Source organism: Somniosus microcephalus, chromosome 6 (assembly GCF_052327205.1).
Source record: "Somniosus microcephalus isolate GS21.2 chromosome 6, FLI_Smic_1.0, whole genome shotgun sequence".
Taxonomy (NCBI): domain Eukaryota; kingdom Metazoa; phylum Chordata; class Chondrichthyes; order Squaliformes; family Somniosidae; genus Somniosus; species Somniosus microcephalus.
The window spans coordinates 250,260,758-250,332,846 of record NC_140992.1 but is presented as its reverse complement, the minus strand read 5'-3'; the positions used below and the strand labels follow the sequence as shown (position 1 = coordinate 250,332,846).

The window sequence follows — 72,089 nt, the reverse complement described above, 5'->3', positions numbered from 1 at the left end:
GGTATGGAAGCATTGGTACCGTACTTTTGAGAATTTTCTGGATGAATGTAAAGCGGATGCTCCTACTAGACTGAGGATACTTATCAACTATGTGACCCCAAAAGTGTTTGAATATGTTGATGAATGGGATAATTACGATGAGGTGATTCGGGCACTTAAGAAACTGTATGCCAAGACTCCAAATGAGGTCTATGCTAGACATCTACTGGCCACAGCCCGACAAGGGCCAGGGGAATCGATTAACGAATTCCTTCAAGAACTTCGCAGGCTCAGCATAGATTGTAACTTTCAGGCAGCCTCAGATGAGCTGTACCGCGAAGAAATGATTCGTGATGCTTTCATCTGCGGGATTGCCTCTCCATTTATACGCCAGCATCTACTAGAAAGTAAAACACTTGAGCTACAAAAAGCTTTTGACCTAGCTTGTTCTCTGGATTTGGCAAAGAGAAATGCAGACCTCTATCAGCTGCCCAGATCTCGATCTGCTGCTGTAACTGCAACCAGACAATTCAAGCGGTCTCAGGTGAACCCTATCATGGGGGAATCTAATTCTGATAATTCTGATGAAGAAGAGGAGGATGACCCCACTTTAGCAGCCTCTTGGCAATCTAGGAAGGAATGCTTCTTTAGTGGAGATGCTTTTCACCCTAGGAAAACCTGCCCTGCTCGCAATGCAATCTGCAGTTATTGCAAAAAAAAAGGACACTTTGCTAAAGTTTGCCTATCAAGGGCCTCTACGAGGGCCAATCCAGCTAAGGCCTACCGAACTGCCCCAATTAGAGCCTATCAAGATGCTCCAGCTAGGACCTATCAAGCTTCCTCTCGAGCTCTCTCCCGAAGAAGCACACCGAGAGTTTTAGCCACTCTCTGTGCAACGACACCAATTACAGCTGCTTGCCCACAGAACCTGTCTCATGCAGCTACAAAAGTTTCAATTAAAGGGCATACCTTAGCTGCCTTAATTGACTCAGGAAGTACTGATAGTTTCATTAAAGAACAGATTGTTGCGAAGTTGAAACTACATGTCTTCCCATCGGACCAGGCAATTGCGATGGCTCAGTCATCACTTAATACCAGAATCTCCAGCTTTTGTATTGTTGATATGACACTTAATGGTCGCATGTATCCCTCCACCCGACTTTCGGTACTCAAGGACCTATGTAGTGATCTCCTCTTAGGGCTGGATTTCCAGAAACAGCATAAGAAACTCACTATTGAGTTCGGCGGATCCAAACCTGGTCTTACTATTTCTAATATACCGTCTAAATTACCGTTTTGTGCATTATCAGCAGCTTCACTGGATGAACCCTCATTATTTGCCAGTATTCCGCCTCGATGCAAACCAATAATAACGAAATCGCGGCGCTTTAATCAGGAAGACCAATCTTTTATTGAGGCTGAAATCTCTCGACTTCTAGCAGAGGATATCATCGAACCATGTTCATCACCCTGGCGGGCTCAAGTCGTCATTGTCAAGAACCCTCTAAAACCTCACAAACAACGACTATGCATTGATTATTCGCAAACCATCAATCAATATACCAACTTGGACGCCTACCCATTGCCACGCATTGATGATATGGTTAATAAACTGGCCGAATACAAAGTGTTCTCAACTTACGACTTAAAAAGTGCCTATCATCAGGTACCCTTGAAGGTCTCAGATAAGCAGTACACGGCCTTTGAGGCTAATGGACGGCTGTACCAATTTTGTCGCCTCCCATTCGGGGTTACTAATGGAGTGGCTGTCTTCCAATGGGCAATGGATGGCCTGGTTAAACAGGAAAATCTAAGGGACACTTTTCCCTATCTTGATAACATTACTATTGCAGGTCACGATCAACAGGAACACGACGCCAACCTCCAAAAATTTCGGGATGCCCTCCATCGCCGTAACTTAACCTTGAATGAATCCAAATCTGTTGAGTCGCAACCGACCATCAACATCCTTGGCTACTGCGTAGGCAATGGTATCATTAGGCCAGACCCAGAAAGACTTCGCCCGCTCCAAGAGCTCCCGTCACCTAAGAATCCGGCTTCTTTACGTCGGGCTCTCGGTCTGTTTGCATACTACGCTAAATGGATTCCTCATTTTTCGGACAAAATCCAACCCTTGCTGCATGCTAGATCATTTCCATTGGGAACAGCGGCTGTTGCAGCCTTTAACCTTCTCAAAAAACAGTTGGAGAAAGCGGCTCTTCACTCCATCGATGAGAATCTCCCTTTCACAGTCGAATGTGATGCCTCGGAGGTGGCGATCTCGGCTACTCTGAATCAGGAAGGTCGTCCTGTAGCATTTATGTCTAGGACCTTACAAGGTGCCGAGCTACATTATCCTCCGGTTGAGAAGGAAGCCACAGCCATCATAGAGGCAGTACAGAAGTGGAACCATTTTCTAGCTAGCCAGCACTTTACATTAATCACGGACCAACGATCAGTCGCCTTCATGCTCGATAATCGAAAACGAACCAAAATTAAGAATAATAAAATACAACTTTGGAGGATGGAACTGGCCTCTTTTGGTTATACCATTCACTATCGGCCTGGCAAGGAGAATGTGGCCCCGGACACCCTCACACGGGCATTCTGCTCCACTATGTCGTCCTCTACTCTCATGGATGTCCACAATGGATTGTGTCATCCTGGCGTTACGCGCATGCTACATTTCGTACGATCACGGAATCTCCCTTTTTCTACTGGAGATGTAAAGAAACTATGCTCAGAATGCCGGCTTTGTGCGGAATTAAAACCTCAGTTCTTCCGCCCCTCAGCTGGTATACTCATACATGCAACCCAACCGATGCAACGACTTAGCATTGATTTTAAGGGCCCAGTGCCCTCTTCAACTCGGAACACATATTTGCTCACCATGATTGATGAATATTCACGTTTTCCGTTTGCCTTCCCCTGCTCCAATATGCTGGCGTCCACAGTAATCTGCTGTCTTGAGCAGGTATTTTCTCTCTGTGGCATGCCGGCTTATATTCACTCAGATCGGGGTCCATCCTTTATGTCAAGGGAACTCAAGGACTACCTCTCAGAACGGGGAATTGCTACAAGCAAAACAACACCATACCATCCCATCGGAAATGGGCAGGTAGAGAGGTATAACGGTATCATCTGGAATTCCGTATGTCTCGCTTTAAGATCTCGGGGCCTACCAGACCAGCAATGGGAAGCAGTGCTTCCGGATGCATTGCACTCTATACGGTCCCTGCTTTCTACAGCCACAAATACTACACCTCATGAGCGGTTCTTTGGATTCCAGCGTCGCTCATCTCATGGGACATCACTCCCGTCATGGCTAACTACTCCTGGACCTGTATTACTCCGAAGATACGTTCGGACGTCTAAAAATGACCCTCTCGTAGACGAGGTCGAACTAACCGATGCCAACCCCACCTATGCAAACATACGATATTCCGACGGCCGAGAATCTACCGTATCATTACGGGATCTGGCTCCCTGCCCACCAGGACCTAGTGGGACATCGGGTGATGGCATTTCACCAGGAAACTCTTGGGACCTATCGGGTACCCCTCTCCAGGATCCTGATCAGACACCAACTAGCTTGGTGCCGGTAGAACCCCGTACTCAAAGTTGCGACCCTCCCAGTACCGCACACGAAAGTACTGATCCGCCACAGACCAGCTCTGCACCTCCCTCTGAACCGAGGCAGACCGACTTTGAACCTATTGGGGCTCGTACATGAAGCCATGATCTCCCCAACCCTGCACAGGGTAATCCAGGCCACACAGACTCTGACTAATGGCCAACCGCATGTAAGCGGACCAGCGACCCTCTACGACGGGAACCCAAACGGGTGCGACTCTTCCTCGTTCGGCGGCTGTGGAACAAAAGGAAGACCACAGCCTTCTAATCCTGCAGGAGGGAAGAATGTGATAATAATAATAACTTCCGGGAAGTTATGTCATCACTTCCTGTGAACTGTGAACTGTGAACTATGAATTATGAACTTGGTACATACATCACTTCCTGTTGGACTGGTATAAATACTGAACTATTCAGTATTGTAAGAGGCTTCTACCAGAGGCATGGTGAAGACCTCTCTTGTATATAGTGTGTTTATAAGTTGCTTAAAGCTTACTTTAAAGTTACTTGATGTGTGAGACTCCTTTTTCTTACATCACACACTATGTAGTGCTCTGATTCAGTACAGCACTCATCCATGGTCAACAGGAGGGTGCCATTCTTACCAGGTGCTCCGTATCCACGGGTACCCACCCGGTATGCCGATTCGCCTCTGACCACTCCCAGAGACTCTACTTTACATCCCTCCCGATATGTCCCATTCTTGTGCCCCTGTGGCATCATCATTAGAAATCTAAATGCATCCGCAGCCCCCACCCCCACCTCTTTATGTTCATTAATAAATAGACATTCTTATTATGAACACAGCTAGCTTTTGCTAGACACTTTATTGAGCACATGTGGGCTAGGTACAGTATCTGTAGAGGCATCCATCTTGACTGCTGCCTTGTGGGTAGCCTAGTGCCTCATGGGTAATGTAGTCTTAATATACGTACAGCTGGGTAGTGTAGTCTTATCTACAGCTCTACACAGCTCTACGGCTCCGCCTAGTGTTCACTATAGAATGACATGTTATTGATCATTACATCCCCCTTTCTTTGAGGTTTAACAAAATCAATATCAATCAACTTTCAAGAAAACAATAAAGATAATATCAGTAACACTTTTGTTAGTGCTCTATAAACATAAACATTTTCAAAACAGTCAACACATTTTCAAAGCTTTACATTGTACTCAAAGATTAAGTCTATCAGGCTTTTTTACTTCACGTGTGGATCTTCTCAACATGGGTAAGTCTGATGTGTCTTCATGAGATTGTTCTGGCGGTGAATGACAAGGTGCAGTTGCGGCATTGTCATCAATCTGGTCTTGAATAGTCTCTTGTGTTTTTAGGAGGGAACGGCGGTTCCTCCTGAGAATCTGTCCTTCCTCAGTTCTAACAGTGTATGACCTTGGTCCTACTTCCTCAAGAACTGTAGCTTTCCTGTTCCATGCATCTGGATCCTCAATCCTGACAACATCACCCTTTGTCAATGGTTTTAGAGTTTTGGATGACTTGTCATAGTATGATTTCTGTTTCAGCTTTAACAGTTGAAGTCTCTGTCTCAGTTCCTCACTTTGCTGTTCTTTTGCACAGCAGGGTAGCGTGGTGCGCAACTTGCGACCCATTAGTAGTTCAGCAGGTGAAGAACCACAGTCTAAAGGTGAGGCTCAGTAGCTCAGCAGGGCGAGATAAGGATCAGACTTGTTTTCTGTCGCTTTCTTCAGTAGCTGCTTGAGAACTTGAACACCTTTCTCTGCCTTACCATTCAGCTGAGCATACAAAGGACTGGATGTGATGTGTTGAAAGTCATAATGTGCTGCAAACTGTTGCCACTCCTCACAGTTGAAGCACGGACCATTGTCGCTAACGGCAATCCTGGGAATTCCATGTCTTGCGAAGATGGATTTAACATGCATTATGACACTGCTTGCTGTGGTGCTTGAGAGCAGCGCCATCTCAGGATAGTTAGAATAGTAGTCAATCACTATTAGATAGTCTTTACCATTTAAATGAAAAAGGTCCATACCAACCTTTTGCCATGGTGCTGTTGGTATGTCAGCTACTATCATTGGTTCCTTTGCTTGTTTGTTTTGGTGTTTCTGACATGTCTCACATTTGCCTATCATGTTCTCAATGTCCTTATTTATGCCAGGCCAATAAACAGTGTCTCTTGCCCTCCTTTTGCATTTTTCAATTCCGAGGTGTCCCTCATGAATCCTTTTGAGCATGTCTTGATGTAGAGCCTGTGGAATGACTATTCTGTTCTGTTTTAGTAATAGTCCACTTGCGACACTCAATTCTGACCTTATGTGAAAATATTTTGGACAGGAACCTTTTGGCCAACCATGATGAATGTTCTCTATTACTGTTTGTAATACTGTATCTTTTACTGTTTCTTCTGCTATTTGCTTTGATTTTGTGTCTGACACGGGCAGCGCAGCAGTGACCATACTTACATGAACATCCACGTCTTCTTCAGTAGAGCTCACATGACTCACTGTGGGTGCTCGGGATAGTGCATCTGCTAACACTATGTATTTGCCTGGTGTGTAGATCAGTTCAAAGTCATATCTTTGCAGCTTCATCATGAGTCGTTGAATCCTTGGAGATATCTCATTCAGGTTCTTTTTTATGATGGCAACCAGTGGGCTGTGGTCTGTCTCAACTGTGAAGGTGGGAAGTCCATATATGTAGCCATGAAACTTTTCTAGTCCAACTACCAAGCCTAGACATTCCTTTTCAATCTGGGCGTATCGACACTCAGTATCAGTCATAGACCTGGAGGCATAGGCAACAGGCTTCCAATCTTCACCCTCTGCTTGTAGCAAGACCGCACCTAGGCCATCTTTTGATGCATCCGTTGACACTTTGATTCTTTTTGTTGGGTCAAAGAAGGTGAGTACAGGTGTGGTTGTCAGCACTGTTTTGAGGTTTATCCACTCTTGTTCATGTCTTTCTGTCCATGCGAACTCATTTGTTTTATGTAGCAGGTCTCACAGACAGGCTGTCTTGGCTGACAAGTTAGGAATTAACTTTCCAATGAAGTTTATCATCCCCATGATGCGCAGCACTCCTTTTTTGTCAGTGGGTCGGGGCATTTTGAGTATGGCGTTTACTTTTTCCATATCTGGCTCTATTCCTTTACCAGATAGATTATCTCCTAGGAAAGTGACTTCCTGGACGCCAAACTGACACTTGGCTTTGTTGAGCTTCAGTCCATTCCGGCATATGCTCTGTAGCACTTTAGTCAGTCTCTCATTGTGTTCTTTCAGTGTGGAGCCCCAGGTGATGATGTCATCAACATAGACCCGAACTCCTTCCAGACCTTCAATTACGTGTTCCATCGCTCTATGAAAGATTTCAGATGCAGATATTATCCTGAAAGGCATTCTGAGGAAACAATACCTGCCAAATGCTGTGTTGAAGGTACAGTATTTGGTGCTCTCTTCATCCAGTTTTAGTTGCCAAAATCCTTGTGAGGCTTCGAGCTTTGTAAAGTATCTGGCACCTGACATTTCACTGGTGATTTCTTCTCGCTTGGGAATCTGGTAGTGTTCACGTTTTATGTTTGCATTTAAGTCCTTTGGATCCATGCATATTCTTAGATCATTGTTCTTTTTCTTTACACATACCATGGAGTTAACCCAGTCTGTTGGCTCTTCGACTTTCCTGATGACTCCTAGTGTGGTCATTCTGTCCAGTTCATTCTTGAGCCGTCACGCAGGGGTGCTGGAACTCTTCGTGGAGCATGTACCACTGGCTGAGCATCCTCCTTTAGCTGGATCTTGTAAGTGAATGGTAGAACTCCAAATCCTTTGAACACATCCTGGAAATTATTCACTACAGAATCCACCGAGTCATCTGGTCTGCTTATGGCACAGTTTATATGGTAGACTCTCTTGACCAGTTCTAAGTCCTCACAAGCTTTGTCACCCAGTAGTGAATCAAGTCCTTCAGCCACAACAGAAAACATGAGATGATGCACTTTGTCTTTGACTGTCACTTTAAGTCTGCATACACCTAAGCTATCTATTTTCTGTCCATTATAGTCCTTCAGTAGTACTGACTTTTTCTGTATTTTGGGCTTTTCTTTCATATTGTTAATGTCACTCATACTGATTAAGTTTGCTTTTGCCCCAGTGTCTAGTTTCAATGTAACTAATGCTCCATTTACCTGCAGTGGGATCATCCATTTGTCCTCCTTTACTGCATTAACTTTATGTTCAGCATTGTTAACTCCTGAGGGCTGCACATTTTCTGTATCCTTCTTGATATTGTCACATGACACCATTCCTACAAAACATGTCTCACTTAAATCAGTGTCCTCAATTACATTAACTCGTTGCCCTTTCTTAGTTTTTACTTTTGAAAAGCATTGTTTGGCAAAGTGATTCTTTCCATGACATTTTGTGCACATTTTTCCAAATGCTGGACATTGTTTTAACTGGTGTTTGTAACCACAGCGTTTACAATTAAAAATTCCTTCCTCCGATTGCTTGTCACTTCTGTTCTACCCATGTTTCTTCCCCTTGTAGGACACAGCACCGACAACAACACTTACTGCAATCGCATCATCATTGATTTCACTGAAAGTCTTGGCATGCTTTTGAGCTAGCTCGCTAGCTTGGCATATTTTCACAGCAATTTCCAATGTTAGTTCGGTTTCTCTCAACAGACGTTCCCTGACTTTTTTATCATGAATACCAAACACAATCTGGTCACGAATCATGGATGCTTTCAGCTCAGAGAAATTACATGTCTGTGCTTTCAGTTTCAGATCAGTCAAAAAGCTATCAAAAGTCTCATTTTGCTGCTGTGTCCGAGAACGGAAGATGTACCTCTCATAGGTTTCATTCTTTTTGGGAGAACAATGTGTATCAAACTTCTTTAGCACATCGTCTAATTTTTCTCTGTTCTCCTCTGGATTAAATACAAATGTATTAAATACCTCTATCGCCTGTGGGCCTGCAACCGTGAGCAGCAACGCTATTTTCCTTGCATCTGGCTTCCTACCATACCCGATGGCAGCAATGTCGAGTTTGAATTGTTGTTTAAAAGTCTGCCAATTGTAGTCGACATTTCCTATGAGTTTCAAATGCTCTGGTGGCTTCAAATTCTCCATGTCGCTTCTCACAATTTTCGGCAGATCTTCACCATCCTGGTACCATCTTATGTTCATTAATAAATAGACATTCTTATTATGAACACAGCTAGCTTTTGCTAGACACTTTATTGAGCACATGTGGACTAGGTGCAGTATCTGTAGAGGCATCCATCTTGACTGCTGCCTTGTGGGTAGCCTAATGCCTCATGGGTAATGTAGTCTTAATATACATACAGCTGGGTAGTGTAGTCTTATATACATACAGCTATATACAGCTCTACACAGCTCTACGGCTCCACCTAGTGTCCACTATAGAGTGACATGTTATTGATCATTACACCACCCACCCCCACCCCCCACCCCCACCTGCTGGGCGGGTTACCAAGAGCTCCTGTCTATCTTCCTCCCAGTTAATCAGATTGAGACTGCTGACTTCCTTCTGCACATGCTGGGGCACCGTCCCAATCCTGATGTCTTCAATGTCTGATTCAACGCTGTCAATCAAGTCCCGAGCCAGCATGTCACATGCTCGCCCTTTGGACTGTAAATCAGTCGCCTTTATTACGGCTTTCCCTAGGTCCTCTATACCTCTCTGTAACCCGGTTCCCTGCACTTCTACTGCCGTAAGCGCATACTCCGTTCCCGAAGCTGTGAACCACAGGCCCTTGGCACTTTCCTGCACCACCCAGGAGGCATAGCTATTCAGGCCTGTGATTTGCCATGAATTTAGGACCGAGTTGGCACTTCCAAACAAGCCCCCCACTTCCCCTAATATACTCTGTCTCCGCCGCCCCTTGGAGGCCCCTACTTCAGGGGCTATGCGGTCCTTATAATCACTAAGTAATCACAGCAATTTATGCTTTGCCCAAGTAATTGATGCTGGGTGATCACCACAATTGGCCTCTAACGCCAGCACTATACTGCTCAGGTTATAGGTTACTTCTAAAGTGACCATAGTTACATCATGTAAGAGTGCCTTCGGGCCCCCAACCCTGATCATGCCATCCATTGGAGGTGGCACTGTGCTGGGACATCGCGATGGCTTTTGATATCCACATGTTGTTAAATCAACGCATCTTATATCAGTACATCCCAACCGCTTAAGAACATCGCTACACAATTCTTGGCAATATTGTCCCTCAAGTCCTGGTTCCTAAATGAATGGGGGTAATTTAGTCCACCCTGCTATAATGTTGACGGTGCTGATGACCACTCCCATCGTTTTTCTGCGCTGCCCCTTGTGCGGCGAGCAGGAGTATAACCAACGTCTCAGTCCCGTGACATCATCATATATGCCGGTGACCATTATATCTCCCTCAGTATCCATGCTAGTTTCTAGTTGTGTATAAATGTCACTTCTGGGTCCGATAACAGGGATCCAGACCGAGTTGAAGGAGTCTGCTTGCGTGGTGCCGGGACAGACCTCAAGTTCATCTGACCAACCACCCGGGGCGCCGTACCCTGATCTTTCCCGTTGTGATGGGCAGGGAGGCCATTCCAATCGGACTGGTTGTCCGGGGGCGGACAGTTAATGGTTGCTGCCACAGATAGGGTCCCAGTATCCTTGTCCCATATTACATTTAGGATTTATTTTCCATAACTTGGTCGTATGGGTACGTGCGGTGACCTAGTCCGTGATCCATATATTGGGTTTCTTTACCCATGCCCCTTTTCCCCCCTGTGGCAGTTGCATGTATTGTCCTGGATGCAAACAAGTACTTTTATCGATGTGCTCGGTGGGCGCCTCGCACGCTCCTGTAATTGTCAGGAGGGTGATCGCCATCACGGCCATCCACCAGGCCGCCATTGTGAGATAGGTTTATCTGAAACAAAGTAATTAAGAGATCTGCTGCTAGCTTTCCTGTTGGTAGAAACAGAATGTGAGTCATACGGCTTAACCTGGGACCAATGTTTCCACCTACCCCCCTTTCGTATGTCCAAACACACACATGTATCGCTGGTCATTAGGCCCAGACCACCGAGGTGCCAGACCCGGTTTGGACAGCACCCCTTTTACCATTACCCTATCTCCCACCGTTGGGAGCCCCGATGACTCGGGTTCAGGCCCGCGCCCATGTCGATCTGCTGCTTCTTGCTGCTGCTTTACTTCCACTTTCATCCCTTGAAGCTGTTTACATAGCTCCACTACATACCGTGCAATTCCTCAGTGGCCCTGTTTCACTACACCCTTCTATCACCCCTTCTGGTAATCTCATAGCCCTCCCAGTCATTAATTCATTTGGAGTCAGTCCTATTGTCTGGTTGGGGGTTGCCCGCAACCTCATTAATATGGTCAGGAGGACATCCACCCAGTTCTTACCCATGCTAGCAATCGCTTTTGCTATAGCCATTTTCAGAGTTCTATTCATACGTTCCACCATTCCGGAATGCTGAGGGTGGTAAGGTATGTGGAACCTCTGCTTTACCCCCAATAACTGACATGCCGTCTTCATGACCCAACCCGTAAAGTGGGTCTCCTTGTCTGAATCTATTAGTAGGGGGACCCCCCACCGAGGTAACACCTCCTCTGCCAAGATTCTTGCAGCCATATTGGTGGTGCAATTTTGTGTTGGGAAGGCCTCTACCTCTAGTTCACACTGATGTTCTTCTCCTTTACCAGTTAATATGCCGCCTGTAGGGTTTAATCCACCGTCTTTAACAATCTGTACGGACTTATCCTTTGGGATAAGTACGGCTTCCCACGCTGCTCTTCGGCTATCTGATACTGCTCTTAACCTTCCAGTATTAAGTAGGATATTGTTTATGTGGTTTGTGGGTTTCCCCCTTGATCATGACGGGTGTCATATCGACCCTCCCACAATCCTGTTTGTGTCTAGCCCATACCTCTGGAAATTGTGAACACACAAGCCCAAAGACACCCTCAGCCGTCCAATCCAAATTCCATGTAACTCTTCACTTAAACTTCAATTTCAATTCCTCTAACAGATACCAGTGTGTTTAACTCTATTCTGATTGTTTCATTAATTAAATAGTTTATCGGTGGAGTATGTGTCAATGCAGGGACACAAATGTCTCCAAGAGAAAGCTATCAATTTACTATTCGTAACTACACTTTTCTGACTTTCACTAGAAAGCTAGGAAAATTCTCATTTGGTAGTGTAATTTTCCTGTTTTTATTGTACACCCTCAATCGCTTCCTGTCTCCATTTTACACATCCCATTAATTACCATTCATATCTCATTCATGAGACCTGGAGGAACTTTACTGTCCAGTACAATATTTAAGATAGCACTGTTGCCTCACAGCGCCAGGGACCCGGGTTCGAATCCGGCCTCGGGTGACTGTCTGTGTGGAGTTTGCACATTCTCCCCGTGTTTGCGTGGGTTTCCTCCGGGTGCTCCGGTTTCCTCCCACAGTCCAAAGATGTGCGGGTTAGGTTGATTGGCTATGATAAATTGACCCTTAGTGTTAGGGGGATTAAATACGTGGGGTTACGGGGATAGGGTGGGATATGTGTTGGTGTTGGTGTAGGGGTTACGGGGATTGGGTGGGATATGTGTCGGTGCAGGCTCGATGGGCTGAAATGGCCTCTATCTGCACTGTGGGGTTTCTGTGATTTCTGTGAAACATTCTCACTTGGTCCAAGTTATTAACACTTTTTATTTATCATTATTTTAGAGGATCTTTTATTTTCCCAAAAGTGTCCATTTTGTAATTTCAAAATTATCCCCAAATCTAAACAGCAGTATTGTTGTCAATGTTCAATTTCATTTCAATCAATTTATCTTATCAATTCCAATTTCAGAAACAAGTGATTCCCAGGCTAGGTGGTTTACACGGTGTTTTAACATTAGAGACAGAAGTGCTACAATTAGTATACAAGGTAACTTTCATATAACAAAAGAAAGCAGAGAATCCATTGTGGTTCTGTCTAAGAGCCCAAGGGGTTAATTTATCAAATCTTAATTTTCCTTCCGTCGCTGTGAGGAAATATTAACTTAAAATGAAGACACTTAAATTTAATAATGTCCAATTATTAAATGAGATCAGCCATGATCTCATTGAATGGCGGAGCAGGCTCGAGGGGCCAAATGGCCTACTCCTGCTCCTATCTTCTATGTTTCTATGTGAAATAAAGAATAGATTTGCCTTCCAAAGCTAGGCTTTATTAACTTTAAAATCAGCAGCATATCTTTCCACATCCAGTCCCAACTAAGCTAGAAAAGGACGGAATTTAAGGTAGCCACAACACATCATGTGATCATCAACTACCAATGAGATTACAACATATATCCCAAGGCAGTTAACAAACAATGAATCACAATACTTTTACTAATCAAGGAATAATCACCACATTCACCCCTCCTTTTAAGATATACTCCAACCTAATAACTTTTACAATTTACAATTAATTATTTACAACTAAACTATGCACGAGAATAAAACTATTTACATAACACAATACTAAATGAACAACAACAAATAATAACATTACGCATAAGTATTAAGTATCTCTCAACTAAAACAATATACTATAATATTTCAACAATTTTTAAAACATTACTATCAATTTAAAAGTCCATTTTCAATCGGTCGACCGGATATCTTGTTCGTGTCGACCTTCTTAACCTTGGTGAAATTCCTTGCCCTCCCACGCCAGAAGGCACAGAAGTATCTTCAACAGGAAGGCTATCCATATCCCGATTCTCAACGGTTTCCGGATTAGAAATCCCAACAGAAGATGAACTAGGACGGTCATAAACATCTATCAAAGGCTGACTAATAGAAGTATGATTATCTGCAATCGGATTGGAAATATTCGTAGTATCTGTAACAGTATCCACATTATCCGAATCATGACCATTATTAATATTCTCAGAAGAGGGCTGGCCCCCACAAGGAGCCAAGTCTTTAATTGAAACAGTACTTTCTTTCCCATCTTGGAATCGAATATGAGCATATTGGGAATTTGTCTCCAACAGCTCCACCTCCTCCACCAAGGGGTCATATTTTGACAATCTAACATGACGTCGAAGCAACACAGGTCCCTGCATAGTAAGCCATGAAGGTACCGAATATCCCGTAGTAGATCTCCGCGGATAGTTAAAGAGCCTTTCATGGGGGGTCACATTAGTAGCAGTTGAAAGCAATGATCTAATGGAATGCAGGGCATCAGGCAGCACCATTTCCCACTGTGTATTCTTAAGGTTCCGGGATGTCAACGCCAACATAACTGCCTTCCAGATCACCCCATTGTATCGTTCACACTGTCCATTACCCTGGGGATTATACGGGGTAGTTCTACTAGTAGAAATTCCCCGACTCTGAAGGTATTCCTTCAACTGGGAAGACATAAAAGAACTTCCCTGATCCGAATGGATATACGCAGGCATCCCAAAGATGACAAAAAGTTGAGTCAAACATTTAATAACTGTAGCAGCTGATACATCTGCACAAGGAAAAGCAAAAGGGAACCTTGAAAACTCATCCACAACAGTAAATATATATCGGTTTTGAGTAGTTGAAGGAAGAGGTCCCTTAAAATCAACACTCAAACGTTCAAAAGGAGAAGTAGCCTTTATAAGATGAGCTCGTTGAGGCTTAAAGAAATTCGGTTTACACCGAGCACAGATAGAACATGATGAAGTCATCTGCTTGACGTCTTCAACTGAAAAAGGCAAGTTCTTACTGCGTACAAAGTGTATCATCCTCGTAACCCCAGGATGACATAAAGCATTGTGAAGATTAATAAGCGTATCTCCGTGAATCACAGAACAATAAGCCCTCGACAGTGCATCAGCAGCAACATTATCCTTCCCCGGACGATAAACTATGTCAAAATGGTAACATGCCAACTCAATCCTCCATCTCATTATTTTATCATTTTTAATCTTTCCAAAATGTTTAACATCAAACATAAAGGACACAGATTTTTGATCAGTTACCAACGTGAAATGTCGCCCCGATAAATAATGTCTCCATTTACGCAATGCTTCTACTATTGCGTATGCCTCTTTTTCTATTGAGGAATGCCTTTTTTCACTATTATTCAAAGTACGTGAGAAAAAGGCCATCGGTCTTCCATTTTGGTTCAAAGTAGCCCCAATTGCAAAATCCGAAGCATCCGTCTCAATCACAAAGGGAACCTGCTCATCAATGGAATGCACAACTGCTCCTAAAATATCCTTTTTAAAATTCTCAAAACACGTCCTGGCCTCCCATGATAGAAGATATGTCGTAACCTGAATAAGAGGCCGGATCTTCTGTGAAAAATTTGCAATCCAATTAGAATAATAAGAAAACAGTCCAACAACTCGTTGCAAAGCCTTAGAATTAGTAGGACAAGGTAAATCGATCAATGGTCGCAGACGTTCTGGATCTGGTTTAATCTTATTTCCCGAAATAATATACCCCAATAGATTTACCTCAGTAGTCGAAAAGATACATTTCTCTTTGTTAAAAGTTAAACCAACTTTTTCCGCAGCTTGAAGGAATCTTTTTAAGTTAGAATCATGCTCCACCCTTGATTTGCCACACACTGTGATGTCATCTAAGTATGAAAAGGTGTCAGAGAGGGAGTTATCACTTATAAAAGCATCCATTGCCCGTTGAAAACAAGCAACACCATTAGTAACACCAAATGGTATTCGGCAAAACTGATACAGCTTTCCACCAGCCTCAAAGGCCGTATATGGTTGATCCTTCTTAACAATAGGAATCTGATGATAAGCACTCTTTAAATCAATAGTGCTAAAAACTTTATACTGAGATACTTTATTGATAAGCTCATCAATCTTAGGCAAAGGGTACGCGTCTAATTGAGTATACCTATTAATAGTTTGGGAATAGTCTATCACCATTCGTTTCTTGTGTCTCTCATTAGTCGTGACAACTACCTGTGCTCGCCAAGGCGAACAACTAGGTTCAATGATTCCTTCCAATAAGAGACGTTGAACTTCAGAATTAATAAATTCTCTATCCTACTATATCTTCTTGACTTGGTAGCAATTGGCTTACAATCCGACATCAAATTGGAAAAAAGTGATAATGGAGGAATAGATAAAGAGGTTAATCCACAAATAGATAAAGGTGGCTTAGTCCCTCCAAATGAAAGACTAAGAGACTCGTGTAACTGAAGCACATCATGTCCAATCAAAATATCCACACAGAGATTAGGCAAAACAGATAGGCGTATATCAGTATACGTATTACCCAGAAGAACCATTTTCACAAAGCAACAACCAGCTATTTGTGAAGTAAGGGTCGTCTGAGCCATACACACCTGATACGTAACAGGCGAAATTTTCAAATGCTTCTCCTTCGCAAACTGAAGACTTATAAAACTCTCAGTACTGCCCGTATCTATAAGGGCCTTCACTTCCAACCCATTAACTTGAGCCGTAACTATAGCTTTGTTTAGGCCATGAGCAAATGCAGCAGAAATTGATGCAATAAACGCCCTATCTAGAGGCTGAATAGTCACAGAAGAGGTAGTGGAGGAAGACCCTCCCACCCCAGGAGAAGGGAAGGTAATTGAACCTGATGATTTGCACACACGTGCATAATGACCTCTCTTACCGCATTTACTACACACAGCCTCCCGAGCAGGACACTTCAGACGAGGGTGCCGGATATTCCCACAAAAATAACACTTCTGAATCCTAGAGGCAACGGCCGCCGAAGTAGAAACTGTTTCAAAATCTAGTAAACCACTCCTATTAAGTCCACATAATTCCTTTTCATCCGAAACTGCCGAAACCATAGTCGCAGGCCGATTAAAAAGAGCATAAGAATCCGAACTTCTCTGAGCCACATCCAATGTAGAAGCTTGCTCAAAAGCACTTTTAAGATCCAGAGTCTTATTTTCTAACAACCACTGACGAATTGATCTAGACAGTAATCCATTAATAAAAGCATCCCGTACTGATTCGTCCTTATGTTCTTCAGCCGTCACAGCCTTATAATTACAGTCAACACTAAGGCACCGAAGTGCTTGTAAATAAGTATCCAAAGATTCTCCCACCTGCTGCCTACGGGCAGATAGAAGATGACGTGCAAATACCTCATTCTTTGGTTTAACAAAAATCTTTTCCAATGTAGAAATAGCCTCTTCATAAGTTTTACAGTGCAAAATATATTTATATACATCCGGGTCAATGTAGTTGATCAGCATATTCAGCTTATTTAGAGCCTCTTGATCCAACACGCCCAAAAAGTTTTTAAATGTACAATACCAATGTTTCCATTTATCATCCACTCCAGCAGAATTGGGGTCAGCCTTGAATCGTTCTGGTTGAAGATATCGCTCCATTCTAACAAAAAGTTAATAAATTGAAATAAAGAATAGATTTGCCTTCCAAAGCTAGGCTTTATTAACTTTAAAATCAGCAGCATATCTTTCCACATCCAGTCCCAACTAAGCTAGAAAAGGACTGAATTTAAGGTAGCCACAACACATCATGTGATCATCAACTACCAATGAGATTACAACACATATCCCAAGGCAGTTAACAAACAACGAATCACAATACTTTTACTAATCAAGGAATAATCACCACACTATGTTTCTATATCTTTAAATTTCATTCAGCAATACTAAAGTTGTTGCTTGGTGAACTTAAACAACTGTCAGTGGAAAGGGTTAACTCCTTTGTAGGTTTTTTAAGAAGGCGGAGCGAAACATTGTCATGTAATTGCGTCACTTCACGTAAATTTATAAAATAAAATAAAAACTTTCCCGAACCAATTTCACACTTTAAATAAACACGAACAGAAGAGATAAAACAAAACAAAATAGCACATGCTTGCAGAAAATGGTACATTACATCATATTTCTTATTGTCCTTTCTTCAGATGCCTTTCCAAATGACTGTAAAAACATTGAATACAACTGGAGAAAAATTAGTTTTTCACATTTAAACAAATTGCTTTGGAGGATTTTACCATAGCAACCGTGACTCCAAGGTTAAATCTTAGACTGAAACTTAATCTTTTGTTAAACAAACTTTTTGTTTTTCTCCGTTTTTCCACACCAGCTTAACTTAAATTGTAGTTTGAAGTTTTGTTTCAATTCTGGGTGCACAATCTTATTCACACATTCTTAAAACTTCCAAAATCCAAGACAAGACAAAAGGGTTAAACGCTTTTTTTTAACACAGAGAAGTGGGTGGAGCTAAAACACACAACAGACATTTTTCTTTTTTTTTTAAGGACAGACTTTCAGACAAAAGGAATACTGTAACTTCTTAAACATCCATAGTCAGGAACACTTTCACACTTTAACACACACTTTCACACAAACTAAAATTCCAGCATTTTTTAAAGCTCCTTTCACTCAGCAATCTTGTGTTTTATTTGTCTCAGCACAGACGTTAATAACTTTCATGTCAGTAAAACTTTAGGTTTCTCTTTCTTTTTTTCCCCTTTTTTCTTTAAATTGGCGTCTCAGCAGCTTTCCCTGACTTTCCAAATCCCTGATTTTTTTTCTTCCTTTGCTGAGTTTTCAGATTGGCTAATCTGCAAATTAGATCTTTTGTTAGGGTGGCTATCTGACGCTTGGCTTCCTCAAGATTCTGCAGTGCAGAGTCTGCCTGAACCGCGTTTACACTCTGCTGCTGCAGGATCGTTGACACTGCAGAAGCGCCATCTGATTTTGTTGTTCTAACGTTTTATCATCTTGCGTAAGGATAACATCATCATCTTGCTCCCATTCTGCTGCCTCTCTTTCTAAATCATCCCAATCAACATCCTCACTATCATTCCTTCCACTATGCACTGACCTTGCCTTCATTACAGCGGCACACTTGGCACCCACCTTTTTTAACTGTTCCACTAACTCCTCTTTTTCCTTCTCCTGTGTGGCTCCAATCTTACACATTTTTCAGGTGGCCCTGACAAAGAACCACTACAGTTTTCTCCTCCTTATTCTTGCTCTCCTTACTCCACCATTCTTTCTGTCGGTCGGGAACCCATTCAGGATCCCAGCCTTCCTTTCCCATTCTTTTTATTACCTTGTCATGTTTATTTAACAAATACTCCATTATGGATCCCTGAGGACCTGACTTTCCCTCAGCCATCTTACCTACTTAGCTCTTTAGAAATTGCGCAGGTTTTCTACCCCCAGTGGGACACCCTTTAAGCTCTCTCCCCCGGCCCTCACCTAGCCATCGGCGACACTTAACACTTTTAGAAATCGCGGGGGTCTTCTACCCCCAGAGAGACACCCTTTGAGCTCTCTTCCCTGGCCCTCACCTGGCCGTCGGCGACCACAACCACTTTGCAACATTGCCCTCTCTCTTTCTCTCTCTCTCTCTCTCTCTCTCTCACATAACAGCCATATTGTTCGAGATCACTGATAGTCCGAGGGATCACTCCGTGCCCACAGACCTAACTACTGGGTAGTATAAATTAACGTACTCACCCCACTTTGTCTGTTGGTCCTGGAACGGTGCCCTTGTTTCGGTACTAGCAGTGGATCCTGCCGACGACGCCAAGTTGTTGTGGAAAGAAACCACTCGGAGTCACGGGTAGGCTGTGATATGAGAGAAATTTTATTACAAGCATGCAAGGGAGAGCCTTCAGCGTACTGAAGTCTCTCAAATTTACAATGGTTGTCACAGTATATTTATACATAATCAATCTGCTACCGATAATTGTTCAACCGTTAATTACTGGTTACGTAGGCTTTGGCAGATGCTTCCCGTTGTCTCAACTGTCCCGGACCCAAGGTCCTTACACCTGCCTTTCTGCAGTTTAGTTTATCTTATCCAGTCTCCAGTTACCATTATCTTTGTTCATTGTTCCTGATTCAAGGTTTTGTGGAGAAACTTTATTACAACTACTGCTACTGTTAAATGCTAACACTACGTTTTGGTCTGATTTTGGTCAAGCTTCCCATCATACCTTGCAGTTACAGTTACATTTTAACATCATAGCTTCTAACGCAACTATAATACACATTTAAAGGTTATCCAAACCTACAGGTTACCCTATCAATAATCCTTATGCTTCTCTTTTGTTACACGTTTTGAATCTCTTTACTTCTTCCTCTCTGTTTCTCATTTTCTCTTGACTCTCATTTTCATTCATCTATGCTATTTAAGGACTCCTATAGTTTTGGTTACATGCTATGGAGACCAAGAGAGGTTTCAGCTATAGAGGTTTACGTATTAAGCTCGAATTAAGGAAAGTATTTGGTATTTGTATCTTGCGAATTCTAATATGAATAGTTGTATAGTTGTAACACACCTATGCACAACTGAATGGGGGCTGTTTGCCAAAATAAATAATTTAAAGAGGTGTTAGTGCTTCAACAGGGAGTTTTTAGACAGGTTTTGTTCCTGGAACAGCCAGAATCAATCTGCTCCAAATTCTGCTACCAAACAACCATACTGATGGCGAGGCAAGTTCACACTAGAAAAAGCTGTATGTGTCGCTACATCATTGTGTTAATGCCATGACATGCTCGTGCTCCAAGAGTGCCTGCTGTCACGCTACCATGTTGATGTAGGGGCAAGCTGACATAGCAGCAGTAGGTTATACACGCAACCAAAACACTTGCTGCAATAACACTATGTTGATGGCACGGCAACCTCACATTACAACAGGAGCTATACCTTCTGCTGTGCCATGGTGTTGATGTCATGGCAAGTTCAAGCTGCAACAGTAGCTATACTTGTTGGCTTGCCACCATGTTGATGCCATGACAGAAGCTATCTTGTTAATGCCAGGGCAAGCTCACAGTGCAACAGAACCTTTATCTGCTATGTTAAATACACTGACAGATGATGCAGAGCACATTTATACAAATGTTGCTATAATATTTTTATCTTGATTTTTATTAAGGTAAGATACTAAATATGTAGCATCATGTCTGATTAGTGACACGATGACATAATTGCAACCCTGATCCCTTCAAGATTAGGAATAAGATAACTAGTGGTACTTTGTTTTTACTGGACACTGACATGGTAACAAGGGATAGAAATGTATAGATTCATAGAATGGTTACAGCACGGAAGAAGGCCATTCAGCCCATCGAGCCCATGCCGACTCTCAGCTAGTCCCACTCCCCGGCCTTTCCCCGTACCCCTGCAATTTTCTTTCCTTCAGATACTTATCCAACTCCCTTTTGAAAGCTGTGATTGAGTCTGCCTCCACCACCCTTTCAGGCAGTGCATTCCAGATCCTAACCACTCGCTGCGTAAAAAAGTTTTTTCTTACATCGCCTTTGGTTCTTTTGCCAATCACCTTAAATCTGTGTCCTCTGGTTCTCGACCCTTCTGCCAATGGGAACAGTTTCCCTCCATCTACTCTGTCCAGACCCCTCATGATTTTGAGCACCTCTATCAAATCTCCTCTCAATCTTCTCTGCTCCGAGGAGAACAACCCCTATGACAATCATAAAAAGAATGAAAGGGGAAGTTAAAAAAATGTCTTTACACAGAAGGTAGGTAGAATTTGGAATTTCCCTGCATTGTTGAAGCAGAGTTGATCAAATATTTTAGGCCAGACTCAAGCCGTGGCCAAAGCTGAAAATAGGACTGAAGACCAAAATGAACCAAATAGCCTTGATTATGAGACGCCAAAGTTTGGTTTTAAAAGCCTGCAGACTGTAAAGGGGAGAGGGGGAGGGGAGATTGAGGAATAATAGGACACATGCTTATCAAACTGGCTTTCTTCAACCAGCAAGAAGTCAGCCTGTATTTACATGTTAGGACAATCTCAAAATCTTTGCTCTGGCGAGGATTTCGGACTCGCTAGCACCAGCGCTCAGATTTTTGGCCACATTCAGTCAGTAATTCTCCAAGGTGTCCTTTTCACAACAGTATTTCCAAAGGGATATTTAGGCGTTTGTAATCCCAAACGTTCTGCTTATTTCGTTTTGGGAGGGGTAGGGAAACAGCAGTTCCAAAATATCATGTAATATACAGAGCTTTAATGCGACGTTATCACTCCCATTAATATGGACAGATATATCTACAAAGTATTGATGGGTTGATGTGAGAGTTAGTTTAACCCGATTTATAAGATTCTGTCACTGGAAGCTTTTCCGGATCACTTCTTCTTTGCCAATGTAAAGCTCAGTGGAGCGGTCGAGTTGATAGGTATATGAGGGTATTGTGCTCTGTGCTGAATGTGTCAGTGTGATGGGGCGGGCGGAGCCCTGTGCCCACGGGGCGGGGCGCTCGCCGCAGTCTGGTATAAGAATAGCCGCCGTCGCTTGTTCGCGGCTGTGTCAATTTCAGTCCATTTCACTTCAAGACATTGCAAAACTCTCGTCTCTCCCCGTGACCAGGATGTCTGCAGCTGATCGCACGGTACTTGTGCTTGGGGGAGCCGGCACTGTCGGGTCGGGGACAGTCAAAGTTCTGCTGGAAAAAGGTAGGTGGCAGTTACAAGCACCTTCCACTACACTTTGGTGCTGAAAGATCGAGCCTCCTTCTAGTGGCAGTTGTTTAATGGATAATTCAGTTCCAGCAATAAACTCCATAATGCTATGGTTTTCTTTCGCACGCAAATTTACTATTGCTACTTCATGATATGTGAGATTTCTTTAGACATAATTTAATGAAAGGTTATTTTTTACCTTTACACTGATCAAAACAAGCCCAATTGACAATGTGCAAAATGGTACTCCAAAGGACAATTCATAGAATGATACAGCACTGACGGAGTCCATTCGGCCCATCCTGCCTGTGCTGGCCCTTTGAAAGAGCTAGACAATTAGTCTCACACCCCTTTCCCAATAGCCCTGCAAATGTTTCATTTTCAAGTATTTATCCAATTCCCTTCTGAAAGTTATTATTGAATCTGCTTCCACCACCCTTTCGGGCAGCGCATTCGAGATTCGAAGAACTCACTGTGCAAAAAAAAAATCTCATCTCCCCGCTGGTTCTTTCACCAATGACCTTCAACCTGTGTCCTCTGGTTACTGACCCTCCTGCCAGTGGAAACAGTTTCTCCTTATTTACTCTATCAAAACCCTTCATAATTTTGAACACGCCATTAAATCTCCTCTTAACCTTCTCTGCTCTAAGGAGAACAACCCCAGTTTCTCCAGTCTCTCCACATAACTGAAGTCCCTCACCCCTGGCACCATTCTGGTAAATCTCTGCGCCCTCTCCAACGCCTTTGACATCCTTCCTAAAATTATTTATTATGCTGCACACACATCACTGTTATGCTTCAGGTCGGATCGATGTTTTAAGACACGCAGAATAAGTCAAGTCCAAAATAAAGGCAGGAATTATAGGACAGGCCCGTCGGCATCTGAAAAGAGAAACAGAAAAACTGTTTAGTTTCTCTTGTAAATCTTTTGTAAAAAAAAGGTCAAGGAAACCCAACTCCGACTTTAAAAACTCGGAATTGAATCGAGGCTATGATGCTTGACATCCACTCCCTAAAATAGGAATCAATCATTCCAGTACCATTGTTTCCCATAATGTCACATTCCAGGCGTTTGCTTGAAGTTTGGTGACAAGATCAAAGCGACTTGGCCTAAGTTTAGGAAAGTATAAAGAACGTGGAAGAAAACGATGTGGAAAACGAACATGATTACGACATATATACACCTCTGACAAATTACAGGGCTCACCTGCTCCGTTCCTTAATCGCTTTGTGTCAGCTTTTCACGAGCCATGTTTATTGTTTAAAGATAAAAAGGCATTTTGCTCTAATCTTCAATTCAGTTGTATTCGTTACAAAGTAAAGCCCGCGGCAATCTCGAAGACCAATTACCCAGCTGCTCGTGAATGTGACAAGTGCGTGTTCTGGTTCTGTTCGCCTTTCATTCGTCAACCATTCGCAACAACACTGCCAGGCAAAATGCAGTGTAAGCTGCACCACCACAGACACTCAAAAGCGGGCGCCGAGAATGGCTGGGAAATTGTCAACGTGGATTTTGTTCCCCCTCTTGTTTGTTACGTGTGCACTAAGCGCCAGTTTGGAGCATTAGAGGCGCTGAATTAGAAATGCGCAAGACTGCAACATCAGTAACTGCACTGATATTTACAAGTCGCGGTGAATGGAGAAAATGCATAAAAGTATTCATCAAAACTTAGAATTCATTATATGCGGATCCCAAATACAATCTTCCGGAGATAGTTGAACGCATTAATAGATGACCTTTGCCTTATTGAACTATTGGCTTTTTAAATATAGGTTTAGTTGTTTGGGCCTGTGATGCATTTTTTTCCTGTTAAGCCATTCATTGTTAATTGTATCCCATATGACGATTAATACATTCTCCCTGCCTCCGACTAGCCGCAAAGAATCCAGTGTGATGTAAAATCTAAAATTCTGAAACTAAGATACAGCACATTCGGAATGTACTCTGCCATGCATTGCAGGGGAAAAGATCCAACCTCGAACCCTAGATTCTGGAAACATTCAAACCTACGATTCCTTCGGGCAATGAGTTGTTAATCTCAGCTAGGTTGTCAGATACAACGGAGCAAAATAAAAGATTAAAGGGAGAGACATCTTGCCAACCAGCACAATGCATTCTATTAACTGGGCCAGAAGACCATGGTGTCGAGCTGTCCCAGTGAAGGAGGACTAACTGAACACAGCAGGCACAATTCAGGGAATTGAAATCAAAGCACTTTACTAAAGTGTCTTAACCTAAAAAAAAACAGTTGAAATGATTAACTTCAATTTCTTTTAATATTTTCCAGGTTGTTTTTTATAATAGCTGTTTATTTTGAATATATTTGTTGGTGGCATTATTGTGTAAACTGACTGGGAGCTCTTGAGCCTGACAATATGGGGAGAGATTAATTAACATCAGTAAATATTAATCCGAGTGTTTCAGCTCTGCATGCTGTCCTCTTACGCAGCCATTAGTAACACAGAGACCATTAGTAACTCAACCAAGTGAGTTTCCTGATGAGCTCATTGTAACTGCTTCATTCTGGTAAGCATGAGGTCATCGTTCACATGCACACTGATAACACATACATCTCAGCTTGTGTCAGCTGTGGCTCAGTGGGTAGCACACTCGCTTGGGTCAGAAGGTTGTGGGTTCAAGTCTCCATGCCAGGGACTTGAACACCTAAAGTTAAGCTGACACTCCAGTGCAGTGCTGAGGGAGTGCTGCAGTGTTGGAGGTGCCGTCTTTCAGGTGAGACGTTAAACCGAGGTTCCGTCTGCTCTCTCAGGTGTACAAGATCCCATGGCACTATTTCGAAGAAGAGCAGGGGTGTCCTGGACAATACTTTACTTATCCCTCAACCAACAAAACAAGAACAGATTATCTGGTCATTATCACATTGCTGTGTGTGCAAATTAGCTGCCACGTTTCCCACATTAAAACAGTGACTCCACTTCAAAAGTACTTCATTGGCTGTGAAGCACTTTGGGATGTCCGGTGGTTGTGAAAGGCGCTATATAAATGCAAGTTTTTTCTTTCTTTCTCTCATTCTCTGCCGCCACCACCACTGACCTCTGCGCTGTTGCTGTACTATCAATGTTCTGTCTGACATCAAGTACTGGATGAGATGACATTTTCTACAGCTCGACATCAGCAAAGCTGCAGTCAGCCTCATGGCCCATCCTCGGCATTATTGACCTGCTTGTGGCTCTGACTTCAGTGACTTTCTGGCCTGCCCCACCAGGCTGAATCCAGTTAACTTGTAGCCTTGGTAGTTTGTTCAACCCTGAACTGAACTTGTTACCCCAATCCATTCTTCGCCAAGACTGCCCACCTCTACTCCTGGAAAGTTGCCTGCTTATGCCTTTACCTCACTCCTACCCCTATTGAAATCTTTAACCATCCTTCAGCATGCCCAGGATTGATTTTTCAAATGGGCTGATCAGAGATTGATTTTTTTTGAATATTAAGGAAATCAAGGGATATGGGGATAGTGCAGAAAAGTGGAGATGTTTATGTTAATGTATTACAAGCCAAATGTATGTTGAATGTTTAAATGTCTTAATCTAAATGTACACTCTCGGGAGCCGCAAGCCTACATTTCGTTGTACTGCACTTGTGCACTAACAATGACAATAAAAGTTGATTTGATTTGAAGATCAGCCATGATCTTATTGAATGGCAGAGCAGGCTCGAAGGCACAAATGGCCTACTCCTGCTCCTATTTCTTATGATCTTATGATCTCACTGTCTCCGCCCTTCATAATATTCAGCTAATCCAGAACTCCGGGATCCAATCCTCTCCTGCATAAAGGCCTGTATTTCCATCATCTCCCATCTATGGCACATTGTTCGGGTTGCCAACTCTCATTGATTGTATTCCTGAAGGGTTGATCACCTGACAATCATGACACTGGCCCACAGTTTGCAGATGCTATTGCATTTATCTTATAAAGATTTGCTCCTCTGTTGTTGAGTGTCTTTGCTCGTGGTTTTGTGCCAGCAGTCGCAGGGTGAGAAGTTCTGAGTGCACATGGACAAACCATAAGGGCTAAATAAACTCTACCTTTTCTTCCGGATTGCTGGCACTAGTGCCTGGGAGATTCAGTTTCATCTTCCATCCTGGAAACTCCCGGACAATCCAGGAGGGCTGGGCAACTCTATGCTCCAAATGTATTGAATTCATTTTGAGAATTCGGCCTTGCTGTCAGAACTGTTATGCACGGCCACTTATTTACAGAGGTAAGCACAGATTTTAGTGAGGAACTTCTATGTGTTTACAAACCCCCCTCCCACACACCAGCTTTCAGCTCTGTTCACTAGCAGTCTAAATTCCCATTTTATTTCAAACCTCTCTCTCACTTCGAGCAGAGTGTAACTTCAGTAATGAACTGTATTTTTAAATTTCTATTTACCAGCATTAGGGCAGTCACAGGGGGGAGGGGGAAATGTGATGACAGGTTGTACTGGTGCATTGTAGCGTCCAAAGGCAAGTCTAACAATGACAGCGGCTCTAGTAGAATGTGGAGTTCTCTCTCCCTGGGGTGGATTGCCGGCCATGTGTTCAGGGATAGAGCGGATCCTCTGCCGCTATGGTTACTGGGAAAATTACTCTCCATTCCACAAAGACTTTTACAGACTGAGGTCAGGAAAGTGCCGGGCCCGCTTGGTTTTGAGGACTGCAGGGTGAAGCGTTGATGATCCGGCAAGTTCCAGATACAGCAGTGGCGGTCATCAGGCCAGCTTTGCTGACGTTGCAAACATTTTCTCCCAGGTCGCTCGCAGCAGTGCCCGGGAGATCAATCCTCAATTCTGGGAGAGACTCTCCGACAACACGGGAGGGTTGGTAATCCTGTGCCTCACTGAAGTGATTTCCTCATCCTTATTTTCAAAGTCTTCTCTAATCCATACATCCCAATCTGTTGCTCAGATTCTGGCTTGCTGTTTGATCCCCATTCCCCTCTACTCCACCATCAGAAGTCAATCTTGCAATCATTAAACCCTGCCTGGGCATTCTTTCCTGAAACGACGTTACCTAAAAGCCTCCTTAAAATGAATCATGTGATCCACGCCTTAAATTCCACCCCCTTCCATAATTTCCTTTACTTCCTGCTGTGTCTTACTATTCCCCTTGTAAAGCACTTGAAGACCATATTCTTCAGTGTGAGGACTGTCGATTTCTGCAAGGGATACTGATGGCGATTCTCCCTTTTATTAAGAATGATTGATAAAAATAAGAAATAGGAGTAGGCCATTCGGCCCCTCGAGCCTGCTCCTCCATTCAAGAAGATCATGGCTGATCTGATCTTGGCCTCACCTTCACTTTTCTGCCTGTTCCCCGTAACCCTTGACTCCCCTGTAGCTCAAATATCTGTCTATCACAACCTTGACTCAGCCTCCACAGCTCTCTGGGGTAGAGAATTCCAAAGATTCACGACCCTCTGAGAAGAAATTCCTCCTCATCTTCGTCTTAAATGGGCAACGCATTATTCTGAAACTATGCCCCCTAGTTCTAGATTCCCCCACAAGGGGAAACATCCTCTCTGCATCTACCCTGTCAAGCCCCCTCAGAATCTTAACCATTTTATTTAGTTTTTGTTTGTTAATGTATATCCACCAAGTTGTCACATGCAAATTAAATACATTTTCTAATTGCTTACCAGTTAATTAATTTTGATAAAATGTGGCCAGGTCAATTTGCACGGATTATGTGGCCCGAGAAGACCTAATGAAACCATTGTAAATGGTAAAGTCTACAGTTCCTTTTTAAGTAAGTTTCTTTTAGCTATCAGTAAAATCCTTAATTTGTAAATAATGGAAATTATTCGATATCTATCCTTTTTCATTTCCTTTGATATTTAGCTGGAAAAAAATCACATTCTGTTAATCAATTATCATTGAATTCATGATTTTTATCTACAGTGTATTGGTCATATGACACTAAAATCCAGTGACATTATTATGGCATTTGGGAAAACATATATTCAGTAAGGTAGGGCACGGAATTTACTGCATATCTATATGGAACACCTTGAAGTACTTAACAAGTAGAATCTAAATAGGTTCTCAGCTGCAACAGGTCACATGAGACTTTTTAAATTCAACAAACAATGTATAACAAATCTCAAACATCTTCATATTTTTTTCTTGGGATACATTTTCATCCTTGTAAATGTGAGAGGCGTGGCACTTTACACTTTCAGCATCTGTTTTTTACTCCCAGGTAAAATCCAGCAAACTAGATGAAGTATAAAGCTCACATGACCCCAGAGAGCATCTCTACTGCATTAGTGTATCATTCTCATTTCTGCACTTGCTATCCTTTTGACCTCTCTGACTGAAATTCCAATACTGCTAAAGTTTGTCAATTTGTGCCAATTCTGGCTGATCTCAACTAGCTGACTCAAAGACCTACTTGCCTTTATTTATACCGCTATATCATTTTTGATGGACTGCTCTGGGTTCCACCCAATTTAAGTGATATTTATCTTTTAAAAAATACAGGTAGATTTCACATCTGTCTGATATCTGTTCTAATGCTTTGCCTTTGTGGAAAAGAAAACCCCTCTGGGTTCCCAACATTGCTGTGTTTTGAAGGAGTGCTGTGAAGCTGATATTTCTCACCTCTTTAGCAATAATACAATTTCGCAATATCAGAATTGTGGGTCTACCTTCACCACATGGACTGCAGTGGTTCAAGACGAAGGCCCCCCACCACCGTTTGAAGGGCAACTGGGGCTGGGCAATAAATGCTGGACTTGCCAGCCACTCCAATATCTGAAGAATGAATTACACTGAAGTTATACTCCATGTGCTGTCAATTCCAAGTGGTCACTGCCTCCGCCAGGGCGTCTAACGCAATTCCTCTCCAAGGCCACTCTGGAGTTAGACTGTTATTTTTGTGTCACAAAACTGCAGTCTGGTATGGTAGGATGTGTGCTTTTAATGTAAAGTGCTTTCCCCCCTCTTTAAATAGTTCAAAATATTGGCATTAAATTTTTTTAATGTTCTTCTCTGTTAGGAAAAATGTTATTTATTCCCCTCTCCCATAGATGCTGGATATGTCAGAAAAGAGCAGTTTAGAGGGTAGCAGTGGTGGGTCAGTCAGGAAACCACTCTTCTAACATTAGTGTGGATTAGTATCTTTCCCAGTTCAAGAATGCTGTCTGAGAGGTGTCGTCATTTCTGAAAGTTAATATGAACCAGGAATTTCTGCACTGTTGTCAACACCTCCTGATCAGCCTCCAGGACTGCAAATAATACTGATCTTTGCTAAACTCATGAGAACTACATCACTGACATTAGCTGAGAGGCACTTTCCCAGCTTGAGACACACCAGACAAGTCCCCATATGCTGTTGGCAAGGAGATGAAATGAACAATGTCTCCTAACAACAATCTGAATCAAAAGTCTTTTTATCTCTATGTTCTTTTTGAGTTATTAAAATACCAAGACTGATTAGTGATTTTATGAGCAGTTCTGTTCAGTGTTTAGGCTCCAGGTGAGGTGTATTCTGTTCCCTCCCATACCAAGTTAATATCTAGCTTTATTAAGTTTCGTTTAAATTTTGTTTATTGGTTGTGCCCTTTTTAAGAAGGAGGGCATATGCTATCTCTTAATTGGTGAAGGCACCAGTCATCAATTACTGCAATTAAACAAAGAGGTTGCAATCCACTGACACCTGCTGTATAAAAATTGGGCTACAAATTCCTAGGGGGAAAAATTCAGTATCGCCCCGTTTGGGGTGCCATTAGCGGCCGTGCGCAAAGTTTAGCGCCTGGCGCTAATTATCGCCTCCGACAGCAAACTTGGCTTTTATCGCCCCTGGAGGTGATTGGAGCACTAAATCAGGCGCTTCACACCTGTCTTGAGACGCAAAGGCCGAGGAGCGAGGCGCTACCTCAGAGCGCTGGCGAAGCTCATGTGATGTCAGTCAGCAATGGAACACACACACTGGCACTGGCCAGTTCTTAAAGGGGAGTTCTGACGAAAGGTCATCGACCTGGAACGTTAACTTTGTTTCTCTCTTCACAGATGCTGCTTGACCTGCTGAGTTTCTCCAGCATTTTTCTGTTTTTATCTTAAAGGGGAGGGTTGATTTTGCACTCCATCCACATCCTGCTCATTGCAGCCTTGAATCTCGGCCTGGAGAGACCTGTACATCAAATCTGCTGGAAAGAACAATGGAGAGACCCAGGGAAAGAGCTCAGAGTGCAGCCCCCGTAGTCTCTTCTAAATAGATACAAGGAAGGGCAAATCAAAATGAACCTGCAAAGTGCTGCTCAGTATGCAAAACTCCTTCACACAGTGTTGAATCTCTCCAGAAGTCTCTCTCTCTCTCTCTCTCTCTCTCAGAATGCGTGGTGCAAAAATGTCACCAACAAAAAAAGGCAGGAAGCGGTCGCCTTTAAATAGCACTCCCCCAGTCCCTTCCTGACTGCAAAACGCTCCCCTCAGCCTGTCGTTGCTAGCGGCAGGCGGTAGGGCAGGGGGCACCACTCAATATCCAGTCCGGGGCGCTACTGGGGCATTGCGCACTCGACTGACATCACGATCTGCCGGCGCAGGAGATCGTGGTGGTAGTGTTTAGCGCCGTCACAAAATGTCTAGTTAATTTCACGAGCAGCGCAAACATCGCCGCGCCCGGCCTCTAGTTGCTTTGCGCCCCATTAAGGCGCTAACGGGAGGTGCAAACAACGGAATTTTTCCCCCCTAGTGTCTGGTGATGGACAGTTGCCACTATCTGGGTGGGCACGAGAGGAACTTGGGAATGGGCCCCATTTCTGCTGGATCCCTGCACTTTTTATTTGGGGCCCACATTGCCAGTTCCTGAACAACAATTGATAGTCATTAGGAAAATGTCAAATGTCAAATCACTCCTCCTTTCGGAAAGAAAATCCGGATCTTCAGCTGGAGCAGCCTGCAGCAGTCAAACTGGTGGTTACAAGTCCTGTCCAATTGCACATCCCCCAGTGCACCAGTCCATCAGGAATTTCAAGGTTATTGAGTCAGGACAGGGTGAGGCTTGGCTCTAATGGTTTGATATCTTGCTGTGATTCATTTTCCAAACACAGCCGTTTGTGTGAGGTACTCAAGTGCATGTAATTGCCTGCAGGACAGGAGGGGTAAAGGGAGAAAGTGGATAGAGGGAAAAAAACTCTGCTGAACTTGCCCAATTTCAATGGTTTCCTGAAGTGTTGCAGAAGGGTGTGGGTGAGTTAGTGAATCAATCAGCCCATGAATCTGAGCTTTTAAACACCTGAATTTTGTAACATACTTCACAGATACTTTGAGACACATCAGTGTCTAATGGTACCATGTAATAAGCCTGGTGATCCCCAATGCAGTCTGTGGTTGTAAGTGAGTAACAACTTTGTTTTCTTTAGAAATAAAAATTGAAACAAAACAACAGAAAAACCATTGTTCATTCTGGTGAAAAAAAGTTTGATCTTTTCAGTATGTTAAAATAATTCTCCTTGGGTCCTCAAGAGTTGTCTGTCTTTTTAATGACATTGATAAATGGAAAATAAGAGCAGTCTAAATATAATTTACTATATCATTAAGAGATGGGCTAGTGAACAGAACTAAACTAGTTTGTTACTGAGCTGATCTTCCCTCATGACCTTAAAAGGACTCCTTTGTTAACAAGATCACGTGAGGTTATGCCACTGACTCATGATGGCTGGTCCCTAAATTATTACTCACTATGGAAATCATTTCACTTAAATTCATTACCATCGCACATATAATTAAAAAATGATACCGTGCTACAATGTTTGAACTGTTACCTTGATACGCACCTGTGCCATGAAATATATGATGCAGAATGTTAATGTGTGCATTTGAGACAATAACTTAAGAGCCTATTAACTTAGAAAGTATTTATCATACACAAGTATTTGGCACCTGCAGTGTGTTTGCGGTGAAGTGTTCCATTTGTTTAAAGAAAATGTACTTGTATTTTTCAGTGACTTTTCTCCCCATAAGTCTCACATAACCTCATTTTGCACGGGGACCAATGTTGCTTAGTAAACAGTCACAATGAGGTTTGTGACAGTAGCCTAAAGAGTCTTAAGTTCTGGTTTTCAAGCTCTCCTTCTGTTTAAGGCTGTGCTTAGTGCTCCCCACTTAGGTGCTAGTTAATGCTTGGGTGTAATTATTGACCATTTCACTGAAAATATCCAGTCAATCTGAGGCTGTTATCAACAGGACCAATCAAGGAATGGAATGTTTCTCGAGACTTTGATTACAGGCCATTGCGTGCAGGTTTGAACTTCCAGTCTTCAAAAGGATATTGAAGTATTAGAGGCTTCAAAAAAGAATGGCAATGTTGGTTTCATGTTGTAAATTCTAAGGCTGTGGCATAATAGGTATGAACACTTAATGTATTTGTCTGAAATTCTTCACTCCATTATTTTAGAGGAGGCTTTAACGCATTTAATATAATTGGATTATACCTTTGCTAAGAAAACAGAGAGGCATTTGAGACAGACACATTTCAGTGCTCATACTTATTAACCCACAGTGTCATTTCAGGGCCTATGCAGTGCACCCAGGTGATCCTTTATACCCAAGTACAGTGAGAGGAAAATCTGCTCCCCGTCTTTCAGATCAGATGTTAAACGAAGGTCCTGTCTGCTCTTTCAGGCAGATATAAAAGATCCCATGGCAGTATTTGAAGGTGGTCAGCCAGTTCTTCTGGTATCCTGGCCAATATTCCTCCCTCAACCAACACCTAAAAAGATAGATTAATGTGTCATTTGTCTCATTTGCTGTTCGTGGGATCTTCTGATTTGAAAATTGACTGGTGTTTGCCTGCATAACAGCAGTGTCAACATTTCTACATAATTCATTGGCTGTGAAACACTTTGGAACATCTTGAGGATTTGGAATATATTGAGGATGTAATGAGGTGCGATATAAATACAAGCTTTTCTTTCTTGTATTTTTATACAGCCTAATTCCTTAAATTAATCATACTTTTCATTTTCATTTTTTTTTATGGGAGCTTTTATCCTTATCAAGGTAAAAGAAGTCAGAAGCAAGGAGAATGGAACATTTTGCCCTTCTGGTGCCTGGTATCATGAACAAACACCCTAAGGCCAGATACAGCATTTCAGACAGGATGTAGAGTAAAGCTCCTTTTACTCTCTCCCAACAGTGTCGGGCTTAAATCCAATTCCATTACTGGAATTTCCCCCCCATATTTTTGTACCAGCCATTCTTCTGCTCTATTTCAGTAAGATTGCCAGTTTAGTGCCAAATGTACAAAATGGTACCGGTTGGGAACTTGTGTTGAGACTGACCAAATGCATTCACGTGTAGAAAAGTTTTCCATCCCAACAGTCTGGGGATGGATTCACTCCCAGGCCCAATAGGTGAAGGAACAGTCACTCGCCCTCCCCCCCCCCTCCCCCATGCTGCGAAGGGACTATATTGTTGCTGCTGTTGTTGAATCCATTTTTTCTGTCTTCTAGGCTTCCACGTGGCAGTCATATCCAGAGATGCAGCCCGGCTGGAAAAGCTGAAAAACTTTGTGCCAGCTGCTACCAGAGCTAGGCTTTCTACATTGGTTGGAGATGTAGGTAAGGTATCCTTTCCAAACAGTAACTCGAGGAGGAACAAAAAATACTCTTCCTCCACATTTGGAGGCCAAAAAGAAAAATCAGTATTTAAAAAAAACAAAAAACAAGCGGTCTAAAAATTCTATACAAGTCTGACCAAAACATCCAGCTCAATTGAATCTTATTTGATATGTTTTTGAGGTTAGATGAGGAAGGATAGGGAGAGGCTCATTTGGAGCTTAAACACCGGCACAGATCTGTTGGGCCGAATGGCCTGTTTCTGTGATGTAAACACTATGGCCTAGAAATTGGGTTGGGGCGCCAAAGTGGCGCAAAAGTCGGCTGAGCGCAGGATTTAGCGCAGCGATCGGAGTGATACCGATCACCAGAAATTCAGTTTCAGTGCCCCTTGAGGGAGACGGGGCGAGGCTCGAGGCGCTCCGCGTCCCTCTTAGGGCGCTGAAACTGATTATCGCAGCGCAACGTGCCGCAGCGCCACATGCTGCGGCATGGCACGCTGCGGTACTGCAGGCCTTCCTCCCACTGTTAAGGGGGAGGTGCCTGCAACAGCGCAAACCCCGATCGCGAGTGCCGGCAAATGAGCCCGGCACCAAGGAGAAGTGCCGGGCTCTCGGGGGAAACGGCCAGCAATGCCGCGGGGGGGGGGGGGCGGGTTAGGAGGCCGGGAACGGAGGTGCTGGCAGGCGGCCGCCAAAAAAGCGGCCGCCCCGCACCTCCACCTTAACTTGCGCCGCTGCCGGCACAGTAAGGCCCCGTGAACCGGGTGCGGGTAGCGAGCGGCGCAACTGCGGCGTTCGCTACCAAATATCGCGAATGGGGCGCTGCACACACCGATGACATCATCGGTGGCGGCGCAGCGCAAATGCCTAACGCCACCATTAGCGCCCCTACTGAATATCACCGGAGACGCAGCCAGTGGCGCTACAGCCACTGACTGCCTCTTTAGGCGCTAACAGGTGGCGCTACTCACCCAATTTCTCCCCCTATGTAATCTCAGTGTAGAAAACTGCTGACCAACTCCTCTTGCATAGTAAGTGTAACATTGCCATCAATATAAACAAGCACATACTGTCCTTCCATCCCTTTGGATCTTTAGTATAAGCATACAGAGAGGTCTGGTTTAAATTGAAACATTAGTAATGAGACTGGAGATGTAATAAACCCTTTGATATAGCCATGGCTCAGTTGGTGGCACCCTCGCCTCTGAGTCAGAAGGTTGTGGGTTCAAATCTCACTCCAGAGACCTGAGCGCACAAGTCCAAGCTGACACTCCAGTGCAGTGCTGAGGGAGTGCTGCACTGTCGGAGGTGCTGTCTTTCGGATGAGACATTAAACCGAGGCCCCATCTGCCCCCTCAGGTGGACGTAAAAGATCCTGCGGCACTATTTTGAAGAAGAGCAGGGGAGTTCTCCCCGGTGTCCTAGCCAATATTTATCCCTCAATCAATATCCCTAAAAAAAAAAATTATCTGGTCATTATCATTGCTGTTTGTGGGAGCTTGCTGTGTGCAAATTGGCCGCTACGTTTCCTACATTACAACAGTGACTACACTTCAAAAAGTACTTCATTGGCTGTAAAGTGCTTTGGGACATCTGGTGGTCGTGAAAGGTGCTATATAAATGCAAGTCTTTCTTTCATAGAATCATAGATTTACAGCACAGGAGGCCATTTGGCCCATCTTGTCCGTGCTGGCCGACAAAAAGCTATCCACCCTAATCCCACTTTCCAGCACTTGGTCCGTAGCCTTGTAGGTTACGGCACTTCAAGTGCATATCAAAGTGCTTTTTAAATATGATGAGGGTCTCTGCCTCTACTACCCTTTCAGGCAGTGAGTTCCAGACCCCTACCACCTTCTGGGTGAAAAGAATTCTCCTCAAATCCCCTCTAAAGTTCCGACCAATTACTTTAAATCTAAGCGCTTCTGCTCAGGGAAATAGATTCTTCCTATCCATTCTATCTAGGCCCCTCATAACTTTATACACCTCAATTATGTCTCCCCTCAACCTCCTCTGTTCCAAAGTAAACAACCCCAGCCTATCCAATCTTTCCTCATAGCTAAAATCCCCCAGCCCAGGCAACATCCTCGTAAATCTCCTCTGCACCCCCTCTAGTGCAATCACATCCTTCCTGTAATGTGGTGGCCAGAACTGCAGGCAATACTCTAGCTGCAGCCTAACTAGCATTTTATACAGTTCAAGCATAATCTTCCTGCTCTTATATACTATGCCTCAGCTAATAAAGGCAAGTAACCTGTATGTCTTCTTAACCACCTTATCTACCTGTCCTGCTGCCTTCAGGGATCTGTGGACATGCACTCCAAGGTCTCTCTGATCTTCTGCACTTCAGTGTCCTACCATTTATAGTGTATTCCCTTGCCTTGTTAGCCCTCCCCAAATGCATTACTTCACACTTCTCCAGATTGAATTCCATTTGCCACTGTTCTGCCCACCTGACCAGTCCATTGATATCTTCCTGCAATCTGCAGCTTTCCTCTTCATTATCAACCACACGGCCAATTTTTGTATCATCTGCAAACTCCTTAATCATATTTCCTACATTCAAGTCCAAATCACTGATATATACCGCAAAAAGCAAAGGATCTTTCTTTCTATTTCAATAAAGCCTACAGATAAGATGTAAGGTGTGGAGCGTTTGTGTGGCATGTCATTAAATGTTTCACTGTACTTCAATAGTACTTGTTTAACTGTCTCAAATGTCTCCAGGTTCTGAAGAGGGTGCAGAAGCAGCAAAAAAGGCAGTGCTGCAGGCAGTTGGGAAAGTGACGGATATTGTGTCATCCCTGGGATTTAGCTGGTGGCAGGGTGGTCCTCCTCACACTCAAACACTCGAGGAACTGAATAGGGTAAGTCACAGAATGAAAACATCAAACACAAGGCTTTGGCACAACATTGCACTTTGCAATCATTTTGCCTGTGATATATTAACTTTGATAAGCTTTCCATCAAGGAACCCAGCCAGCACTGTGATCAATATAAAGAGACAGCTGATTTTTTTTTTTTACAGTATTGTTAAAATATGTTAACTTCTATCTTCATGAACCCGTATAATTCTTAGACAGCTTGTCGTCAGCAGTACCCTTATTTATTAACAAGACCATTTTTAAACCTACATGTTGAATAGAAGCCAGTTATAAAATATGCATTCTTCCGACTGTTGCCACGTAAGAGATCAGTGCTGCTTGGCTGCACTTGCCTTTGTTGTTAAGCCAGATCTCCAGTAACTGGAATATCAGATGTTGTATCAATGTTTCCCATAAATTGGGTAGAGTTTGTACAAATTGTACCGGGACTGTTGAAAGGAGTAGCTTCAATAGGCCAAATATTCTTCTTTCCTCTTCTATATGTTTTATGCAGCACTTACTGGAATGTGTGTGTCGACTACAGTCTGCATTTAAGGATCTAGCTTAGGCAAGAATGTTTACATGAAAATCCATTTCTTATAGGGGTCTTCTATGACCCTCAAATCTATTTTGCCTTTCAGTTAAATGCTGATGAAAATTTAAATAATATGAAATATTGATGGCAAGTACACACTTAACGGACTGTCATTGCACCATCAAATTAAATTGGCGACCACGCTGGAGTTTGACAACTCCGAACAGTTATGATTTCAAAACTATTCTTTGCCCAAGATAAATGTTATACAATCAAATAAAATGATTTGGACATGTTCTTTAAGTGTTGAACAGTTTTTCTCCACCCACAACTCCCTACCCACTTAAATTTTGTACATGCTTTTTATTGCCTAACAACTACAAGAAATGGTGCAAAGGCCTTGATTTTATCTCCTGGACGGGAATGCAGCAAAGTGAGCGGCCTGCCTGTTCAGGAAAGGCAGCAGGCAGGATCGGCCGGGCCTCATTAACCTGCCGCTCGCCAAATTCCCGACCAAAATGGCTGGGAAGTTGGTGGGAAGCGGTTGCCCGGCCATTAAAATCAGACATAAGGAGGCCGCCCAGTATTCCGGTCCCCGATGCAAGGCAAGGCCAATCCCGGTGGGGGGGAGGAAGCCTGGGGCAGGGGAGGTCCGAGGTTTCCTTATGGGGCCCGGTGGAGTAATCCTACTCCTTTTGGCTCCCAAAGAAACTAAAAAAAGAATTAAAACACTTGCCTTGCAGGGTCTCCTCTGGCCCTGGCTGCTGTTCCTGACAGGTCTGGCCTAGTGGGGAAGCCATCACTGCTCTCCCACTCAGGCCTCGGGTTAAATTTGGAAGGTGACGTTATTGGTTAACTTGTGGGCTGTTGAAGCAAACCGGGCCCTGCTGACATTATTGGCGCATGATCTGCATAATTACAGAGGACCCCACTGGCCCCGGGCGGGTGTCCTGTAATTTAAAACTGCAGTCCCCCACTCCATTTTAACTGCCCCCACCCCCGGCTCAGTTTCCACCTGGCGGGTGTTAAAATCCCCCTTTGATGCATTTAATAATTTAGAATAATATTGGATTAATTTTTTTATCATTAAATGGTCTCCTCCCAGCCAAAGCATGTTCTTTTAAGTCAGAACTTGTACCAGAGACACTGCAGCAACCTGCAGACGTAATAAGTTGCCATGGTGTGAAATATACACATTATATACTGCAGGTTCTGAACACCCTGTTGCTCAGCACTTTCACATCCTGGAAGGCGTTCTTTCCTCTGGTTAAAGATGACCACAATGGAACATACACATTTATAACTGGTGAGTAGACTACTCCTGTCTCTAGAGCGTGGCAACTTTTGAAGGAATCAATATTATTTCAAATTCTTCAGTATTTCTTCATAAAGGCCTAGAAATTCATTATAGCCACTTTTGGGGCGGTAAAGTCGGGCGGCCGTTAAAGTTTGCGCCCAGCGCAAAGTCGAGGCCACTTCGCCGATATTCAGTTGCATCGCCCTAAGAGGTTGCTGCTGCGCTAAAACAGGCGATGCACGACTATCATTAGGCGCTAAGCCGGCAGCCCGGGGCGCTAACACCGGAAGTTGGGCACAGGGCAGGTGCGGCGAGCTGCTGATTGCCAGCAGACACTCTAGCTCCGGTGAGTTCTTAAAGGGGGAGGGTGGATTTGTTTTTTTTGGCAGGCCGAGACTACTACTACTACTTCCTCCTCCTCCTCCTCCTCCTCCTCCTCCTCCCAAAGAAGGAGTGTTGCAAAACGGCTGCCTTTTCTACTGCAGGAGTGCCCTTTAATTTGCGCTCCCCGCGGCCCGCCTCGGCTGTGTACCGTTCCACTTCACAGTCGTTCGGGCCGCCAGGCGCACAATGGGGCGGCGCGAGTGAAGTTCCGGTTCCGGGCGCACAAAGGGCGTTGCACGACGAAATGACGTCATGATCTGCGCGCGCAGATGAGCGCGCGCAATGACTTTGCGCCGGCGCTAAATGTCTACTGAAGTTGGGGCGAGGCACAGATCGCGCTGTGCCCGGGCGCTAAGCGCCTAGTGCTCGAGATCTACTCCTCCTAAGGCGCTAACGGCTGGCGCAGCCAACTGAATTTCTAGGCCAAAGTCTTATGTTTTCACCTCAAGTGATAAACCTCTAAATGTGCATCCCAGTTACCAAATAGGAAACTGGCTACATGGGTGGTTGCTAATTGAAAGAAGCAACTGGATCCTCCATAGTTTCCTATTGACTGCAGTGCCACTGTACCATTGAACTTACAAAATGTGAGAGTATAGAATTTTGTGCTCATCAAGATGAAGGTTGGTAGTGCTGGTGAATGGAACACTTTACATTTTAGGCACCTGTCAGCTTCAAGCACCATGATACAATATAAAAGCAAAAAATGCTGGAAATATTCAGCAGGTCAGGCGATATCTGTGGAGAGAAACAGAGTTAACGTTTCAGGTTGATGACCTTTCATCAGAACTGGTAGGTCAATGACGTGAACTCTGTTTCTCTCTCCACAGATGCTGCCTGACCTGCTGAGTATTTCCAGCGTGTTTTGTTTTTTACTGCAGATTTCCAGCAACCGCAGTATTTTGCTTTTGTACCATGATATGATACTATGCTAAATTCACATTGGGAGTTCCTGTATCCTTTTAAAGTTACTTTACAGGTTTCTACATAACACCTTAAAAAATCCAAAGAAGGAGAGCCTATGAATAATTTTGCGGGGGGGGAAATTTAGACTTCATGAACTTTTTGCGCTGGCATTTTCACTTCCACCCCTTTCGGGGCAGTGGCAGGATATTAGCAGCATGCCTAAGGCAAGGGTGTAAGCCAATTAATACTGTGGTTAGCTTGGATCTTTGAGCACCAAGCCCTCTAATTTTCCCAATTCACAGGCAAATAAAAAATCAGTCATTAGAAAACAAGTCAATTGATCAATTTATTAAATAGAAACTATAAATTAAACATTTTTACAACTATACAGGATTGTTTTCCTGACAACATTTTAAAAAGCTGACACTATGCCAATCTGACTTGCCTCTGGGTCTCTTTCTCTCAGCTTGAACGCAAAAGCTAGCTGTTCTAGTAACACGACAAATACAGGTATAGCACATTGATTTTCTTCTGCACTATAATAAACGGGGAAACATGGCACTTTTGCTCCAAGGTGCAATTTACATCCCAAATTCTAGCAGATGTCGTGCAAGAGCTGGGGATAGTAGGAGAGGAGACCCACTGTTTCATTGAGTGAGGTACTTTTAAAATAAAGAAATATTCACAGACTGAACTGACCTTCAAATGGAACTAAATTGTTGAATGCAGTACAGGTGACTACAATAAACATATCCAGTCGATAGAAATTGCTTAACTTCTAGAAACCGACAAGCTATGTTCTCATAATTAATGTAAGACATATTGTTGACCCCTTTGGGTGTGGCACATCTTTCAGTTGGCTGGCCAAGCCTTTATTTTTCATAATTATGCTGCTTGCTGACTATTGCAAAAACATTGAACAGAAAAACCACAGTGACTGTACCAAAATGAAATCATCCAATAGCCAGCATCATGACTTAAAGCTTAGGCTGGGCGGCCACTGAATTTCGTGGGATTGGCCGTGGGAGGCAGCAATGACTCGTGTGCAGTCAATATAACATTAACATAATACTGATTTTTTTCCCCCAATCTCTTAAGTAGTTTGTTTTGATACAATTATACTTGAAATACCTGGTTTGCATAAATAATGGTTGTTGAAATCAGAAATATTGTTAGCTGCATAATAACTGGCAAGTGTTTACATTTGATTTCTCACTTTATTCAGGGAGACACCAATCACACTTCCAACAGCCATGATTAGGCTTAACTTGGGGTCACTGGGTTTCATTGAATAAGAAATCTAATTGCCATTCATTACAGTAGAATTCATTTGTTGAGAATAAGATATTGCTAGGACTGTTGAGATAGCACAGTAATTCTAGCGCATTTTGTCACTTGGACCGTATTATGCTTGCAATTCCATGCATGACTCCTGAAATTTTGCAGGGGTTCTCATGGTCTCCCACCTTAACTCCAATGGGTGACTGGCTGAACCTCCAGGGAAATGGTGTGAATGGATGTACACTATTTCCTTGGCGGTTCCACCAGTCTCCCCCCAGTTATGGCAGGGGACAGTGAGAACCCCTGTGGAATCTCAGGGCTGTGGAAGTTCAGAGTTTAGGGGTGAGAAATATAAGCTGGATAGACACTCCAGGAGAATCTGGAAAAGAGGAGACCTGATGAAGTCTTTAATATTAAGAAGGGGTTCGACAAGGTGGACGTGGGTTTCTCCACCTGTTTATACTTGTGGGTGAGTCCAGAAAAAAGGGGTTTAAATATAAGATCAAATAAAGAATTTAGGAGGAATTGCTTTAGAGTGGTGAGAATGTGGAACTTGCTGCCACATGGAGTGCTTGAAGCAGACAGCAACAATACATTTAAGGGGAGGCTTAATGCACACACGAGGGAGAGGGGAATAGAGAGATATGGGAACAGGGTTGTAGGAGGTAATTGGAGTGAGAGGAGACTTGTGTGGAGTATAAACAACAGCTTGGAACAGTTAGGCTGAATGGTTTGTTTCTGTGCTGTAGAATCTGAGTAATTATATTATAACTATAAGGAATTACCAGATGTACTTGTGTATAAAGTGACCTATATATATGATGACCCCCCCCCCCCCCCCCACCCCCACACACACACAAATTCCACTCTCCAATTCCCTCAAAAATCCATGACTCTCATAAGGCTAAACATTACTAGGTTTCTATCCTTCAAAATTTTCACCTTCATGTTTCCGACTATCCACAAATACACTGTTTCTTTTCTCTTTCTGACTTTAACAAGCACATCCTTTAACTTGCTGATCCATTCTTCCAGTGCTGCGATATTTAAATGGCAACCCTTCCCCTCGATTTCAGTCCTGCCTTTCATTGCTGATTGGAAATTTCCCTTTCTCTGTGTTTATGCTGCTGGGCCATCTTCAATTTCAAATCAGCAGTGGGAGCTTGAACTTATTTGGGGAATTGGAAGGAAAGATGCGGAGTGGAACCGAGCAATAAAAGACAGCAATAGCTGATGGGAATCCATTGGTATAGTGCCACTGCGGAGCCCACTCTCTTTGGTGAAATTGCTTTACTATCAGTAATACCAGCCAGGAGGAAAACCTGAGGGGAAATGTCACCCATGTACAAGATGCCTGATCTCCACCCCCACTATTCTCTCCAAAGAGGAACTTCAATTTCTAGTCTTCTACATGTGCATATACAGTATTTGATCTGATGTATTATTTTCATATTTTAGACTTTTCAGGCACATCTGTAATGGGCTCTCTTTATTCCATTTATTTTGGTAACCAATCTTTTCATTACATGTCACCAGTTCTTTTCCCTCAATTTTCAGTCCATGCAATATATCGTTTTTTTGCATTCCCTACATCGCGTGATGTCCGTGACATTAATATCTCTGGATTGCGGCCATAGATGTAATCTTGGTTGGTAGTCATGCACATCTCAGGAAATCATCAGACATTTATGATGAAGAAAAAGATTATTCAGACACAAATGACTAAGATCTGACATTCTTGTGTACATTAAAAAAAAATTTTTTAACCTAAACTAGCAGATATGGTAATTGAGCAAAGGAAACATTTTAAGCGGTTTTTGATAAATATATAATTCATTAATGACCTTAGCCTATGCTCTGATCATGTACAAAAATCAAAGATATTTTATCAAGATTTGCCATGGAATCTATGCCTTGTGTAATTTGTGGTTTAGTTGAATTCTGCAGCTTAAGGCTGAATGTGACAGGTTTACTAAACTTGTGTTTAAATCTGAAGATATGATCTTGGCCCACAGTTTAAGATCTCCTATACGTTTTGATTTTTGCTCTTCCACTCACTTGTCATGCAATGAGGTAAATTGGTATCCGTAACTCTTGGAGGCAACAAACCTTCACACTGGAAACATGAACTTGGATGGCAAACTGTATATTAAAGAAACCTCAAATTTTCTACCCCATTCTATTGAGATATTTACCAAAAGAGTTGCACTTCTTACATGACCCTAAGAGGATTGAACAGAATTTCTTTGAAATTTTGTAGATTTTTTTTTTTTTACATATCAGCCATGATTTTCAGCTCCTCTTATTGCCCAGAGTAAATGCACCATGTGCTGAGAGACTGAACCCTATGGTCTAGGAAAGCTCCAGGTTTGATCACTTGTCTGTGCTGAGTTAGCTCAATGTTGTGCTACAGTTGCACTCCCTGTTTCTTGGCTACAGAATGGAGAAATCTGCTATAGTTCATGCCCAGTGAACTCTGCTGGATGTGTCTGTCCACATTGGGTGTAGACCGGATCGGACTTGGCTAAGGTAGAGGAACTCTAATAGTGTTGCACCTTTTGGTTGTCATAAAGTCTTGATCCTACTGTTGGTTGGCACTTAATCTGACCAGCCATAGGTGGAATGTAATTCTATATCTGACAGCTAGATTAATGGGCGATATACCTCTAGGTGATGTGTTCCAGTTTAGTAGGTGAAAAGCCCTAATGAACCCAGAGCAAAAATTTGAAATGCAATGTCAAATGTTTACTTTCCCCCTCCTTTGCAGGTGGTGCAGGGGAGCGTCTGCTGATGCCTGGGACTGGTTTCTTGACTCTGGGAGCTGCAGGAGCTCTGGCATTCTGCCAGGTTGTCAGAGAGGAATACCCTGATGTCCCATGCAAACTGAATGAGGTAAAGATTTTAATAAGAATTCGCCATACTTCAAGTGAGAGAAATAAAGGAAATTACTTTCTAAATGTTTCATTCCAACAAGAAAAAGCTAAAGCTGCATTGGATAATAATTGCTTTCTGTACTGGCTTAAAGATCAGTAATTTGAGAGTGCGCTTAGATTTTCTTCCACGTGGAGATTTCTTAGATAGCGAATGAGATAGACATCTGTATTTCTTACGTTCTGTAGTTTTGAACTTTGCCTCCTCTCTTGCATCAAAAAGGGCAATAAAGTACGTTACACACTTTTCAACTATTTCTGACATCAGTATTGTTTATTGATTCTTAAGCCCAGCTTTTCACTGTTAATGTTAGGCCCCAAACATCTACAAAGGTTTCTACAGTTTTGTTTTCACTTAAAATGACTTTCACTGAAAGAGCTAAAACTGGGTCTGTGTAGAGTACTCCATCTAACTATAGTTTGGTTAAAGCTGCAGAAACTCTTCCCAACTCTAGTGTGAACATTTAAATGTCAGGAATCCAAACCAGTACCTGCTTTTAAACTAAGACATTTATATTTAAAAAATCCCTGCAAAGCAGTTTGTCCTGTAGAAGTCAACTTTTATATGTTTTTATTTTAAAAATTGGCAGTTCCAGTAATTTATGATCTCAGCGGGTTAATGCCTTTGTTCATTGTTCTATTTGACAGGTGAAGCTTAACATGGGTGTTGCCACCCCAGACCGGCTTGCTCCTGGTTTTGTGAATCACTTGGATGTGGGTGAAGCTATAGCTACTGTTTTGGAGAAGAAGTCGGTTTCACATCATGTGTTCTGTGTGAATACCCCAGCTGACCTCAAAACCCTGATCGTGGAAGGGAAAGTCTGAAAGTGAAGACACTTCAAGTTGGCGTGCCAAATCAGCATTCCATATTGCATATATAGTTTATTTTAAAGTCCTATAACACTACAGTAGTGTGCATTTTACTATAGAACCACTGATGTGTCTGTCAATCCGTGTACCTGAGCTTAGCACTGAGAACTAAAGCAAGTAAGTTTCACATTTATCTAGATGATTTGCTTCTTGTCACAATATAATGTTTAGAAAGCCAACAAAATCTTGAATTAACATAAAGCCCAAAGCCATCTGTCGTGTTGGACTAAATAGCTTATTGGACTATATCTCCACATTTTTCCTCAGAATATCCAAGTTCCAAACTAACTTTTTCCAGTTCTGACGAAGGGTCATCGGCCTGAAACGTTAACTCTCCACAGATGCTCCCTGACCGGCTGAGTATTTCCAGCATTTTTGTTTTTTTACTCCAAACTAATATAGGGTTAGAAGACTAAAGTCAGCTTTCATAGAAACATAGAAGATAGGAGCAGGAGTAGGCCATTCGGCCCCTCGAGCCTGCTCCGCCATTTAATGAGATCATGGCCGATCGTCCAAATTCAGTACCCTGTTCCTGCCTTCTCCCCATATCCCTTGATCCCTTTAGCCTTAAGAAATATATCCAACTCCTTCTTGAATATATTTAATGAATTGGCCTCTACTGCCTTCTTTGGTAGAGAATTCCACAGGTTCACCACTCTCTGGGTGACGAAATTCCTCCTCATCTCTGTCCTAAATGGCTTACCCCTTATCCTTAGACTGTGACCCCTGGTTCTGGACTCCCCGACCATCGGGAACATCCTTCCAGCATCTAGTCTGTCTAGTCCTGTTAGAATTTTATAAGTTTCGATGAGATCCCCTCTCATTCTTCTAAACTCCAGCGAGTACAAGCCCAATCGACCCAATCTCTCCTCATACGTCATTCCTGCCATCCCAGGTATCAGCCTGGTGAATCTTTGCTGCACTCCTTCCATGGCAAGAACATAATTCCTCAGATAAGGTGACCAAAACTGCACACAATACTCCAGATGTGGTCTCACCAAGGCCCTGTACAACTGCAGCAAGACATCCTTGTTCCTGTACTCAAATCCTCTCGCTACGAAGGCCAACATACCATTTGCCTTCTTAACCGCCTGCTGCACCTGCATGCTTACTTTCAGCGACTGGTGCACAAGGACGCCCAGGTCTCGTTGCACTTTCCCTTCTCCCAATCTATTGCCATTCAGATAATAATCTGCCTTCCTGTTTTTGACACCAAAGTGGATAACCTCGCATTTATCCACATTATATTGCATCTGCCATGCTTCTGCCCAATCACCCAACCTGTCCAAATCATACTGGAGTTTCTCGGTATCCTACTCAGAGCACACACGCCCACCCAGCTTTGTGTCGTCTGCAAACTTGGAGATATTACATCTAGTTCCCTCATCCAGATCATTAATATATATTGTGAATAGCTGGGGTCCAAGGACCGATCCCTGCGGTACCCCACTAGTCACTGCCTGCCACTCGGAAACAATTCACAATTGGTTCAGCTTTTCACTGTTAATGTTAGGTCCTCAAAGCCTACCAAGGTTTCGGCAATTTTATTTACACATAAAATAACTTTCACTGAAAGTGGTAAAGCTGAGTCTGCATGGTGCAATGGCTGAACAACATCTTTTGTTTCGTGTTCCAAGATAGCAGGCAGTGAAGGTTAACAAATGATGATTGCCTCAAGGATCTGTAGTTGAATGAATGATGAAGATAAAGTTTTAAAAAAAACTTGTAAGGTAGCAGATAGAGTATTCACATTTTGGATCTGTGTTTCAAATCCTGCCAATCCAGAGTAGATCAAGTTTGAATTGTTGATAGACTCTGTGAGCCATACTTGAGAATGAAATAACTTTCACTGCAGCATCAGGAATCTGTAATGATCTGGTGTAGCTTTTTATCCACCCTTAGATGCTGTAGGTACACTCCTGATGCACAGTAAAAGTGTTTCATTTCACCGGCATTTTTAATCCTGATCACAAAGATGTTGGAGCAGAAAGTCAGTTTTGTTCAATAAGGAAGCAGTTTACAACAATATGCCAATTGATCCACGTGACAAGGTGAAAGAAGATATTGTGATGCTATGTGTTTCAGACATGCATCCTCCAAACTCTGTCTTATTCAAGAAATGTCAGTACTTAAGATGTGCATTGCACTTACCAGAAAACATTGCCTAAAGTTAGCGGTCTATGGACAGCTTGCTTAACTAACATTGCCCTTGCATATTACCGGCCAGAATGCTTGGGGTCCATTGGAATTATTTTGAATTAAATGCCCTTCTCATGTTACTCAGGAAAATAAGAAACTAACTTTGAACCATGGAGTGGTCCAAACAAGGATGGTTTAGTTTGTGTCATTAAAAGATTATATAATGGGACTTGTGACTTTAGAGAACTTGACCAATCATGTAAATGTTGTATAAATTGAGTTTAGAATGAGGTTTGAAGAACTTCTTTTCGTTTACAACAAACTAAGTTTACAAGAAACTAAGACAATCATTTTAGATACCCCAATATCTAGTATTATTTTGTACGCCATACTTTAGTTCCTGAAAAATTTAAGGAACAACAAAATCAAGGATTCAAGTATTGATATCTGTACATATAACTGTCTGCCAGTTCTAAGGCTATATCATATCAGTAAAGGTTAGTACCGATTAACACTTTCAATATGTATTAACAATCCAAAACAAATGGCCCAGAAATTCGGGTCGGGGGCTTCCCGTGGGTGCAAGCCCCCGACCGGCACTTAACTACCGCGCTGGCCATTGAGCTGTGGGCCCGCGTGGGATTCCGATCCTGGGCCGCCTCCAACTGCCGGTGCGCAGTGCTGGCGTATCCCAGGGGTGCAGTTAGTTCGATGCATCCCCTGGGATCACGTGGGCCATGGAGAGCCAATGGTAGCAGGGAATGCTTCATTCATAAGTTTGACAGGAAGAGCTGTCAAACCTATAAATACTATAGGCCCCAAAACATCACTAAATATTCAAATAAAAAAAATTTTAAATCACATTTTTAAAATAAACTATAAATTACATGAAATAACTTTTAAACAATTTAAATTTTTGAAAAAATTAATTACATTTTCTAACAGGGCTAAAAATAAACTTACCTTTAAAGTATTTAAAAATAATAAACCCGTGGAAAAAATGTTTTAATTTTAATTAATTCACCACTTACCTCGTAAAAAGCAGGCCTTGTGACTGCTTTTTACATGTCTAACTTCTGGAGACTTACCTTCCCGGGAAAACCTGCAAAAAAACCGTAAGTTCGATGCGCATGCGTTGCCTCTCCTGCGCATGCGTTCCACCTCTTAACCCCTTTCAGGGGAACGGAAGTGTCGGTTTCCCGCGCATGCGCAGTGCATGCATGAAACCGGCACTTCCATTGGGCTTACGGGTGAGTACCCCATGCGTACTCACCCGTGGAGACCCGAATTTCTGGGCCAATAACAGCGAACAGATATATTCACAAATAAGTTAATGGCTACCTCTGGTCAGGAATGAGAAAGGGACATTTACTTTCATTGCCCCCCAAGATGATGTTTAGATTAATTTGACAAGGCACATCTTCCCTTTCAGTGTTTTGTATTTTTAGTACTGAAGTAAGTTGCCCACTACTTTGGTCAAGCTTGTAGGACTTTTGCCATTTGCCATTCTTAATGTGAGTTGTGTTTAACCAACACTACATATTCATTGCAGCAGATGAATAATTAATCTAACTGTTGTCTGGTACCTTTGTTTAATAATATTTCCTCTGTAAAATGTGGCTAATGTTCTTCATTATTTGATGTAACTTGATATTTGTCAATTTTGTTGCACGATTTAATAAATATAATTTATAAAGATAAATGTGTGTTCTAAAAGTTAGTAAAATTAGATTGATTTTTATTATTGGGTTACTACAAATAATACAAGTCCTCTTTGAGTAAATGTGAACACTGACACTTTGCAAATGCCTAATGTCTCATTATCGTAAAATTCACATTTTTACTAACGCCTTGCACGTTACACCAATGAATCATCCTTGGAGCAAAGATACATCTTTGTCTGCAGTCTGTTATTATATGATGATCACCTCTTTAATCTTTGGTATATAGCTAATAAAAACTGCATTGGACTCCTATCCTGCATAAAGTTGTTTCTCGGTCTCTCAAGGCCTCAAATTAAAAATTTGCATTCTTGTGTTTAAATCTCTCATGGTGTTGCCCATCTCTATCTCTCTAACCTTCTCCAGCCCTATAACCCCTTCCCTCCCTATCCTCTCTGTTCCAATGCATTTGGCCTCTTGTGTAATCCACACTTTACCCTACCATTGGTGGCTGCGCCTTCAGCTATCGAGGTCTCAGGGCAATATTTCCTGGGGAGGTGGGTATGGAGACGGGACTGCTGGGAAAATGGCAGAACCTGGGAGCGGGTACCCAACCCGCCTCCGTGCTATCTTCCCAGGAAGTGGGTACCCGACCTGCGCTGGGTCCCATCTCCTCGAGGCGGGAAGGGGATTAGTGCCAATTAACTGCAGTTTTTTGGCCAATCCCTATTTTGAGCCCTAAAGTGTGGGCTTCCCGATGGCTCTGAACCTTGCCAGGGTCAGCGAGGTGAGCTGGGGGTCGAAGGGGGTCGGAGGGGCCAAAGTGTCCAATGTGGAGAGGTAAGTATGTGAGGTGAGTGTAGAGTGTTTTAATAAGATTACTTGCCTTTGCTTCTTCCTCCAGACTTCATCCCTTTAGGCTGCGGAGCTGCCTCATCTCACCGGCAAAGAAAGCAGAATGGCCGCTGCATTCTTAAATGCAGCAACCTTCTGCTTTCTGCTCAAGAAAGCTTTCTAATTGAGCCTGTGTCCTAGGTCTCCACCTGAAAGACAGACTCAGTGTTTGACAGCTTCACAGAGCTGTCAAATGATGACAATTCAACTGTCAAAAAATCTTGACATATGAAGTGTCAGATGCTGATGTCATCTGTCACTGGCTTTCCCTTAATTGGCCAGCTAAGCCCACTGGGCGGGCTTAACAAGACCAATCAAGGGAAAATAGCGTGGGTTGGCCAGATGTTGATGGAGGCGGGACTAAAACCCGACAAGCGGCTTTCCCGCCTCCATCACGTCCCCATTGATAAAATCACCCCCTCACTCTTTGGAATTCCCTCCCTAATCCTCCCCCACCCCCCACCCACACAACTCCCCTCCTTTAAGACCCGCTTTAAAACCTGCCTCTTTGACCTAGTTCTTGGTCACTCCTTTCTTTGGCTCAGGATCCATTCACTTTATGCCTCGCGTGCCTTGGGATATTTTTCTACATTAAAGCTGCAATATTGCTGCTGTTATTGGACTCTTGTTCACTGCCATCTTTGGTTCTTGAGAGCTAGCTGTCATTAGTTTACAATAATGAGGCATATACAATACAGATTGACTTTGTTATATCACATTATGTTCTGTCTAGTAAATTATATTACTGTCTAGTTCCATAGTGCAAGGGTCCACAAGCACATCATATAGTAACTCATAAGTGCTGGTATAATATGGGCATTTAGTGAAACTGTCCACATGTAATTGTATTTTTTTTAAATCCATGTAAATTTGCTTTGTACATGTAATTTTACAGTTGGTGTTCCATTGAGGCATTTTGTTTTGGCTCTGAAATGGTGGGGTAGATTTTCAACCAGCTGCCCAGGTGTGAAACTGGCTTTGTGGAGCAGTTGTCCATTATAGAAACTGACAATTTTTATTTCCACTGATTTTAATGCAAATGACAATTGGGTAGGGCAGCACGGTGGCATAGTGGTTAGCACTGTTGCCTCACAGTGCCAGGGACCCGGGTTCGAATCCGGCCTAGGGTGACTGTGTGTGGAGTTTGCACATTCTCCCCGTGTTTGCGTGGGTTTTCTCCGGGTGCTCCGGTTTCCTCCCACAGTCCAAAGATGTGCAGGTTAGGTTGATTGGCTATGATAAATTGACCCTTAGTGTTAGGGGATTAAATATGTGGGGTTACAGGGATAGGGTGGGATATGTGTTGGTGTAGGGGTTACGGGGATCGGGTGGGATATGTGTCGGTGCAGGCTCGATGGGCCGAAATGGCCTCTATCTGCACTGTGGGATTTCTGTGATTCTGTGATAACAAGCGGCTGATCCACAATCCCAGTTTTATGCCCAGGTAGCTGGCTGAAAATCTACCCCAATGTGTTCGTGATCTTCTGATTTGACTTGGATAATGTGTTGCAGCCTGTTGCACGCATTTAAAAAAAAAAGAGGTATGTGAGCTATGAGCAAATCCAACTATATTCAAAACCAGACACATTCCATTTTCTCTACTGCTGACTATTCGAAGTTGCGTGAAGGAAATGATATAATAATTCTGGCTCTGATTACTTGTCTTTTTTTGTGGAAAGGGTAAACCTGGAAATGATTAGCTTGAAAATGTTATGTTCAAACTGCTGGCTCTACCAAGCTTGCATTCATAGCTAACTTTATAGGCATGTAGGAGTGAAAGGATTGTTGCGATATTTGTGTCAGCCTTGGCTTAGTTGGTGGCACCCTCACCTGGGTCTGCAGGTTCAAGCACCACTCCAGACACTTGAGCACATAATCTAAGCTGACACTTCAGTACAGTACTGAGGGAGTGCTGACATGTTGGAGGTGTTGTCTTTTGGGTGAGATGTTAAACGGAGGCCCCGTCTGCCCTCTTGGGTGGGTGTAAAAGATGCCATGCCACTTTTCAAAGAAGTGCAGGGGAATTTTCCTGGTGTCCTCAACCAACATCACTGGAAAAACAGATTATCTGGGTATTTATCTCATTGCTGTTTGTGGGACCTTGCTGTGCACAAATGCCTGTCAGGTTTCCTACATTACAACCATGACTGCACTTTAAAAAGTACTTCATTGGCTGTAAAGTGCTTTGGGACATCCTGAGGTTGTGAAAGGCTCTACAGAAATGCAAATCTTTGTTATAATAATCAACAAATCTAGAGCTATTAAACTGGTGGAACAATTTCACTGCCCAAGTAAGTCAGATGTCAAAATTAGTGGTGTAACATAACACAAAATGAGCTTTAGATACCTGGTGGCTGGGAGTGAAAGAGAGTCCTCATCCTCCTCCTCCTCCTCCTCTTTGATCAACTACTGGCTGGGCAGGCTGCATTTCTTGGGCATGTGAAATGAGGAAGGCACAAGGGTGGAGTGAGGGGAGGGCAAGAAAGCAAGAGGTGCATGCGAGAAGGAGGATAACGTATGAGGATACTGGCATCTTGTATCTTTTCAGCTCCACCGCTGGCCAATGGCTCAGCCATGCCCTTGCCAACGGCTCACTTCACCCACTTGTCTCCTCCAAGGGGGTGAGGTGAAGCTAGGAATGAGAGGTGTGCCTCGTGTTTGATGGAGATTGTTGGTAGGTGAGTGGTGGGAGGGGTCGTGCATTGAGCAGTGTGTGAGGCTTGTGGTGCAGTTGGTAGGAGACGGCTTTTGAAGATGCATTCACTGACCTTGACCACTGGTCTGAGGTCATGAAGCTTCTTCGGGCACTGGACCCAGGTTGTGGGGCGATGCTGCTGGCAGTGACCGCCTCGGTGGTCTGGTTCCACATCATTCTTTCTGGAGGGCATCCTGGCCCCTGTGGGTAGATGATCTCTCTTGCAGTGTTGACCCTCTGTACAAAGCTAGAGTGCTGCATACAAGACCCTGGGTGCCCCTTCCCTGGCTTGTTGTGCCATTTGTGTTAATGCTGAAGCACTTTTCCCATTTTTTTAGGTGCAGGAGGCACCTTCAGCTTTAAGAACGGAAGGCTGTCATTTGGGAATTATTTTTAATGTTTATTTTTTTCCAGAAGGTAGTTGAGTTCTAAGGGCTAAAAACTGCCTATTTTTAAATGATTTTAATTTTTTTCATTTTAGAAGGCAGTTCCCCTTTAAGCGACTGACACTGCTTTTTAAAATGACAGGCTAGCTTTAAGATAACGCTGTTCTTGCTCTAGGGAAGTTATGGCCATGCTACATTGGGCCTCCTGCTGAGAGTGGCACTGGAAAACCACTCTTAAACGGAAGGTTTTACACTGCGCTAATGTTAAACAGCAGGCAACACCAAAATACTGGCACTGTCTGTGCTATGAATTCGGGCAGCCATTAATTACTGCCGCGGTGGCACCGGCAAGTTTTCGGCGCACTGGAATTTCTAGGCCCAAGTTTCTCCAGTCTTTCCTCATAATTCAGACCTTTAACACTAGCGAATTGGCCTAGTGGCTCTTCTCCGCACTACCTTCAGTTCCAGCCCCTCCAAAACAACTGTGTTAAATTGCACAAAAAACCCAACATGAGCAGCATACTATTTGCTAAAGGTACAGGTCTTTCCATTTACTCCCCTCATCTCAGCAATCAATTCTAAAGACTTCAGGAATGTTATCAGCAGTGAGCCCAGAGATCCAAAAGAATTATGTTTTCAAATGGCTTATTATATACAGATCAGCTGTGGATGCTGAGTTGTTGAGTATATTCAAGACAGAGGTCGATTAAATTTTTGGGAACCAAGGGATATGGGGATAGTGTGGGAAGGTGGAGATGTGGTAGAAGATCAGCTATGATCTTATTGAATGGCGGGGCAGGCTCAAAGGGCCAAATGGCCGACTCCTGCTCCTATTTCTTCTGTTCTTATGATCTAATTGAATGGCAGAACACACTCGAGTGGCTGAATAGCCTACTCCTGTTCCGATGTCCGAGACAATACAAAATTAAACTTAACTTTAAAATCTTGGTGTTGCAGAAGAATTGACAATTTATTTAGATTTACGAGAATGTTTTGAATATTAGGCCGAGATTAAGGTAAATGAAAGAAATAATTGCCCATCATTGATTTCTCCTTTTAGGCCAACAGACTTTAAGAACTCTGTGAAATAATCAAAAATGAAGTGATGTATATTTTCCTGGATACAATTCTGTTCTGTGATTGCTCCCTTAACTTAGCTATACCGCTGGGAAACAAAGAGAACAAGCGGATTCGGGGTAAGAGACAGTAAGTCACACTAAATCACACTTCAGCTGCATATCTTTGTCAAGCAAATACTTTCCTGCCTGAATCATTTTCTATTCGTTAAAAGAAACATTCTTTTTTGCACCACACTATAATTCTGTCAAATATCTTACTTCAGCTACTCAGCTATTGTGAATAAATTTGTTCAAATTGATTAAATATTTGCAAATGTATTTATTCAGCTGGAATAGTTAAAGATCTCAATTACATTGCGTGGAAGGTTTCTACTAGCTTCAGTTTAATAACATTTTAGAAAGCTCTATCTGCAAAATCAAAGTATAGCTAAAATCAGTATAACCACTAAACTATTAGAAATATTGGGCTATATTGTATATTAACTACATAATTTAATATCAAACAATGTAATGATAGCTACACAATTCTGTTCATGAATTTAATGGAACAGTGTAATAGTGCAAATAGATAGTTAACCTCCTTTCCCCCCCAAAAAACTCTGACTTGCAATTATATATATATATTTTTTATTCGTTTTATGGGATGTGGGTGTTGCTGACAAGGCCAGCATTTATTGCCCATCCCTAATTACCCTTGAGAAGGTGGGGGTGAGCCGCCTTCTTGAACCGCTGCAGTCTGTGTGGTGAAGGTACTCCCACAGTGCTGTTAGGTAGGGAGTTCCAGGATTTTGACCCAGCGACGATGAAGGATCGGCGATATATTTCTAAGTCAGGATGGTGTGTGGCTTGGACGGGAACTTGGAGGTGGCGGTGTTCCCATGCCCCTGCTGCCCTTTTCCTTCTAGGTGGTAGAGGTCGCAGGTTTGGGAGGTGCTGCTGAAGAAGCCTTGGCGAGTTGCTGCAGTGCATCTTGTAGATGGTACACACTGCAGCCACGGTACACCGGTGGTGGAGGGAGTGAATGTTTAAGGTGGTAGATGGGATGCCAATCAAGTGGGCTGCTTTGTCCTATATGGTGTTGAGCTTCTTGAGTGTTGTTGGAGCTGCACTCATCCAGGCAAGTGGAGAGTATTCCATCACACTCCTTACTTGTACCTTGTAGATGGTAGAAAGGCTTTGGGGAGTCTGGAGGTGAGACACTCACTGCAGAATACCTAGCCGCTGACCTGCTCTTGTTGCCACAGTATTTATGTGGCTGGTCCAGTTAAGTTTCTGGTCAATGGTAAACCCCAGGATGTTGATGGTGGGGGATACGGAGATGGTAATGACATGGAATGTCAAGGGGTGGTGGTTAGACTCTCGCTTGTTGGAGATAGTTATTGCCTGGCACTTGTGTGGCGCGAATTGTTACCTGCCACTTATCAGCCCAAGCCTGAACGTTGTCCAGGTCTTGTTGCATATGGGCATTGGACTGCTTCATTATCTGAGGCGTTGTGAATGGCGCTGAACACTGCAGTCATCAGCAAACATCCCCATTTCTGACCTTATGTTGGAGGGAAGGTCATTGATGAAGCAGCTGAAGATGATTGGGCCTAGGACACTGCCCTGAAGAACTCCTGCAGTGGTGTCCTGGGGCTGTGATGATTGACCTTCAATCATCACAACCATCTTCCTTTGCGCTAGGTATGACTCCAGCCAGTGGAGAGTTTTCCCCCCGATTCCCACTGACTTCAATTTTACTAGGGCTCCTTCATGCCACACTCAGTCAAATGCTGCCTTGATGTCAAGGGCAGTCAGTCTCACCTCACCTCTGTAATTCAGCTCCTTTATCCATGTTTGGACCAAGGGTGTAATGAGGTCGGGAGCAGAGTGGTTTTGGCGGAACCCAAACTAGGCATCAGTGAGCAGATTATTGGTGAGTAAGTGCTGCTTGATAGCACTGTCAATGACACCTTCCGTCACTTTGCTGATGATTGAGTAGACTGATGGGGTGGTAATTGGCTAGATTGGATTTGTCCTACGTTTTGTGGACAGGACATACCTGGGCAGTTTTCCACTTTGTCGGATAAATGCCAGTGTTGTAGCTGTATTGGAACAGCTTGGCTAGAGGCGCGGCTAATTCTGGAGCACAAGTCTCCAGAACGATAGCCAGGATGTTTTCAGGGCCCATAGCCTTTGCTATATTCAGTGCACTGGGCCGTTTCTTGATAGCATGTGGAGTGAATCGAATTGGCTGAAGACTGGCTTCTGTGATGGTGGGGACCTCAGGAGGAGGCCGATATGGACCATCCACTCTGCACTTCTGGCTGAAGATGGTTGCAAACGCTTCAGCCTTGTCTTTTGCACTCATGTGCTGGGCTCCACCATCATAGAAGATGGGGATATTCCTGGATCCTCCTCCTCCGTTAGTTGTTTAATGGTCCACCACCATTCACGACTGGATGTGGCAGGACTGCGGAGCTTTGATCTGATCCGTTGATTGTGGGATCGCTTAGCCCTGTCTATAGCATGCTGCTTCTGCTTTTTAGCATGCATGTAGTCCTGTGTTGCAGCTTCCCCAGGTGGGCGCCTCATATTTAGGTATGCCTGGTGCTGCTCCTGGCATGCTCTTCTACACTCCTTATTGAACCAGGGTTGGTCCCCTGGCTTGATGGTAATGGTAGAGTGAGGGATATGCCGGGCCATGAAGTTACAGATTGTGGTGGAATACAATTCTGCTGCTGCTGATGGCCCACAGCACCTCATGGATGCCCAGTTTTGAGCTGCTAGATCTGTTCTGAATTTATCCCATTTAGCACGGTGGTAGTGCCACACAACACAATGGAGGGTGGGTCCTCAGTGTGAAGATGGGACTTGGTCTCCACAATGACTGTGCGGTGGTCACTGCTACCAATACCCTCATGGACAGATGCATCTGCGACTGGTATATTGGTGAGGACGAGGTCAAGTAGGTTTTTCCCTCATGTTGATTCTCTCACCACCTGCCGCTGTCCTAGTCTGGCAGCTATGTCCTTCAGGACTCGGCCAGCTCGGTCAGTAGTGGTGCTACTGAACCATTCGGTGCCCTTGCTACTCTCAGTGCTTCTTCCAAGTGGTGTTCAACATGGAGGAGTACTGATTCATCAGCTGAGGGAGGGCGGTAGGTGGTAATCAGCAGGAGGCTTCCTTGCCCGTGCTTGACCTGAAGCCATGAGACTTCATGGGGTCCGGAGTCAATGTTGAGGACTCCCAGGGCCACTCCTTCCTGACTGTATACCCACCGTGCCGCCACCCCTGGTGGGTCTGTCCTGCCGGTGGTTTGGGACATTGGCTGAAAGGTATGATTCTGTGAGTATAACTATGGGACAGCTCTCCTAATTTTGGCACAAGTCCCCAGATGTTGGTGATGAGGACTGGGCTGGGTGTGCCGTAGCTGGTGCCGAGTTCGATGCCGGGTGGTCCGTCCGGTTTCATTCTTATTATTTTGTTTTGTAGCAGTTTGTTACAACTGAGTGGCTTGCTGGGCCATTTCAGAGGGCAGTTAAGTGTCAACCACATTGCTGTGGGCCTGGAGTCACATATAGGCCAGACCAGGTAAGGACGGCAGATTTCCTTCCCTAAAGGACATTAGTGAACCAGATGGGTTTTTACGACAATCCGATAGTTTCATGGTTACCATTAGTGATACTAGCTTTTATTCCAGATTTATTTAATTAATTGAATTTAAGTTCCTCAGTTATCATCTCACATCTCTGGATCATTAGTCCAGGCCTTTGAATTACTAGCCCAGTGACATTATCACTACGCTACCATTCCCGTATATGCAAGAATATTTCCCCTTATTCTATAGGCATTATTTATATGTGTCTGTATTTTTCCCACTAAAGGAAGAATAAAAGAGGAAACTAATACTTAAAATAAAATTGAATTTGTATAGGCGATTAAATATTTTTTGTATTTTTAGTTTTGTCCCAAATCGCAACAGGCTATCGGAGTTTTTGTGAGGTGCTGGGAAAGGACCAGTATATTCTTTGATACAGCTGCTGCTCTACTTGTATATTTAGCAGTGGTACATGAGTAAGTTATATTTGTAATTAACCTGTAGAAATTGTAATTGAATAGTACAATTAATTCATATCTCGCTCCTATGAAGGATTACACGCCCCAAAATTTCATAACCTGCCTTTGCTCTTTACAGACATTGAATGGCCTACTGTGTATATTGATTGTACTACAACAACTTATATTTCAATAGCATTCTTCACATACAAAGAGATGCCCCTGAGCATCTTACAGGACAGTTGATAACGAGAGGACATTGAGCAAGAGGGAAAGAAGGAAGGGGGGTGTGGGGGGCAGGGGGATTAGGAATGGGTGAAAATGTTGAAAAAGGAAGCTTTGGAGGGCTGGGGGTTAGATGATGTTGACAGAGTTCCAGAAGGTGGGGAAATAATTTCAGTAGGCGCGTTTATCAATGATGGAGCAGACGGAGTGGGGAATAAGAAGTAAACCAGTGCCAGAGGAGGGAAATACAGTTGGAGGAGACTGCAAAGATAGGGAAGGATTGGAAGCTGAGGATGAAAATCTTGAAGTTGATTCCCAGAGACAGTTTACCCTCCACATTTTCTAAAGGAATTACATTTGGTGCATAAGTTCTAATTAATAAAACTTGCATATGAACGTTTATGAGGATGTGGAAATATTTACATTGGTGACACAGACAGGATGAGGGTTCCTCTCCTACTCCTCTGTTTTCCCCATTACACAGAGAAAGAATGAAAGTAATGGCCCGGATTTTGCAGAAGGAACCGTGCTCGCCGCTGACTACGCTGACAGCTGCCCACAGAGTTTTTGGGCACTTTTGAGCGGAGACTTGCTGTCATCATGCATCTGATCCAGCACGGCGCCATCTACAGGGGATCTGTGGTGTGTGTGAGCAGAGCAGGTAACAGCATGGCTCTTCGACCAATCAGATTAAAGAATCCTCTCTGAGCCAAGCAGACTCTAAACCAGGAAGTAGAAATCAGGGCCTAGAAATTCACTAGCCTTAGCGCCGCTTTTGAGGCGCTAGAGGGACTAGCGCCAGAGTTATGGCCAGTTGAAAAATTCCCTGGGGCCCTAAAGCGGCGTTGCACCGGTAGCGCTGCGCCGGCACCGATGACGTCATCGGTGTGCGCAGCGTCCCGGTTGCCATGCCGACGGGCCCCAGCGCCGAAATTCAGTTGCGGCCGCCTCGCCCGTGGCAGCCGCAACTAAGACTCTGGCAAACGAGTCTTACACAAGTTAGCGCCGGCGCATTAAGGTCGCGCGGCGGCCGGCCGCTTTCCCGCCGGCCGCCTGCCCGCACCTCCCTCCCCGGACTCCTCCACCCCCCCCCCCCCGCGGAACAGATACGTCTGGCCTGCAAGCCCGGCACTTGTCCGAGGTGCCGGGCTCATTTTTGAAAAAATCAAACGGCCAGCGATCGGGTGAAGGCAGCGCCTCCTTAACGGGAGGAGGAGGCCTGCACTTCCCCAGCCTGCCGCACCGCATCGGGTGCCGCAGCGCCGGATTAGCGCCGCAATGCGGCACTCAGCGGCCATTGGGAGGCACTCACGCCCGCCAATAGCGCCGGCAGCCGTCTGGGCGCGGCGCTACTGAATTTTTGGCGCGCGCAAGGGAATTAGCGCCGGTGCTAAATTTCCGGCGCTAAAGCCCTGGCGCGGCGTCAACTCAATTTCTAGGCCCAGATGTACAGAAAGTAAAATAAAGAGAGGGAAAGAAAGATGGGATTAAGAGAGAGAGATAAAAGAGACCGGCAGAAAAAGATACAAAAAATAGTTTAATTTAAAAAAAAAAGTCTCCAGCACTAATTAAATTATGAAGGAACGAGACTCCAGACTTGTAAAATTAAATTTTCAGTGCCAGAGAGGTGGTTTGGCACTAATTAAGATTTATCTCGCTGTTAAAAAATTCACTTACAGCTGAATGCGTCAGCCCTAACTTTTTCTGCCGTGTTTAGCGGGTAACCAGTGGGTAAGTACCATAGCTTCACGTGCTTACATGGATTTCAATGCCGAGTCTATCAGTGAGGTACTGTTATAGTGCAGCCTGTGTAGGAGCAGGGTAACACAGGCAGCAACCTCTTGATTTCCCTGTTTAACCGCGCATGTGGAAGTTGCTGCCCGATTTACACCATAATAACGGTGAGTGCTGTTAGCCTAACCATTATTCTCAATGCAAAATCTGGGCCAATGTTATTTTCAGGAAAATAACACCATATTTCCCTGCAAAGAAATCACACCTAATTACATGTAAATCTATCCACTGTGACTTCCATGCAACTATCTGTTCTATATTACAGGTAGACTATCCTTTATCCGAAAACCTCGGGACCAGCCGTGTTTCGGTTTTCGGAAAATTTCGGATGTCGGAAGGTATTTTATAAGACTGGGAAATTTGTCGGGGGTGGGGGTTGGCGGGGGGTCGGGGTCGGCGGGGGGGTCGGCGGGGGTCGGGGTCGGCAGGGGGTCGGGGGTGGGGGTCGGTCGGGGTCGGCGGGGGGTCGGGGTCGGCGGGGGTCGGGGTCGGGGTGGGGGTCGGCGGGGGGTCGGGGTGGGGGTCGGCGGGGGTCAGGGTCGTGTGCACGACTTACGCTGAACGAAAACACTTTCGGTTTTCAGAGGATTTCGGTTTTCGGAAGTGCGGATAAAGGATACACTATCCCTTATCCGAAAGGGTGGGGGTCGGCGGGGGGTCGGGGGTCGGGGGGGAGAAAAGAATATCGGACAGGCCGCTGCAGCTATTGGACGGGCCGCTGTATTGTTGGGTTCACTCTCCCGGTATACCTCCTTCACACTGCCCGGCTCGGCCTGCAATCTCCTACCCAGGAGGGAACTCAGTGACCCTCTGCCCTGCTCAGCGTAAGTCGTGCGCCACTCTGGTCATGTCGTGCGCACGACTTACGCTGAACGAAAAAACCTTCGGTTTTTAGAGGGTTTCGGTTTTCGGAAGTTCGGATAAAGGGTAGTCTACCTGTATTTACTGGTTTATACATCTATAAATGTATTGTGGTATTACAAGAAGGTTTTCATTGGCATTCATCCTCATATGAATTCATGTATTCAGATCTTCACTCTGGTGCTCATCAACCAGAAGATCCCTCTGTAATACTAGATATTCCTCTCAGCAAACCATCTGAGGTTTATAACAACAACAACTTGCATTTAAATAGTGCCTTTAATGTAGAAAAATGTCCCAAGGCACTTCCCAGAGACATAATCAGACAGAAATGGACGGCGAGCCACTGAAGAGGATATTAGGAGGGGTGACCAAAAGCTTGGCAAAAGAGGTCGGTTTTAAGAAGGGTCTTAAGGGAGGAAAGGGCAGTGGAGGGCTTTCAAGAGGGAATTCCAAAGGAATGGGGCCCAGATGGCTGCAGGCACGGTGACCAATGGTGGGGCGAAGAGAGGGAGGGATGCACGAGGAACGGAGAGTTCTGGGATGCTTGTAGGGCTGGAGGCGGTTACAGAGATAGGGAGCGGTGAGGCCATGAAGGAATTTAAACACAAGGAAAATAATTTTCAATTGGAAGCGTTGAAGGATCAGGAGCCAATTTAGGTCAGCAAGAACAGGAGTGATGGTTAAGTGGGACTTGGTGCGGGATATGATACGAGCAGCGGAGTTTTGGACGAGCTGGTTTACATAGAGTAGAGATCGGGAGGCCAGCAAAGAGAGCTTTGGAATAGTCAAGCTTGTAGGTGACAAAGGCATAGGTGAGGGTTTCAGCAGCTGATGGTATTACAAGAAGGCTTAGGGAGAAGGTATGGAGGTGGGCATAATTACAGAGGTGGAAGTAACAGAGAGGATATGTGGCCAGAACTCAGTTCAGGGTCGAATAGGATATCAAGATTTTGAACAGTCTGGTTCAACCTGCAACAGTGGCCAGAGAAGGGGGATGGAGTTTGTGACAGGTGCCGAAGACAATGGCTTTGGTCTTCTTAATGTTTAACTGGAAGTAATGGCGGCTGTTTCAAGATTGGATGTTGGACAAGCAGTCTAACAGCACAGAGGCAGTGGAGGAGTCAAGCGGGGTTAGAGTTAGAATAGAGTTTATGTCTAGAGTGAAAATTACCACAAAAAAAAGCAATTAACTTTTTGTGTCAAAAACACTATCTTATATATCTTTGATTTTCAAAGATTCCTCTCCAATTCAATTGATCAATCTGAGTGATACATATGAGAAGAGTTCACCCCTTTTTGGTGTCAATCAACTCAAACAGCCATGTTAGTCCACCTGATGACCTCAGGTTAATGTTGCATTAGTACCCAGATATGCCAGGTGATGAATTTGGTCCCCCAACTTTTGAGTCTCTTTTTAACAAAGAGGCTTACACTCTTTCAGATGAGGCGCGACATATTTATATCTCCTAATGAGCTACCTTTAGGGCTGTGGCCTTGGTGGCTTCAGCTTCCCCAGTTACTGTAAGAATACTTTGTTTCACAGAAGCCTCATGACTTTACTTGGCATTAACCCTTTTGGGAGGAGATTTTCAGGCCACCCACTGGGCATAAACGCCACCCCGAACATGATGGGGTATGACCTACTGCCCATTCCTGCCACCTCCTCAAGGGCCTATTGCCAGAGTGCCCGCCTGATTGAGGCGGTAGTCCCTTTTAATACGCAAATCAATGTCCTATGACATACATAGGATTCTGATTGCCATTTTACGACAGTACTGGTCGGTGCTTTGGCTGTGCACGCTCTGCTCAATTTAAGCTGGCAGTCGAGCCCATAAGGTACATTTTAATTTGTTTCAGACTATTGACTCCTCTTTGAGGACACATTTAAGACAATTCTTTGGGCGTTTCTCCTACACCAGGCTGCAGAGGCTGAACTCTGGCATGAAGCACGCCATCCTCATCTGGTCCACTGATCTTCGTGGCTTTGTAATATACAACCGGAACATTTTTTTCCCCTGCAGCTGGTTAAGCAGGGCTCTATTACTCCACCCTTAGGCACATGTAGGCTTTCAGGAACACTGATTTTGCCAACTGTATTAACTGCAGAAAAACTTTTAAAAAGTATTTATCAGCGTTTATGTTTGAAATATAATGGCCTGGGTTTTCCGGGGTCTATGACCGTGTATGCACAGCGTACACGCGGTGGTAAGTGCCCCGCAAGTTCCAGGTTACCGCCTTCGACGTGCCTGCGCGAAAACCCATAACTTGCGATCTGTCAAGTTTCAGCTTGACAGATTGTATGAATCCGGAGGAAATGGACATTTGCTGGCGCAGGGTTTGGCTATTTGCCCAACTACTGTCCAGTGAATGCCCGTGAAACCCTTACGCCTGGTTAAATATTAAAATTAAAATTTTAAAAATCATTTAAACCTTCAAAAACCTTTAGAATTAATTTAGGTTATTTTTGGCCCCTTTAAAAATGTTTACATTTATTTCACAAAAAATTTAAATTTTGTTTTAAATGTTTAATTAACTTGTATTTGAATTAATCTTTAACATGTGATCATTTATTTTTATTTATTTGCCGTGAAAGTGTGTTTTTTAGGGGATCCCTATTCATGCTTATGGGGATTTTGTACATAAATGGAATCATAAGCATAATGGGAATCCCCCTTTGTGATTTGTTGGGCCGGCCCACGTGATCCCAGGGACGCTTGCGAACCGCCTGCGCCCCGGGATACGTGGGTCTTTACACAGGCCTACGCCTGCAGGCCCAGGACCGCAAGAGTCCAAAGGTACGGAGGCACCAGCTAGGATCGTACTTCTCTTGCGGATCGGAGGCCTTCGCCCGCGGGAAGCCTCCGACCACAATTTCCAGCCCATTATTTCTCATACACACATGCCACTTGACCACCAATACAGCATTTTAAGCGTATGTACATGCATGTGTGTATAGGGGCCGTGCATTTTGCCTTATGTTATAAGTTACCAAAGCCACGTGCATAGTCAAATATTTTCTGGCCTTAATACAATTCTCTCCAATAGGTTAGAGAACAGCATTGAGTGGGGGAATGCAGTGAGGGTCTCAATCTGAAACTCATCTGCATGTTAATGAAAAATACCTGGGGGAAAAAATTCAGTATCGACCATTTTGGGGCGCTAACATTGCCTGGGCGGTAACTTTCGCGAAATTCAGTTTTAGTGCCCCAAGAGGGAAGTGGAGCACTAAATCAAGCACTACACACTCCTCTTAGGGTGCTAACATCGGGGAGCGGGGCGCTACTGCAGAGCGTTACTCAAGCTCAGGCGCAGACAATGACCTTGTACTCAGACAGACTGCCGCCTTCCAGTTCTTAAAGGGGAAGTTCAATCATGCTGCACAGCCTCACCATGATCATTGCTGCTTGTGATCTGGGCCTGCAAGGAGCTGCAAACCATCAACCACAAATTTCATGGCTGATCAGAGGCCCAGGGAGAGAGCTCGCCGGTTCAGCGACCAGGCTTTGGAGGCTCTGGTTGCGGCCGTGGAACGCCGACGGGCAGTGCTGTTCCCAGACACTGGCAGGAGGCCATTGCCGCAGGAGTTCAGGAGGGTGTGGAGGGAGGTCGCTCAGTACATCTCGGCCAGAAGCGTGGTCCACAGGACTCCCACCCAGTGCTGCAAGAAGTTCAATGACCTCACTTGGGTGGTCAGGGTGAGTACATGCTTCAAAAACCTCTACGCCCCACCATCTCAACCTCACTGTGTGCATAAACCGCCAAATCCCCAACACTCATCCACCAACTATGCCCACCTACTAAAAGTGACGTCCACATCTCATGCCTTGCATACATTAACAGCTATTCAACTATGGTAGGCACATCTGCCAAACACATGGTGGTACACTCACTCACATGTTGTCCCTTTTCCTGCAGGCCAAGCTTGCTCATAACAGGAGAGAGCAGCAACACACGGGAGGAGGTCAGGCGGAGCTGCACACCCTTACAGACCTGGAGGAGCAAGTGTGCAGCTTCATCGCGGCCCAGGTCGTGGGCGCTGTGGCAGTCAGAGACGTGACCCCCTTGGGGACAACAACAGTATGTTCATCACTGTGATGAAATATTCCATTCATCACTGCCTGTGACTGTGGTTGGTTTCAGGTTTCAGTTCCCTTACCTCAGTTCCGTCTCCTCACCATTGTATTGTATATTGTAATGTATTGTGTGTAGGGCTCCGCCCATACCTGGCCCCTATGTAAGCGAGCTCAGTCTGGCCTCATATCCAGTACTGCAGACCTCCAGATGGAAGATACCTCTCTCCACTGCGTGTTACCTTCTAAGTTAATAAAAGCCTTGTTTTGTTTCGCTAACATCGAGTCTCGGAATTATTGAGGCACATCAATCACCTCTCCCTCTTCTCTCATACCACTTCCCCCTCACAACACAAGTCCTTCCCAATTTCCATCTAAGTATACTGTCTCCGTTCCTTGCTCCTTTCCTGCCCCCCTCCCCTTTCAGATAATATCAGCCTCCCAGTGGCAGCGATGCGGGAGAGGAGGAGGATCAACAAGCCAGAGCCTCACTGCCTGCGTCTCCCGAGGGCGAGAGGTCTGATAATGGGGCCACGCAGTCACTGGAGGGGAGCAGATGGTTCTGATGTGGGTGAAGCGCCGGGATGCAGCGGACTGCAGCAACGCTATGGGGAAAGGAAAGCTCGGGGGCCATCTCCCTGGAGGGTGAGTGTGCGCGCCAGTTCTGCTGCACAGGGCTCAGATGAGGACCTCGATAGGCGATGAGCATGCATACTGAGTTCATGGGTGCAATGGCAAGGGTGCCCGAGAGCATGGATGCACTGGCTAGGAGTGTGGAGGAGTCCGCCTCCAGCATTGGACTCATCGCTGCGCAAACCATTGAACCCATCCTTGGCACTTTGCAGAGGATGGTTGCCTTGCAGAGAGACCGTGGGGACCCAGACCTCATGCCGTGTGTCATGGGTGAGGTGGCAGCATCTATTGCAGCACAGGCCGAGGCAACGCAACGGCTTAGTGCTGGAATCGAGTCACTGGTTGGTGCCATCCAGTCTCAGACTGCTCTCATGCAGTCTCAGATTGATGCCACACAAGCGCTGGCTGCTGCCATCGTCGTTGGGTCACCAACAGTCCACTGGGGATCTCACGGTTCCGCAGCAGGCCAGCAATCTGTGCTCAAGCAGATTGCTCCGGATGCTGAGGTTCTGCCCCATGGGAGTGGCAGTGTGTTGGTCGAACAGAAAGATGCTGTCCTCTCTCAGGATGACAGCATTCCTGCTGCCACCACTGACACTCCGCCATTGCACTTGCCACAGCCTGTACCCCAGCCAGCCCAGACTGCTGCCGCCCATGCTGAGGTGGTGCAGTCTGCAGCCGGGCCCTCCAGGCCCAGAGCTGGTCGAGGGCGTCCTGCAAGGCCATCTGCAGTCTCTGGCTCCCAGACTCAGCAGCCTTCCGCCAGCCTTGCTGCAGCCACTGGGGCCACATTACAGAGGAGAAGTAGGGTTGAGAGGGGGGGAAGTGCAAAGGGGAGGGAAATCATTGAGGAAGGGTGAGTAAATAATATGGTATTAGCAAATGGGGGGAGTGTGTGTAAATAATTTGATGTGTTTGTAATTAGATTGTTGAGCTTGGTAACAAATAGTTCAGTTTGCTAAGAAGGAGTTGTGTTTGTTGATAAATTGTTGTATTTGTTCATTATTGCTTGTGTTTCATAAGAGAGAGTTGTGCACAATAATAAAGTTTTATTTCGATGTAGCACATTTTGTGATGTTTCTCATTTGAGCTTTGCCTGGTGACAGGGGCTGTGAGCTGGCTGTAATGATGTGGTTATTCTGTGCAAAGGCCATGTGCTATCTCATTGATTGGAAGTGTTGTGTAATGAGGCGAGCACGAACGGCCCTTGCAGAAGCAAGATTAAGTGGCTCCCTCTTACGTTGCTGCTGTGCCTCCTCCTCCTCATCCTCCTCCTCTGCCTCCTCCTCTCCCTCTTCCTCCTCCTGAGCTGGTGCACCAATCCCTGGTGACAATGGCTGGGCCCTCAGAATGGCCAGGTTGTGCAGCATGCAGCACACAACAATGAAAAGGGAGACCTGATCAGGGGAGTACTGCAGGGCTCCTCCTTCTTCTTCTTCTTCTTAGGCAGTCCCTCGGAACCGAGGATGACTTGCTTCCACATTAAAAATGAGTTCTCAGGTGACTGATTAGTCCAATGCGGGAGCTACAGTCTCTGTCACAGGTGGGGCAGATGGTGGTTGAAGGGGCGGGTGGGTGGGGTGCTTGGGTTGACGTGCGCTCCTTGCGCTGCCTGTGCTTGGCTTCCGCTTGCTCCCGGCGAAGAGACTTGAGGTGTTCGGCGCCTTCCCGGATGCTTCTCCTCAACTTTGTGTGGTCTTGGGCCAGGGATTCCCAGGTGTCGGTGGGGATGTTACGCTTTTTCAAGGAGGCTTTGAGGGTGTCCTTGAAGCGTTTCCTCTGCCCACCTGGGGCTCTCTTGCCGTGCCGGAGCTCCAAGTAGAGCGCTTGTTTTGGGAGTCTCGTATCGGGCATGCGGACAATGTGACCCGTCCATCGGAGCTGATCGAGCTTGGTCAAAGCTTCGATGCTGGGGATGTTGGCCTGAGCAAGAACACTGACGTCGGTGCGCCTATCCTGGCTCCTCCAGAGTGGTCAAAGCAGTGAAACCGTTGTTTTAGCACCCCGATAGTCTGTTTGATCAGGTTCCTGGTGACGCTATGGTTGTCATTTTATGCGTGCTGAGCAGGAGTGTTGGGGTTGCAGGGGGGTGTCATCAGCCAGGTGGCGAGTGGATAACCCTTGTCTCCGAGCAGCCAGCCACGAGTTTCATGTGGTAGGTGAAACTATGCTGGGACTCCGGTCTCACGCAGGATGAATGCATCATGGCTGCTGCCAGGGTACCGGGCATTGACAGTGAGGATGCGCTGTGAGTGGTCGCATACCAACTGAACATTCAGAGGGTGGTAGCCTTTGCGGTTATGGAACACTTCTGCATTGTGATGAGGTGCCTGCAATGCCACATGGGTGCAGTCAATGGCGCCCTGAACCATGGGGAAGCCCGCTATCCTTGCAAAGCCACATGAGTGTTCGTCCTGCTTCTCTCTGGTGATGGGGAATGAGATGTACTCCCTTCTCCTTCTGTACAGAGCGTCTGTCACCTCCGGGATGCAGCAATGGATGGTGAACTGCAAAATGTTTGCAATATCCCCTGTTGAAGCCTGGAAGGAGCTGCTGGCGTAGAAATTGAGAGCGACTGTGACCTTCACTGCCACTGAGAGAGATGTCCTTGTCCTGGTCTGAAGCTGGCGGTCTGGCTGCAGGAGGTGGCAGAGCTCTGTGACCACCTCCTTGCTGAAGCGGAGCCTTCAAAGGCACTGCTCCTCTGAGAGATGAATGTAGGAGAACTGCTCCCGGAATACCCTGGGAGGGTAAGGCCCCCTGTTGAGAGCCCTGTTGGCCCTCCTCCCTCTGGCCACATTTTCCAATCTTTCCTTCTGCCCCCGCTGCCTCCAACAATGACGCTGGAGGGCGAGCTCCAATGCCAGTACAGCCCCCATTAAGTGTTGTAAATGTTGCAGTATCAAAAGTAACCAAATGAATGTGATAAATTTTTCTCAGGAGCAAAACTCCTTCGAGTAGAAAAAGCTCAAATGGGCCAAAACGCCTGTCTGCTTCTGTCAAACTGACAGGACAGCATTGTTTGCTGACGAAGATAACAACAAAAGTTTACGCTTTTAAATAGCGCTCCTCCAGCTCTCAACCGCCTGCAAACTGCCTCCTCTACCTGTTGTTCCTAACGGCAGGCGCTGACGCAGGGGGTGAGAATGAATTGCCAGTCCGGGGCGCTGTGCGGCCGGATGGCGTCATGATCTCCGGCCGCAGGCAGGTGTGGTGATGGTGGTTAGTGCCGCCGCAAACCACCAGATGAATTTCGCCGGCGGCGCTAACATTGCCACACCCAGGCGCTAAAGGGAGGCACTAAGGTACCCAATTTCTTGTCCCTACTCTTTAAAGTGTTTTTTTTTAAAGAGTTATTGGGGGAAAAATTCGTTAGCGACCATTTTGGGTCGCTAACATCACCTGGGCGCTAAATTTAGCACCTGACGAAAAATAGTGCCGCGATCGCTAACTTCAGTTTTAGCGTCCCAAGAGGGAGGTGGAGTGCTAATTCAAGCGCTCCACTTCCTTCTTAGAGCTCTTACCCCGAATATCAGGCTGGTGCGTTCTGCAGCACTACACATGGGGTCACGTAGCACTGCCGCATGGAAGGGCTCTTCCCCTCATTAAAGGGGAGGGCCCAAGTCCACAACTTTGCGGTGCCCTAGCTGGACCACCGGGGAGCAGGGTGCCGTGACAGCAGCTCGGCACTCAAGAGGAGTGCCAGGCTGCCAGCTCGCTGGATGGACCCCGCGTTCAAAGATGCAATGGGCCGCGACAAGTAAGTCGGCCGATTTTTTTTCCCCGCCTGCCACCTCCCCTTTAGTTAGCGCCCCGCGAGCATCCTGTTGCTCCGTTCCCGCCCCCGGAATCGGTCGCTGTCATCGCCCGGCGCAGATTCAGGGGGCACGGGCCAATTTTGCAGGCGGGGCGAAAACAGGGCGCTGCGCACGGTGACGATGCCGTCATCACCTGCACAGCGGAACGGGGTGCTACCGGTTACCGCTGCTGCTAAACTCCCGCTGAATATAGCGGGAGTTCCGTGCCCGGGCGAAAAGTCATTTGCGACTTAGAAGTGCAAATGCACCGAATTTCTAGCCCAATATTAAAGCATTCGGGTTTAATGTGGGAGAACAGAGCAACTGATACTAAAAGTGCTGTTATCGCGAACATTCATTTACAAGACAATCATATTAACGGAACAGCACAATACACTTGCTGGAGGTGATTAAAGTATATGGCTTCCTCTGAATTTCTCTTTTTTTCCTTTCAAAACGCCAAATATGCAATATCGCCTCCTTGTATTAAAACAAAACGTCATTGCACGGTCTCCTGCACTACGACCTTAACCCTTCACCAAGGTTTCTCAGAAAATCAAAATTGTGAGCCTTTGTACCTGAAATACTGGCGCTTTGCAATTTTGTAAATAGATACATGTTTCCTGGTGTCAGCCACCTTTAAAACACAATGGTGGAGAAATTCGACTTGGACTCAAAACGGGTGGCAAGTCGACGGAGGGATTACTCAGCTGGTCTGTGCCGGTATGAGGCCCAAGCCAAATTTGGCATCGGGCCTCATTTGAATGGAAGCATTGCGCTGCGGGCGCCAAATGTCCATCCCGGTCGGTGACAGATGAATTCCGGGTGACTGCCATGTCAAGCCGACCCACAGGTAGATACAGGGAGGTCGTGGCGGCGAAGTCAAGGGGCGGGGTGGAGGCAAGCATGAATCAGCAGTGGACTGTAGTATTTTTGTGAAATACTACAGAATATATACTACAGAAATATAACTTTGAAAAAATTTTGTGCCCTTTTTTTAGCAGCCTCCAATGGTTCCTTTACGGAGCACTGATTAGGTCGCTCAAGACTTGGTGGAATTAAGCAGAGCTTGCACCCAATTTTACCTGAATGTTGCATTGGGGTCCTACAACCGATATAGGACCCCGATTTACATATTAAATCAACCTTATACCTATTTCAGGCGGGCAGGTTGCGCACCCATTTACAGACCCATCTGAATGTGACATCAGGCAGGTCTTGAGTGTCAATGGGGTGGCCGAGTTGCCCCCAACCCCATAATTTTCAATTGCTGGCTGCCCATTTTTCAGGCACAAAATGGACAGCCATGAGTGGAATTTTTTCCCCAATGAATCATGGAAATATCATTCCTCCATTGCAACAACTAAGTAAGGTAGGGCATCTGAATGTCATAATACACAAGCAATTGGATGTATTCTATATTAATGAGAAATCCCCATTGTTTTATCATTCACTGACGTGCACCTTGTTTTACACAATATGCTACTAAGCAACTCGCCAAGGCTTCTTTGGCAGCACCTCCCAAACCCGCGACCTCTACCACCTACAAGTACAAGGGCAGCAGGTGCATGGGAACTTCGCTCCAAGTCACACACCATCTTGACTTAGAAGTATATCGCCAATCCTTCATCGTCACTAGGTCAAAATCCTGGAACTCCCTCCCCAACAGAACTGTGGGAGTACCTTCACCACACGGACTGCAGCGGTTCAAGAAGACGGTTCACCACCTCCTTCTCAAGGGCAACTAGGGATGGGCAATAAATGCTGGCCTTGCCAGCGACACCCACATCCCAGGAATGAATATTAAAAAAATGTTTCAGAACAAAAATAGTGAGAATAGGAAAATCTTATCCAAATCTTCCTTATCCTCAGGATATTTCAAAAATTTGCTGTGGTCTTATGGTTAAGATTTGTTCTCTGGGTTGCTGCCTATTCAAACTAATCTGAGAGCACTTACAACACAGGCCCTTTGGCTTATCAACTATCATTCTTCATTGGGCTATGGAATGCTGGTGAAAAAGGAAGAATGTAGTCTTAATATAAATTGGATCTTTAGGGACACTTTCAAAAACTGGAAGAAACAAAATGAGTGTTTCTCAAATGTACCGGGAAACATTCAACACAGTATATTAAATGTCTTTGTATTTAAGGAATCTGAGTGTCCTATGGGTATCATGGCTGCATGTCAATAATGGTTTAAAACTATCAATTTTAAATAGATAACATGGCTGAGATGTAACTAACCCAGAATGTAGATTGCCGGTGATCTAGTGTACAATTAAATGAGCTTGTGTTACAGCCAAGCCACCAACTAGAGTATTAGAAGATTGGAGTCAAAGAGTAGTGAGTAGAGTAACTACATAACTGGAGTGAATTCAGAGCTATGTTTTAATAAGCCTCACATTGTTTGTTCAGAGTTTTACAGTAGAAAACCTATTTCTACCTCTAAGGTTCATATGAGAATGATTGATGTGGGAGAAGTGTTAAAAATAAAATCTGTGGTTTGTAATTAATAAATGACTATACAGGTAGACTACCTTTTATCCGAACTTCCGAAAACCGAAACCCTCTAAAAACTGAAGGTTTTTTCGTTCAGCGTAAGCCGTGCGCACGACCCCGACCCCCGCCGACGACCCCCCGCGGAGATCCCCCGCCGACCTCGACTCCTGCCGACCCCCCCGCCGACCCCCCCGCGGGCCCCCGTCGACCCCCCCACGGACCCCCCCCGCCAACCCCCCCGCCGACCCTGACTCCCGCCGACCCCCCCGCGGACCGACCCCGATGACCCACACCCCCGACCCCCCGCCGACCCCCCCGCGGACCCCCGCCGACCCACCCCCGACAAATTTCCCAGTCTTATAAAATACCTTCCGAAATCCGAAATTTTCCGAAAACCGAAACACGGCTGGTCCCGAGGTTTTCGGATAAAGGGTAGTGTACCTGTATCATGACAATAACAATAACAACTTTCATTTATATAGCGCATTGAGCATAGTAAAATGTCCCCTGTGTGTTTCCAGCAGTGTTATCAAACAAAATTTGGCACCAAGCCACATAAGGAGATATTAGGACAGGTAAGTTTTAAGGAGCATCTTAAAGGAGGAGAAAGAGGTGGAGAAGTTTAGGGAGGGAA

At 44.6% G+C, this 72,089-nt stretch overlaps 1 protein-coding gene across 1 annotated transcript; it reads left to right on the top strand.

The window, feature by feature from the left end:
- Positions 1–21,870: 21,870 nt before the first annotated feature.
- On the top strand, positions 21,871–48,522 carry LOC147116645 (peroxisomal trans-2-enoyl-CoA reductase). The gene is made up of 6 exons (XM_085991736.1): positions 21,871–22,044; positions 33,511–33,618; positions 36,342–36,481; positions 38,223–38,319; positions 43,649–43,773; positions 44,460–48,522. The coding sequence occupies exons 1-6, from the start codon at positions 21,960–21,962 to the stop codon at positions 44,634–44,636; spliced, it is 732 nt and encodes a 243-aa protein (XP_085847862.1). The 5' UTR covers positions 21,871–21,959; the 3' UTR covers positions 44,637–48,522.
- Positions 48,523–72,089: the final 23,567 nt, after the last annotated feature.

Excerpts from the sequence above, each read along its gene's own strand:
- LOC147116645 (XM_085991736.1), top strand. The coding sequence starts at position 21,960 with ATGTCTGCAGCTGATCGCACGGTACTTGTGCTTGGGGGAGCCGGCACT. Across the intron at positions 36,482-38,222 it reads CACTCGAGGAACTGAATAGG|GTTCTGAACACCCTGTTGCT; the intron begins GTAAGTCACAGA and ends TATATACTGCAG. Across the intron at positions 43,774-44,459 it reads TCCCATGCAAACTGAATGAG|GTGAAGCTTAACATGGGTGT; the intron begins GTAAAGATTTTA and ends TCTATTTGACAG.